We start from the raw sequence: 68706 nt of genomic DNA on the forward strand, positions 1-68706 counted from the left end.
GGATGTCAGTTCTCTCCAAATTGATCTATAGGTTTAGCATAATTCTTACCATAATCCCAGTAAGTTTTTTCTTTTTTGGTAGGCACAGACAAGCTTATTCTAAAACCATGGAAAGCTACAAGCCTTTGAATAGCTAAAACAATCTTGAAAAAAGAAGAGTAAAGTGAAAGAATAACCCTATGCAATGATGACTTGCTATATTGTTCCAGAAATCAATGTGATCCAGAAATCAGACAGTGTTGTATTGGCAGAGGCATAGACACATACACGAACAGAACGCCACAGTGAATCCAGAAATAGCTCCACTCAAATATACACAACTGATTTCTAACGAATAAGGCACAAAAGCAGTTGAGTGGAGGAAAAAGCCTTCATAACAGATGGTGCTAAAGCAATTGGACATCCATAGACAGAAAAATGAACCTCAACCTACACCTCACACCTTATATAAAAATTAACTCACAATGTATCATGGACTTAAAACTGTAAGACTATAAAACTTTTATTAAAAAAAAATAGAAAAAATCTTCAGAATCTTGGCCTAGGAAAAGAGCTCAGGCATAACCCCCAAAAGCATGACAATAAAAGGAAATACTAAAAAGTTTTGCTTTGCAAAAGCCCAAGTGAGGAAGATGAAATGACCAACTACAGACTGGGAGAAAATATTTGCAAACTAGCATCTGACAGAAGAATCATACCTATAACATATAAAGAGCATTCCAATCTCAACATTAAAAAATTCAGTTAGAAAATGGGCAAAAGATGAACAGACATTTTATCAAAGAGGCAATAAAATCCATTAATGTCCAACATTATTAGCCATTAGGGAGATGCAAATTAAAGCCACAACGAGATACCACTGCATGCTTATAAGAATGACTAAAACAAACAAACAAAAAAACAGTGACAACCCCAAATACCGATGAGGATGTAGAAAAACTGGATTTCTTGTACATTGCTGGTGGGCATGTAAAACAGTGCAGCCACTCTGGAAAATAGTTTGGCAGTTTCTTACAAAATTAAACCTGTAACTACCATATGACCCAGCCATTGTTCCCCTAGGCATTTATCTCAGATGAATAAAACTTATGTTCACATAAAACCTGTACACAAATGTCAAGAGCAGTTTTATTCATAATAACCAGAAGCTGGACACAGCCCAGATGTTCTTCAATGACCGAATGGTATATCCACACAGTAGACTCTTAGGACGCAACCCAAAGGAAAGAACTGTTGATGCATTTGGCCTTCCTAGGTGGCAGTAGTGGTAAGGAATCTGCCTGCCAGGGCAGGAGCGGCGAGAGAAGCAGGTTGGATCCCTGGGTCAGAAGGATCCCCTGGAGGAGGAAATGGCACCTCACTCCAGTATCCTTGCCTGGAGAATTCCATGGGAAGAAGAGCCTGGTGGGCTATAGTCCGTGGGCTGCAAAGAGTTGGACACAGCTGAGAGACTGAGCACACACACATTGATAAACTTGACAACCTGGACAGATCTCCAGGAAATCATACTCAGTGCAAAAGCCAAGCCTTAAAGGCAACATACTGTATGATTACATGCATGCAGCTTTCCTGAGCGGACAAAATGATAGATGGAGAGCAGATTAGCAGATGCTAGGGGGCGTGTGGCATGAGGGATGGAGATGTTCAGTGTAACTGTGGTAGACAAGTGCACCTCCAGATTTAATAAAAGTACATAGAACAAAACACACATATACACAGATGAGTGCAGGCAGCAAGGTCAATGGATTTTGTCGATGCCAGTTTCCTGGTTTGTCGTACTGTCCTATAGTTTGCAAGAAGTTATCATTGGGAGAAACCAGGTGAAGGGTACGAGGAGTCTCTTTATTTTCACAGGTGCATGTGGATCTGCCATTCTTTCAAAATAAGTTGTAAACATTTGAATAAACGTGTTAAAAATGTTTACTATGCATCCATCTCCAACACATCTCACAGAGGATGAAGTGGTGTGAACAGCTGGTGTCCCACTGAAGAAAACACTCCATGCCCATTTGGCATTTATCCCAGAACAGGTCTTGTGCTGGGCACTGCAGAGAAGGTATGTTCATGCTGGCCTGATGCTGGCCAGGAAGCTGGCTGGGATGCTGGACGAGGACGCTAGACCAGGATGCTGGCTGGATTGCTGAACCACGATGTTGACTGAGATACGGGGCCCTTCCCTCGCCGACCTGCAGAGGGCAGCCTGCCCATGCAGTAATGTGGCCCACAGTGGCGGCTCCACACCCAGGGGAGAGCTGGGCTCAGTTTCTGAGTCCCAGCTGTGTGACTACCAGCTTTTTCTCTCTTCTCTTCTTTTCCTCCCCGCTCTTCCCTTCCCTCTCTACACCTCTCTCATGCACACGCACGCACGCACACACTCACACACACACACACACACGCATTCATGTGCGCCCCAGAGTCCATGAGCTCATTCTACCTATGGCTGGCAGACTGGGTGGGATCATTTCTCCTTAAGCTCTTTGTCCGGCTCAGTTTCAAATGACTCATGAGCGGCTTTCACCATCCCCCCCGGGGAGCCCCCCTGCCTGGCCCCATAAACCTTCCCAGTTAGGCCCCAATTAGGTAATGTTTTCTGATAAGCAGCTGTTCACCCACTCCTTCCAGACCACCTGAGAGAACTGTCCCTGGTTCTGGGCAGTGAAACCTCCCCAGCCTGGCCCCTCTAGATCCTCCCCAAACCTCATTCTCATCTTGCTGCTGGCTCAGTGACTCAGGCCTGAAGAGTGGCTGAGGAGCAGGTGGGCATCAGCTGGGAAGGTGGGCCTCCACCTGGCCTCTATCCCTTCTCTCTGGCTCTGGCCCTGGGAGGAGGTGGCTGAGGCGGTCACTGAACTGACAACTGAGGCCTTGCCGCTGCATCCAGACCCGGCCTTGAAGATGTCAGGTGGGCCTGGCCTAGGAAGGTGTGCTGCCCAGGCTGGGGTCATGGTGAGCACTCTAGCTTTGCAGGAGTTTGCTGTCGTGCTGAGACCTGGGCAGCCCCCTCTGCCAGCTGGGCGTCAGCGTGCTCGGGACCTATTGCTGTGAGCGATCCTGGCAGTTCACAGGGCTAGGGTCTCCATGAAGTTGGATGTTTGCAAAAGTGTCAGTGAGCCTTCAGAGCTTGTTTTTCCCCTCCTGGGGTGGGCTTTGTTTCAGAGCACACGCCTGCCCTGGTGCTGATCTGGTCCTCTTGGAGCTGTGCCCATCTGCCCCTTGGGGACCATGACTCTGGTTAGGAACACGTACAGGGTGGAGACCATGCAGGCGGCCTGGACCAGTCCGTGCTCTCCCTCTCACTGCACGGGGTGGCTGCAGCCTCTGCACTAGTGACAGCTTGTTCTGCCTGGCACTCTGGATGTCCTTTCCCAGAGAGCATGCCAAGCAGACCTAGGTGGCTGTGGCAGGGGAATAAGGAAGCCTCTAGCCCAGGCTTCTCCAACAGAAATATGGGACCACTTTGCCATTGGCCAGAGCACGCTATGCTGCAAGAAGAAGCTCTGACCTCCTGGGATGACACGGCCTTCTCATGCTGTGCTAAGGCCAGCAAGATCACCTGTGAGGTGGCTCAGCTGGTAAAGCATGAGACTGGGGTCAGGCGTTCCTTCTCCCACCCCCGGGTGTCTTTGTGCCCTTGGGGCTAAATTGCTGGGTTCTCTGGGCCTCAGTTTACCATCCAGTGTCAATCAAACCGTAAGCTTGTCTGTTGATGACTGTTCCACATTAACTTACCTTCCTTCTCCACACTGGGCGCAGAGAGGCCAGGCCAACGCGGAATGGCTCGGGGAGGTGTTGCAGGTGACCAGAATCTGCAAAGGTGGGTTGGGGCTTCTGTGCGGGGAGGCAGGAGACGTGGACACAGAAGTGGGGAGCACCTGGCCCCCTCTGAAGAGGTCTAGACTGCACGGGTGCCTTGAGGTCCGTAAGTAGGGCCACTTCGGTTTTTGTCTGCAGTACAGGAAGGCCCACCAGTGGTCATGGCGGAGGTACGCACGTAGGCAAGGGCAGGGAAAAGTGGCCAGACCTGCTGCAGAGGTCTAAGGTCTCGGAGACTCCGGGGGGAGGCAGCCAGTGCCCCCAGGTCCAGCTGCAGTGGTAGCTGGTGGCACCACCTCAGCTGCTGCCATCACTCCAGGGGTGGCCCCACCTAGACCCTCAGGCGTATTCCCAATGTTACTATGTACCAGGCACTGCCACCCACCTCAGCCTTCTCCCATGTTGCACGGCCTAGCAAAGCCTGGTCCTCCTATTCCCTGGACTGAAGGTGTCCCTGCTGATACGTGGGGGAGGCTTAGCGCTCAAAAACAGGTGCTTTGGGGCCACTGCAATAGCCCCCAAGCTGCTATGAGCTGGCAGCCCCTGATGAAAACCCTCATTCCCCTTCCACAAATGTCACTCATCTGTGTTGCACTGTGCCCTGCCCCCCGGTTGCTGGCTGGAGCCTCAGCTGGCCGCCTCTTTCTTTGGGACTTGCTGGGTGGCCAAAGGAGAACCCTCCACTCCCCATGGAAAGAGTCTCTATTAAGGCCTGCAGCGCCTTCCAGACACGTTTACAATCTCACCTTTCACTTTTTTGGGACGCAATCTCTGTGCCTTTAAAGATGTCATCAGTCTGCGTCCCCTCAGCTCATGCCTCATGCTTCCGGAGTGTGGCAGCCAGGACTTCAGGTGGAGGCCTTGGGGGTTGAACTCAGACACATGAAAGTACGGCATGACAGGGTGTCCCCTAGCCCTCCAGCCTGGGTGGGCTGGAGCTGCTTTGGTGTTCTCTTTGCTGTGGCAGCCCTGTTGAAGTGGCTGAGTGTGGTGTGAGCAGACGAGAGTGTTGGAGAGCCCCCTCCTACATGAGGAGTCCCTGGGGTGGGGGATGACGTGAGGCTGGTCACACCCACAGAAGCAAAACCATGGGTGGAGGTTTCTGCAGCGCGACATTACAACTTAGAAAAAGACATTATGATTCCCTAGAGTTGGATGCCTCTCAGATGGGGAAATTGAGGCCCAGAGAGGAAGTGATTTGCCCACGCCCCATCTCCTCTCTGCCCTCTTTTCACCAGCCCAGCACTGGAAGGCCCCTAGGGAGGATGGGGTATGCTCAGTGGGTGGCCTTCTAACAGAGGTGGGAGCCCAGGCATGTGTTGCGCTCCCTGCGCCACTCTCCGGGTACCTGTTTTGCCTTTCAGTCCTTGTTCTGACTCACGTCACTAAGCAGATCTTCAGAACCCATTAACCCAGTCTTTAGAGGTGCTCAGACCCCCAGACTCTGGGTCACTGTGCCCAGAAAGCAGCAGCTCAGTACGGATGGCTGATAGAAAACTGTGCTTTCCCCTGCAGGCCCAGGACTTGAGGGCCCCCACAGTATTGGCCAAGTGGATCCATGGAGCCTCTACGGTCACCTGAAGGCTGGCATTTCGTGGACACGTTTCCCATATCCTGAACCTCAGAGCTCTCCCCGCTGTGGCTGTTGACACCCTGGCCCAGCGGTCTCTAAGGATTCTCCTTGAACCCATCCTGTTGTTAATTTGTGTTATCTGTTTTAATCCGGGGTTTGGGTTCTCGGACCCTGACTTACCTCAGCAGTGACTCTGCATCGTCTCTCCTCCCTGTCCCTGGCAGCTCCTGTTGCCTCTACCCGTGCCAAGCCCCCTTCGTCCAGTCCTCACAGCAGAGGTTCTGAGAAGGAGGTCACCCGGGGATCAGCGCTGGCAGTGACCTCAGCCAGCTCCTCCTTCGATTTAAGAATAGGGAGACAAAGGTCCCAAAAGGTCGATCGACCTGGCCGCACCATCCCTGATCAGGTCGCCTCATTCCCAAGGCAACAAACCAGGGAGCAGCGCCCGGCTGGCCTCGCAAAGGCAGGGGCATCACCTGCTGGCTTGTCTCCCCTTTCACGCAAACTCCTCTGGGAGCCGACAAGCTAGCTCCAGCTCCGGGCTGACACCCGAGTCCCCCCGCGGCACCGCCCGCTTGAGCGCTGGCCAAGAGCTCCGCCCCGGCCCCGCCCCAGGTCGCACCCCGCCCCCGCAGCTGCACCGGACCTCCCACTTCCAGATTCCGCGGGCGTCCCCACTCGCCCGCTCCCACCCGGCTAGCCGCGCAGCGCCAGCCTCGCCGCCTTGCCCCGGGCCACCAACACTCCGCCTCGGCTCCACCCACGCCCACAGCCGCTCGCGGGCTCGCTCCCTTCCCCGGGCCCCCGCCGCGCTCCCGCCCCTTCCGGCCGCGCCGGCTCCCACCCGCCCCTCGCGTGCCTCGCTTCCCACGCGCGAGGCGCGCCCGGGGACCCGCGCGGCCCGCAGGCGGCGGGGCCGGGCGGCGCGCCGGCTCGGGTTTCGGCCCGCCCCCGGCGCCGGCGTGACCCCGCCCCGGGCGCGGGCGGGGCCGGGCCAGCTGGCCGGCGCCCCGCCCCCGGCCTGGCGCTCCGGGCGCTATAAGAGGGCGGCGGCCGCGGGGCGCCCAGCGCGGGGCCGGGAGCGCGATGGTCAGCCGCCGCGGCGCGGCAAGATGCTGGATGGGCCCCTGCTGGCGCGCTGGCTGGCCGCGGCCTTCGCGCTGACGCTGCTGCTCGCCGCGCTGCGCCCCTCGGCCGCCTACTTCGGGTAGGTGCCTCGGCGGCCCGGCGGGCGGGGCGGGCGGGCCGGGCCCGAGGCCGGCGCGGGCGCGCGGGCGGGGGCGACCCAGGTGCGCGGGGCGCGGTGCCCGGGCTAGCGAGGGGCGCCGGGTTGCCTGGAGCTGTTTGTTTGCGGCGCCCGCGTCGCTGGGTTCGGGAGTCGGTGTCCCTGTGGCACGGCTCTCGCAGAGGGGCCGGCGTGCCCGGCTGGCTGGCGTGAGGCCCCGGTCCTTCGTGACCCCGGAGCCGTAGTCCCTGTGGCCGCGCCCGCGGCCGTGCGCGAGGCTCCCTGCAGCTGCGGGACCAAGCTCTGGTTATCGGCTGCCTTTGGCTGGGATTTCTAGCCAAACGTCTGGAGCCTCCCTGGCCCCTGCACACCCACCCGCCTTGCAGTTTCCCCCTCCTTTCTCTCCCCGAGAAGTTAATTTAACAACAACAAAAAAATACGTACAAAATCCAGATGTTCCTTGCACTGAGCCCCAAAGGGGGAAAAACTCCAGGCTGGAGGAATTTTATTTTTCTTGCGCTTTGCTTCTGACGTTCGCTCGGGCCGCGACCCGCGGGAGCGCGTCTGTGGGACCTCTCTGGTGCGCCGGGCCCGGGCGGGCTGTGAATGCTGCCTCCAGCCGCCTCCCGGGTCGCTGCCCCGCGCGCTTCTCCGCAGCAGCAGTTTTCGTGGTTTTGGCTCGTCTCTCCCCATCGTTCTTTCCTGCCCTTCCTGGTTCCTCGCTCCCAGATCTGGGATGTCCTGCCAGGCGAGCTCTGGGGACCCTTTCTGTACTCTGCAGATGGGCCCCCGAGGTTTGTGTGGCATCGTGTAGGCAGCCCTCCGGCTCTCCCCAGCCGCCCCGCCTCCTGCCCCCGTGCCACTCCTGGAGCGGAGGCCACCCTCGAGTCCCGCCCAGACCCCGTCCGGGGTGCCTTATGCCCGTTCCGGGCTGCCGCCCTGCGCCCGTTGTCACCTGTTCCCTCTCCCGTGGACCAGGCGCGGCGCGCAGCGGCCTGGCCGGCAGAGGGCCCCGTTGGTCCAGAAATGTGGCACTGCCAGGGCGGGGAGAGGCAGACTGGGCGAGAAGCCCTGCAGGTGTATCCTGTTCTCAAAGAAAATAAAATATTTTCATGGGAAACTTTCCCTTTGTGTTTTTCTCCCCGCGCCCACTTCTCCTGTTCCCTTCCCCTGGGTTGTCTCCCAGGGTCAGCTCCTTGTCTTCTTACCCTGGAGACCCCACCCCGAAGCCAGGGCTGTGGCTGTGAGTTCGGCCTGCCTGGGGCTCAGGCTGTGCAGAGACTGGCACGCCCCTGCATGCCATCTGTGCAGCCTTTGCCTCACCCTCTCGGGCAGAGGGAGGGTCAGAGGCTGGCTGTCTGGCTGCAGGTCCGCGGTGAGTCACGATGGCCTGTCAGCCAGCTGTGCCTTTGCGCTGTCCAGGCGCTGCCGTGGGTCTACTCACCAGGCTCCAGACACACCCTGGGCTCGTCTGCGCCACTCTGTGCTCTGTGCGGAGTCCCTGCTGCCCGCTTTTACTCTCCGGGAAGGTCGGATCCACAGAGTGGTTTTCAGGGTCCTGGCTCCCATCCTTCACCCCCACCCCTGCAGCATCTCTCTTTCTCCCTGTTTTCTCTGCGCTTTGTACCTCCAGGGACGTCTCCTTGGCTCCCTTGAAGAGAATTACCCCCAGGGGCTGTGTGGCAAGTTGAGAGGGCTTGGCGCCCCTGCGGCTTCTCCAGCTAGCCCTTTTGGCCCTGCTTTTAAATCCCAGAGGTCACCTCAAGTGGGCTTCTCAAGTCCTGCCCCGTGGAAGACTGCCCCAGAGGAAGAGGCTGTGCTTGCTCTGCTGGAGGGCACTTCCCCTCTGTCTCCTCCACACCAGGCAAGAGAGACAAGACTCAGCTTGGTGGACGAAAGTCCTGGAGGGGTGGCAGGCTCCGTGCCAGCTGAGCAAGCAAAGGAGGGAAGGGACCTGGTGCTGGAGTCCACTCAGGATAGCGCAGGGCGTAAAGACCCAGCCTCCGGCCGGCAGTGAGCGGCTGAACCTGGGTCTGGGGCTTTTTCTCCTGGCCTAGTAAAGGGACAGGAGCCAGAGGGTAGGGGGAGGAGGAGATGGCCCAAGGCAGGCAGGGCTAGGCAGGGCTGGGCCAGAGCCAGGGGGCCTCCCTGTGCCTTGTGCTGGGGCTCCCCTCCCCACCCCGAGTACGGAGGGAACCGGGGAAGGAGCTGGGATCCAGCCCTCCTCTCCCTTCCCCCACTCTGAAAGCTCTGCCTGGCACAGAGGCGCACAGGCAGGGCAGCTCCAGTTACAGCCCAGAAACCCGGAGAGGCTGGCCTGGGGGAGGATCACGTGGGCGGTGGGAGCCCTCCCTGCCCTGCCCCCCCACCCCCCTTGGCCTGCAACCCAAGCCGCCCTGCCTGTGCTGTCCTCCTCAGCCTCTGGCCACCAGGCTGGGCCCCGCAGGTCATCTGCCTGCCATGGAAAAGGGGCTCCTCTCTCTTCCTGCCAGGCCTGACCCTGCTTTTCGGCGTGATTAGCAGGTGGTGTTTCCATCTGATTCTCCTGGGGCTACCGAGATGTCTGTGCTCTGGGGGCCTAGACAGCTTGGCCTGATGCCCTCTTGGAAGGAAGTGGAGCCTGGCTCTAAGCAGGAAGAGGCTGTCCCAAGGGCTTGCGGCAAGTTTGAGATATAAACTTGGACACCCCTCCTTGCCACCAACGACCTCTCCCTCTTCCCCCTGCCGCCCTGTCCCACTCCATAGATCTGGGTGGGCTCTCCGGTACTCAGCTTCTCTCTGGGTGTTATCCTCAGGTGAGAATATGGAGGTAAAGGGTGGGTCACGTATGCTGAAAGCTGCTCAGGAAGGGATGCCCCAGACCCTGGGGCAAGCTACCGTTGTGCTTCTCTGAGGCTGGAGTTAGGGACTGGGGCTGGGATTTGGGGATCTGTGCCAGCCAAAGCATTGCCTGGGCTCCCTGGCACTTTACTGCCTTTTTCTTAGAGGTCCCATGTGCTGAGCCAGCCCCCAGCAGAGGCCCCTAGGGAAGCTGCGAGACAGGCATCCAGGAGCTGCCCAGGCGAGTGGAGGCCTGAGGCTTCCAAGGAGATTAATCTTCAGAGGAAGCAAGAAGGGGCACAGTGAGCACTGAGGCTCTTCCAGGTGTTGGCCTCAGCACTCCACGTTACACTGGAAGCATTTGCAGGTTACCGAGGGGGAGCAGGGCACTGCTGTGAGGTCTGTGGGTTTGTCCCAACTTTCTGCTCCAGGCAGCCTGGAGGCCTGCATGCGTGAGGCAGCACAGGCATGCCGTTGAGGGCTTCCCTAGTCTATGAGAGGTGCTGGCAGTCAATGTAATTGGCAGCTGAGGTGCTCTGGACTGTTGCGAATGGGGGGCGAGTGCTTTTTGTTACTGAGATGTAACTCACATCCTCTCTATTAGTTGATGCGTACAGTTCAGTGGTTTTTAATACATCCACAAGGCTGTGCAACCAGCACTGCTCTCTAATTCCAGAACATTTTCATCACCCCAGAAACTTTATATCCCCCTCCCACTCCCCCAGCCCCTGGCAACCGCTAATCCACTTTCTGTTTCTGTGGATTTGCCTGTTCTGGACATTTCATATAAACGGAATCATACCGTATGTGGCTTTTCGCATCTGGCTTTTTTCACTGAGCATACTGTTTCCGAGGTTTATTCACATTTGTAGGATGATTCAGTGTATCGTTCCTTTTTGTGACTAAATAATATTCGACTGGGTGGGCATGTGACTGCTCTCTTCCATCTGTTCATCTGTTGATAGGTACTTGGGTAGTTTCAACTTTTTGGGTGTTGTGGATAATGCTTCCATGAAAATTGGTTTACAGTTGTTTTTTTTTTTTTTTTTTTGTGGACGTATGTTTTCAGTTTTCCTGGGTATATACCTAAAAGTAGAATTGTTGGATCATATAGTAATGCTGTGTTTAACTTTTTGAGGACCCACCAAACTCTTTTTTCGATAGCATCATTTTGCATTCCCACCAGTAAGAGGGAGGGTTCCAATTTCTCCATATCCTCGCCAATGCTTCTCTGATTTAAAAAAAACATTTAAAAAAAAAAAATTCTGGCCGTCCTGATAGACTTGAGGTAGTATCTCATTGTAGTTTTCATTCACATTTTCCTGATGACTGGCTTCCACAGTGTTTCAGAAGGTAAAGAATCTGCCTGCAATGCCGGAGACCCAGGTTCAATTCCTGGGTTGGGAAGGTCCCCTGGAGTAAGGGAATGGCTACTTACTCCAGTATTCTTGCCTGGAGAATTCCATGGACAGAGGAGCCTGGCGGGCTATAGTCCATGGGGTTGCAAAGAGTCAGACATGACTGAGTGACTAACACTTCCCTGATAGCTTGTGATATTGAGCATCTTTTCATATGCATGGCGGCTATTTGCAGTGTCTACTTTGGGGAAATGTCTATTCAGTTTCTTTGCCTAATTTTTAGCACAGTTGTTTGTCTTTCTGTCGAGACATAAGAGCTCTTTAAATGTTCTAGATCTCTTCTTGGATTGAGGAGAGCCTGTTTTCTTGACCTGTGAACCAGCATGCTGCCTCTCACCCTATAAAGGGTTTGCATCCATGGACCGTCCCTGCTTGGCCCCGGTGGACTGTGTGGGCTGGGGTGAAGGTTCACTTGCTGGGGTCTGGTCTGGGATTAGGGCTTTGCTGCAGAGTGGGGCTAGCTGGCGGCCCTGGCACTGTACTTAAGGGCTGCTGTCGTGGGGTGGGGGTGGTCTCTCAATGTGGGTCAGGGAGGGTCAACCTCCTCTGCTTCTCTGAATACTGAGCGTTGGGTTCAACTTGGGGTCCTGTGTGGCCACATGCCTGCTGGCTGCTTCAAGGAGAGGCTTCTAGCTGGTCCCTGGAGTAGAAAGAAGGAGAGAAGGTTTCCAGGGCTGGAGGAGCCGGCCTGACGGTAGAATGACGAGGCTGTATGGTGAACCAGTGAGTGGGCAGCGGGTAAGACAGACCTGCTGGGATAATGAAACAGCCCTCGCGGGGGCTGGGGGGGCGTCTGTGGGGGGGCTCGGGAGACCCAGAGTCCACGGGGGTTATGGAGGGGCTGGCAGAGTGAGAGGTGTCCCAGGTGATTCCTTGGCCAGGAGTGGTGGTGCTGTAAGGTAAGTAGGAATTCGGGGAGTCACGGGGGCTTGGGTGGCAGGGCCGGTGCTACCCACAAGAGACCCCCCTCAGGACAGACACGCCCAAAGAAGGCCGCCAGGCAGATGGCCTCTGGGGGAGAGACCACGGGGAGCAGTGTGCTTCAGAGGGTCAGGAGAGAGTTGGCTCCACTGTGAGCTGAGGCTCAGGCGAGGGGGCTCTGTCCACAGGGCCCAGGGCAGCTGAGGGGCCGGCAGAGAGATTGCCTGTGCCCCGTGAAGTCGCGCTGCGGGTTGCTTTAAGCATTCCAGATCTGTTCTGGGACTGAGGAGAACCTGTTTTCTTGACCTGTGAGGCAGCATGCTGTCTCTCATCCTTTCATAAAGGAGCTCTTACAACTCAACAGGTAAACAAACAACTGAGCCAAAGATTAGGCAAAGAAACAGAATAGACATTTCCCCCAAAGAAGGCATTACAAATAGCCAGGACAGCGGGTGATGAGGGCTGGGGTGGAGGCAGCAGGCTGCTGGAAGGGCCTGGCGATGTGGGGAGGGCTTCCAGGGACAGGAGCGGACGGGGATGTGGTGGACGGGCCGGGCTTCCTGCCTGCAGAGGAAGGGAGATTCTTTTTGGACTTGTGGTCTCGGACCTCTGTGGCCAGCAGAGGGACCAAGGCGTTCCAGTTCCCCAGCCTTCGGGTGCAGGGCGGACATGAGGAGACAGGTGGGAAGAGCAGGTGGGGGCGGCCGAGGGTCTCTTGGTGGGCTGACTGCCTGTTGTCTCTCTCGTCTCCAGAGACCTCCTTCTCCTGTCCAGTCTGCTCTGGGGGGGTCTGTGGACTCCCAAACCATTGGCCCCTGCCTCCCTCACTGTCCCCTTCTGTAGGCTCGTGGGGGCTCCACCCTGGCCCCCTAACACAGAGGCAGGTGGGAGCATCAGGGCAGGCCTGGGCCTCGGGGCTGGGAGCCCATGTGCACTGGCGGAGGGGTCCGAAGCCTCCCGGTGGGGCCTGAGGTGAGGAGGAAGCCGCCGCCATCTGGCTCCCCTCAGCTGTGTGAGCAGGTGTCCCACCACAGCCGGCGGCCGTCTGGACGGGAGGACAGCTGGCCTAATCTCACCCCGTCCTTGCTGCTGTGGTCCAGGACCTGAGTCCTGGGCCACGGCACTAGCATGATCCTGCCCAGCTCCAGGGTGGCCCCAGACTGAGGCTGGTGCCCACCGCCCACCCCAGGGGCCTTGTGGTATCAAGGACAGTAGAAACGTGTGGGTATTTTTTCTCCTGGAGAAGCATGTGTGCACACGATTCCTCCTGGGGGGCCGTGGGCCCTGAATTCGGGTCGGAGCGATGAGCTGATAAGGGGCCTGGCTTGGCCTTCCTGGCTGCAGAAATGTGGCACCTGTCAGCAGGGCAGCACCCAGTCCCCTTAATCCCAGCCTGGGGGGCACCAGGCTCCCATTGTGGATTGTCCCAGTGGTAGGGGTGCCCCTGCCGTGCCCACCCTGGTGGAGCAGGCTGCAGGAGGTTTCAGAGGAGGCGCAGTTGTCGGGGAAGTGAGTGCGGCCAGGTCCCTGCCTCCTGGGTGGGGAGCAGGGCTGTCCTCCCAGGCCTGCCCCTCCTCCAGGGTTGCCTCAGCTGTTGCCTCTTTCAGGAAGCCACAGGACAGCCCAGCAGTATCACCCTCTACCTGTGGTGTAGGTCCCTTGTGGTGTCTTCTCCAAACTTCACTGGGCTGGCTCTTCTAAGTCCTGTGGGGGAGCCTGTGTCTCTTCCGCTTCCTGTCTCTGCACCCAGGAGTCTGGGGTGGGGTCTGAGGTGCTCGTCCACCAGGTGGCCTGGCTCTCTGCTCACCCAACCTCCCCCATGCTGTACCCATCCTTGCTGGCTGGACCGCTACACCTTCCAGTACATGGGTGGTGGGCTGGGTGTCGCAGACTTGAGGCACTGGGTCCTGAATGTTGGACAGAGGCTTTGTGGGCCATGTTGCTGTGGGTGCTGTGCTGAGGGCAGAGGGCTCTGTTGCAGCTTCCAGGGTTGGGGAGGTGGGGGCATGTGGTTGCCCAGGTTGCGTGGCAGGTCTGAGCAGGTATGTGGAGTGGGGCTTGGTAGCACGGTCTGGGTGATGACCAGCCTGTTTTCCTGCCGGGGCTAATGATTAAGGGACATTCGTGGGCTGGGCCAGGGTCTCCAGAGGAGGACAGCCCCACTCTGGACAGTGTCGACCTGGGTGGTTTGCTGGCCATCTGGCTCCGTGACCTGCAGGCGCAGTCCGCCATGCTCCCCTGCTCCTCCCAGTGAGGTTCCTGGCTGGCCTGGCGCCCCTAGCCACAGGAGGAAACCCGGCCGCCCAGCTGGCAGGCCCTGTACCTCGAGACCAGCAGCCGGACGAGGGAATGGAAAAAGGCAAGCCTCAAGCTGCGTTTGTTTTTCTTAGCGATACCTGAGGTAGACGTGGCCAGGGAAGTGGTCTGGCCCGGGAGCAGAGGCCGCCAGGGGCTCCCAGACCAGAGCACAGCAGCCTGGCTTCCGCTGGGACAGAGCAAGCAGCGGCGGCTGCCCCAGGCCCCCCCAGGGCGGGGTGTTGATGACGGCTGTCCCAGCGTCCTTCCTTTGTGTCTGGCGTGGTGCTGGGCCCCCGGGAGGCCAGCTCCGGGAAGGAACCCAGTCATCACGTCGATGCTGGGAATGGCGGGGTAGGGGCGCCCTATGATTCTCCAAGCACCTGCCTCGAGTCTCCCCTGTGCTTTGTGGCAACCCCAGCGTGAGTCCACAGCCGCCTCTGAGGCCTGGGGACGTGGTGAGCAGGACACGGAGGTGGGCTGGCCCCTCGAGTCCCTGCGTGAAGCCACTGTAGCCCGTCTTCTCCTTGCGGCAGGCAGTGAGTCCGGGGGGTTGCAGGCAGCCTTGGTCTCTCTGCTGGGGGCCGCTTTCCATTGTGGGCTCCATCATCCTAGTCTGGAAAGGGCACAGGTATCTGGTGACCCTTAGAGTCTGGAGGGGCGGGTGTCCCACGAGTTCTGCTCACTTCAGGAGCCAAGTGTGAGTGGGGGCGTTTCTGTGAGGCTGGTGGCTGGTGCTCCAGGTCCCAGGTAGCCAAGTGTGCCGAGCCCTGGGTCTGCCAGCCGACTCCCAGCGGGGCCAGGCAGTTCCCTGGAGTAGGTGGTCAGAGATGGCGCTGGGGGCCGACCAAGAACGCTTTGTGCCCTGGAATGCTAGGACCCCCTGCGACGGGGAGATCGGGGCCTGACAGAGGTGACAGCTGTCCTGGACACGAAATCTTGTCACAGTGTGGCCTGTACACAGGAGGCTTCCCTCCTGTGCTGCTCACCCTTGTCCCTTAGCAGGGCATCAGGTGAGGGTGGCGCTCTTGGGGACCCCGGGCTCTGGTGGGGTCTGTGTTCACCCCCACGTGCTTGGGTGGGAGACGGCAGGCCACGGGTAGATGGAGGGTTAATCTCAGAACCGGTTCTCAGCACTGGAATTTGTTTTGAATTTGATTCACACAGAAATTAAACGCTGTCTGGTGGGGCTGAGGTTTCCTTGGCAGGGCGCTGTGGCTTCTGGAACTCTGGCCTGCTCTCCTTCCGTCCGCCCAGCCCAGGGTCTAAGCTCCCCCATGCCCCAGGAGCTAGGTTTGCGGGCAGGGTGGCCCTTGGGATGGCTGGGCCTGTTGGCAGGAGGAAAGGCAATCAAAATCTGTGCCCCGCCACCCAGCCATGAGTGGGCAGGAGTGAGGTGTTCTAGGGGGTGAGTGGTGTAGGACCAGGGTGGCCCCAGTGTCTGCATGGGCCGAACCTGCTCACCCCCTCTTCCATCGGTGCCCATCCTGCCACCTGGCTGCCCTGGAGGGCAGATGTGAGGATGTGTGACTGGTGGGGTGCTCAGAGGGGCTGGCCTGGTAGTCCCCAGGGCATAGTCTGGCATGACAGCCTCAGGCCTGGTCCAGAGGGTGTTGGGCATCTCCAGCTTGGCTCTGTCTGTTCTGGGTTCTTTCCTGCTCCCCCAGGGCTGGAGTGGGGGTCTCTGCAGAGCTGGTTGGGATTGGAGGGTGGGCCCTCAGCAATGTGGGACCTAGTCCAGGATGATCTGGTCTCAAGATCCTTACCTTGATTACTTCCACAAAGACCCTTATTCCAAATAAGGCACATTCTGAAGTTTCAGGTGGGTGTGAATTTTGGGCACCTTTATCCTCTGCTTCAGGTTATTCCTACAGACAGTTCCCGAATATGGTGACCAGCATATGGACAGAGGTAACTTGGTGTGCGAGGAAGTGCAGCCAGGGTCGTGCGGAATTGATGGCAGCAGACCAGTAGACAGAGCGCCCCACACTGAATAAAACAATTCTCACTGTGCTTTCAGGAGCAAGATAAGCTAGGGAACCTGTAAGGGATGAGAAGCCACAAAAACTGACCCAGCAAGTTTGGGAAAAACCAAAGAGAACTGGGGGAAACTTTAAGTAATAGACTGATTTGAAAGCAGGTTAGAAACAGTTGAAGAGAATTAGAAAATTGTAAGATAGGTCAAGAGGAATTACACAGAGTGTGGCATGGGAAGGCAGGTATGTGGCAACAGAGGATGAGAAACCTAGGGACACGGTGAGGAGGTCCTGCTCGCTCCAGCAGAGGCCCAGAGGTACAGGAGAAGGGGAAATTGACAGGGTGAGGTCTGGAGAGAATGGCTGAAAATTTCCTAAAACTGATCAGAACAATTAAGAAGATTCAAGAGGCCCAGTGTCTTTCTAAGCAGAAAAAAAAAAAAAATCATGCCATAACATAACAGATTGCAACTGCAAACCACGAAAGCAGTCTCCAAAAACAAAATATAGATCACCTCCCAAGGATTATCAGGCTGACAGCTGACTTCAGAACTGAGAGCAAAACCAGAAGACGGTGGGACCGTCCACTCGGTGCGTGAAAAGAAAATGACTGCCAGCCAAGAACTCCACGCTCGGTGAAGATTACTGTAAAGTGACGGTGAAATAGAGACATTTTCAGGCAAATTAAGAGCTGCTCTGAAGGAAACATTGATGGTGCAGTTTGGGCATAGGAAATGACCCTGCATGTTCCAGACATAGAAAGGAATGCAGAGCAAAGAGAAAGTCAGAAAGAGGGAAGGGATAAGGGAGCATTGAACAGCTTCCTGTTGGGTCCTGCGTGTGGAACTAACATACCCAACAGCATATAATTCCAGGGAGTCAACAAGATTGACTCAGGGCTCATGTTACTGAGAAGGGCACAGTCCTGACCAACATGGAACATGGGTAACTTACAGACTCAAGTTGTAATTTTGAGGGTAACCATGAAAATAATGGAAATATGACTTCAGGTTAACAGAAGGAAAAGCAGGGTAATAAAAATAACCCAAAAGAAGGCGAGAGAGGAGGCAAAAAGGAATGGAAGAGGCATGGCCCCCAGAAAGGATAAACAGATCCCAGGACCCCAGTGGGTGAAACGCTTCAGACATAAGGCTGAGGTGACTGGTGTTGTGGGATCTGGGTAAGAGATGCATGATGTCAGGGTAGGGAACATAAGAGGATGGGGGAGAAGGCACCAGCTTAATGGGCCGTAAGGGAAAGAGGGAAATGAGAGAGAGAAGAATGCGCTGTGACTCAGGCTCAGCACAGTGATCTCAGCTTGGTCGCTGGAAGGGCAGCATCAGGCTAGTCTGGTGACCTGAAACTACCATAGTGGTAACTTAAATGCATATTTTAGAAGTGGAAAGACACTTGACTCAGCAAGTGCCCATCACCAAAGTGAGGGAAAAAAAGGTAAATTGAGAGAAAATTAAAGTAGTGCAGAAATTGACAAACAAGTGTGCACTACAGATGAACAGATCCCTTTTTAGGATGAAGGTCTCAGAAGCATCTGAGGAGACTGACCCAGTGAAGCGGAGGCTCAGAGTGCTCGGGTCTGGCGACAGGAACATTATCACGGATTCTGCAAGCAAAAACAAGGGAACGTAATGAGCAGTTCCATGCTGGTAAATACGCAAATGCAGAGGAAATGGAGAAAACAAAAAGACAGAAACAGAGTCAAGATTTTAAAATATTGACTAATGTTATGGTAAGCAAAAAAAATTGGGTCATTGGGATTGGAGAACAACCTGACTGTTCCTCAAACGATTAAACCTGGAATTGCTCTATGGCCCTGCAGTTCCACTCCTGGGTACATACCCCTGAGAGATGAAGACACGTATTCTTGAGAAGACGTGTGCTTGACTGGCCATGATGGCGTTATGAACAGTAGCTAAGAGCGAACAGCTCACAAGTCCATCATTTGAGGAGCAGGAAAATAGAATGTCGTCTGTCCACACAATGGGAGACTGTTAATGTGCGACAGCATGGATGGGCCTGGAAAACATTGTGATAAGTGAGAGAAGCCAGTCACCAAAGGCCACCCATTGTTGACTGCGTTTTCAGGAAACGTCCAGATCAGGCAGACCACAGAGACAAGAAGGTAGATTGGTGGTTGCCAGGAGTTGGGAGAGGGGGAGAGGGAGTTGATAGCTGAAGAGTACGTTACGCAGTTTCTTCTTTTAAAAAATACTTTTATTATGCATTTGTTATTTCAGGCTGAACTGCGTCTTCCTTGCTTTGCATGGGTTTCTGTGGTTGCGGTCAGCAGGGGCTTCTCTCGCATTGCCGCGCACGCGGGTCTCATTGCCGCAGCCTCTCCTGTTGCAGAGAACAGGCTCTAGGGCACTCGAGCTTCAGTATTCGGGGAGTGTCAGCTGAGGTGCTCTATGGCCTGTGGAATCTTCCCGGACCTGGGATTGAACCTGTGTCCTCCGCATTGTAGGAGGATTCCCAGCCACTAGACCACCAGGAAAATCCTATACAGTTTCTTTTTAAAACAATGAAAATATCCTAAAATTGACATTGTGGTGTTTGCACATATCTGCAAACGTACTACAAATGTTGAATTGTGTACTTTAAACGGGCAAGTTTTATGGTAGGTGAATTATATCTCAATAAAGCTATTTTTAAAAAGGGGGGGAAAAGAAATTGGATCAGAAAGAAAATCTTTCCACCAAGAAAGCATCAACCTGCATGGCTTCATGGGAAGTTTCACCAACCAGTCAAAAGGGCGTAATTCTAATCTAACAGAACTCTTCTAGGAAATTAAAAAAAGGACAGCTCTTGCTAAGGCACCAAAACTCAGCAGGAAGAGCATGGGAGAAGAAAATTACAAGCACGGATGCAAATATCCTAGACAAAACATGATTAAGTTACATAGCAATACAGAGAAAGGATAAAACCCATCATGGCCAACTGGGTTTATTCCAAGAATGCTTAATGTCTGACATTAGAGATAGCAATTAGTGAAATTCCTCAGTTTAACAGATTAAAGGAGAAAAATCACACATCAAAAGATGCAGAGATGACATTTAATAACGTTTAACATCCATTTGTGATTTTTAAAAACACTCATAGCAAAGTAAAAGCAGAAGGGAACTTCTTTAACTTGCTACAGAGTGTCCAGAAAAACAGCTGACCTCACGCTTAGTGGTGAAATGACAGAACCTTCCCTTTTATGATGAAAAGTCAGACAAGGATGCCTGTCATCAGCATTGTCTGAATCTGAATGATGCCAACTGTCTTAACAGACCCTGAAGTGTGGTGGGAGTTGTTTCTCTCGGGTAGCAATCATGTTCTGGCTCTGTGAGGGTGCTGATTCCTGGCCTCTGGCCTCATAGTACCAGCTGTTAGGGTGCTCTTTTGTCCAGAGTGGCGGTCTGGGTGGAAGGAACGTGAGTTTGAGCTTGTGGAGTGGAGATGAGCAAGGATGGCGGTCCCCACTTTTGGTGGTGCTGCCCAGGATTCTCTCCTTCACGTCATGGCCACACATGCTGGCAAGGGCACTGGATAGCCTGTGCTGGCTGGGGGCTCTGGAGCTGGGGGTCAGGAAGCTGGGCCCCAGAGAGGAGCTGGCAGATTCTGCACAGTTGTGCTGCTGGCCTTAGCCCACGTAGGAAGGCAGGAAGAATCACACAGTACGAAAACATAATAAAAGTCTCTGCAGACGGCATGATTGTACACAGAGCATCTGAAAATCATCAGAAGTGAATTACAGCACGTAGCAGGGTCACCAAATACTAAATCAGCATAGGGTCAGTTGGATTTTTTAGGTCAGCAACAGAGAAGACTGACTTTTATAAAGATATTTTATTTTTACGCAAATGGTACTGGTGGTGAAGAACCCGCCTGCCAATGCAAGAGACATGGGTTCGATCCTTGGGTTGGGAAGATCCCTGGAGGAGGGCATGGCAGCCCACTCCAGTATTCTTGCCTGGAGAATCCCATGGAGAGGGGAGCCTGACGGGCTGTAGTTCATAGGGTCGTAAAGAGTTGGACATGATTGAAGCAACTTCGCACACACACACTCTGGAAAACAGACTGAGCCTAATACAGGGTCACCCTGTGGGGGGCTGTGAGTCTTCAGATGTCAGTCGGGGAAACTGGAAGACTTCGGAGAGAGTCAGGAAGGAATTCTGAGTAAACGGAGAGAGACTGTTCTCTCCAGTGGAGAGTTTCAGAATTGCACACACAGCAGTCACAACCGTCCCGGCAAACCCTGTCACGTGTGTGCAAATACAGGGGCAACACGTGACCTTGGAGTCTACTGGAAGGTGCTCCTGAAGGAATACCAGTAAAACGCCAGTCTGTGGACAACTAGCCCAGCAGGGGGGAGCCTGGGAATGACCACACGTGAGGCTGCTGTGACGTCACAGAGCAGTGCGGAGACAGGACCTTTAGGACCCTGAGGAAGGGACACTGGCCCCAACAAGTTGTTTTGGGTAGACGTTGGCATCAGCTGGACAGAGAGCTGGATGTGTGCAGCAAGTTGGGGAGCTCTTGGGGGATGTTTGGGAGATTGTTCATGATACTGGTGATAGGAGCTGGGAGTGCCCGTGCACAGGGCTATTGTCTGAGCTGCCTGAGAGCTGTTTTCCACAGCTGTGCTACTCCCTTCCACGTGTTTACTGTATCTCTTGAAAATACTCGAGTGTTGTGAAGTGCCAGACCAACATTTGCATCTCGTCGTTTCTTCCTGGGGAGTAGGTCCAGCGTTGGAAGAGGCCAGTTGGATGGAGCAAGGACAGCCAGCCTTGGCTCAAGTCCTCCATGGGCCGCCCGGGCAGGCTTCTGTGCCCATCCACTCACCTGTCTCAGCCAGACCTCCACGGGGTGGGAGGGGCAGCTATGTCGAGCACAGTGGCAGGTGTACTGGTACGAACAGCTGGGTGTTGGGAGGAGCTGTGCTATGCCAAGTGGGCTGGGCGCTTTCTGGGCTGGAGATAGGCTGTGTGGGCAGAGGCTTGCTGCTTCAGGCTGGGCTGCAAGGCTGAGAGCCTGTGGGGGGTGGGGGCTTCTCCAGGCCACTGGTTTGGACTTTGTCATTTTGAATAGGCCACTGTGCGTGGGATAGCATGCGAGTGGCTCACAGGCCATGGGGAGAAGGATGAGTCTCCTCTGCCCCGCGCTGTCTTTGTCTTGGGTTGCCCCAGGCACCCAGACGTGTGCACACAGGTCCTCTGCAGATTGAGGCCTGTACTGTGCGCTGGGTGTGCACAGCAGGTGGGCTGTAGCTCCTCTGAAGGCTGCTGAACCCTGGGGTGGATGGGTCCCATTTATTCAGCCTGTCTCCCGTCTTTGTGAATAACGATCAGCGCTTTCAGTGTTTCTGCACGACAGCATGGGCTTCCCTGGTAGCCCAGCAGGTAAAGGATCCCCTTGCCATGCAGGAGACGCTGGTTCGATTCCTGGGTCGGGAAGACCCCCTGGAGAAGGGATAGGCTACCCACTCCAGTATCGTTGGGCTTCCCAGATGGCTTAGACAGCAAAGAATCTGCCTATAATGTGGGAGACCTGGGTTCGATCCCTGGGTTGGGAAGATCTGCTGGAGGAGGGCATGGCAACCCACTCCAGTATTCTTGCTTGGAGAATTCCATGGACAGAGGAGCCTGGCGGGCTACAGTCCATGGGGTCACAGAGCCAGACACGACTGAGTGACTGAGCAGCATTGCATGGGGTAACACGTGAGTGACAGATGCTTGTACGTTTCTTTCTTCTTGCTGATGTTAATTTTTTTTAGACTTGTACTTTTAAACACAGTGGACCGTTTTTAAAGTCCCTTATTGAATTTGTTGCAATATTGCTTCTGGTTTTTTGGCCACAAGGCATACGGAGTCTTTGCTCCCTGATCAAGGATTGAACCCACAACCCCCTGCATTGGAAGGTGGTCTCTTAACCACTGGGCTACCAAGGAAGTCCCTGCTTGTGCATTTTAAGATAACATATTAATATACAGTGGCTGTATTTCTAGAAGGAGATTGGTGGTAAATTTTTGTAGGTGTGTCAGTCCAGAATTCCAGCCAAGGGGGAACACCTCTTTCCCTGTGTCCTTGACATTATCTTATCAGGTACTGATTTGTACTTATCTGATGAATGAAAAATAACTGATCAATATAGTTTTCAGTTCAGTTCAGTCGCTCAGTCATGTCTGACTCTCTGTGACCCCATGAATCGCAGCCTGCCTCCCTGTCCATCACCAACTCTCGGAGTTCACTCAGACTCACGTCCATCGAGTCGGTGATGCCATCCAGCCATCTCATCCTCGGTCGTCCCCTTCTCCTTCTGCCCCCAATCCCTCCCAGCATCAGAGTCTTTGCCAATGAGTCAACTCTTCTCATGAGGTGGCCAAAGTACTGGAGTTTCAGCTTTAGCATCATTCCTTCCAAAGAACACCCAGGACTGATCTCCTTTAGAATGGACTGGTTGGATCTCCTTGCAGTCCAAGGGACTCTCAAGAGTCTTCTCCAACACCGCAGTTCAAAAGCATCAATTCTTTGGCGCTCAGCTTTCTTCACAGTCCAACTCTCACATCCATACATGACCACTGGAAAAACCATAGCCTTGACTAGATGGACCTTCATTGGCAAAGTAATGTCTCTGCTTTTTAATATGCTGTCTAGGTTGGTCATAACTTTCTTTCCAAGGAGTAAGTGTCTTTTAATTTCATGGCTGCAGTCACCATCTGCAGTGATTTTGGAGCCCCCCAAAATAAAGTCTGCCACTGTTTCCGCTGTTTCCCCATCTATTTCCCATGAAGTCATGGGACCAGATGCCATGATCTTCGTTTTCTGAATGTTGAGCTTTAAGCCAACTTTTTCACTCTCCTCTTTCACTTTCATCAAGAGGCTTTCTAGTTCCTCTTCACTTTCTGCCATAAGGGTGGTGTCATCAGCATATTTGAGGTTACTGATATTTCTCCCGGCAATCTTGATTCCAGCTTGTGCTTCTTCCAGCCCAGCGTTTCTCATGATGTACTCTGCATAGAAGTTAAATAAGCAAGGTGACAATATACAGCCTTGACGTACTCCTTTTCCTATTTGGAACCAGTCTGTTGTTCCATGTCCAGTTCTAACTGTTGCTTCCTGACCTGCATACAGATTTCTCAAGAGGCAGGTCAGGTGGTCTGGTATTCCCATCTCTCTCAGAAGTTTCCACAGTTTATTGTGATCCACACAGTCAAAGGCTTTGACATAGTCAATAAAGCAGAAATAGATGTTTTTCTGGAACTCTCTTGCTTTTTCCATGATCCAGCGGATGTTGGCAATTTGACCCCTGGTTCCTCTGCCTTTTCTAAAGCCAGCTTGAACATCTGGAAGTTCAGAGTTCACGTATTGCTGAAGCCTGGCTTGGAGAATTTTGAGCATTACTTTACTAGCGTGTGAGATGACTGCAATTGTGTGGTAGTTTGAGCATTCTTTGGCATTGCCTTTCTTTGGAATTGGAATGAAAACTGACCTTTTCCAGTCCTGTGGCCACTGCTGACTTTTCCAAATTTGCTGGCATATTGGGTGCAGCACTTTCACAGCATCATCTTTCAGGATTTGAAACGGCTCAACTGGAATTCCATCACCTCCACTAGCTTCGTTCGTAGTGATGCTTCCTAAGGCCCACTTGACTTCACATTCCAGGATGTCTGGCTCTAGGTGAGTGATCACACCATCGTGATCATCTTGGTCGTGAAGATCTTTTTTGTACATTCTTCCGTGTATTCTTGCCACCTCTTCTTAATACCTTCTGCTTCTGTTAGGTTCATGCCATTTCTGTCCTTTATCGAGCCCATCTTTGCATGAAATATTCCCTTGGTATCTCTAATTTTCTTGAAGAGATCTCTAGTTTTTCCCATTTTGTTGTTTTCCTCTATTTCTTTGCATTGATCACTGAGGAAGGCTTTCTCTTCTCTCTTTGCTGTTCTTTGGAACTCTGCATTCAGATGCTTATATCTTTCCTTTTCTCCTTTGCTTTTTGCTTCTCTTCTTTTCACAGCTATTTCTAAGGCCTCCCCAGACAGCCACTTTGCTTTTTTGCATCTCTTTTTCTTGGGGGTGGTCTTAATCCCTGTCTGCTGTGCAATGTCGTGAACCTCCATCCATAGTTCATCAGGCACTCTATCAGATCTAGGCCCTTAAATCTATTTCTCAGTAGTACTGTATAATCATAATGGATTTTATTTAGGTCATACCTGAATGGTCTAGCAGATTTCTGTACTTTCTTCAATTTAAGTCTGAATTTGGCAATAAGGAGTTCATGATCTGAGCCATAGTTAGCTCCCGGTCTTGTTTTTGCTAACTGTATAGAGCTTCTCCATTTTTGGCTGCAAAGAATATAATCAATCTGATTTTGGTGTTGACCATCTGGCGATGTCCGTGTGTAGAGTCTTCTCTCGTGTTGTTGGAAGAGGGTGTTTGCTATGACCAGTGCTTTCTCTTGGCAAAACTCTATTAGCCTATGCCCTGCTTCATTCCACATTCCAAGGCCAAATTTGCCTGTTACTCCAGGTGTTTCTTGACTTCCTACTTTTGCATTCCAGTCTCCTATAATGAAAAGGACATCTTTTTTGGGTATTAGTTCTAAAAGGTCTTGTAGGTCTTCATAGAACTGTTCAACTTCAGCTTCTTCAGCATTACTGGTTGGGGCATAGGCTGGATTACTGTGATATTGAATGGTTTGCCTTGGAAACGAACAGAGATCATTCTGTCATTTTTGAGATTGCATCCAAATACTGCATTTTGGACTCTTTTGTTGACCATGATGGCTACTCCATTTCTTCTCAGGGATTTCTGCCCACAGTAGTAGATATAATGGTCATCTGAGTTAAATTCACCCATTCCAGTCCATTTTGGAGAAGGCAATGGCACCCCACTCCAGTACTCTTGCTTGGAAAATCCCATGGACGGAGGAGCCTGCAGGCTGTGGGGTTGCTAGAGTCGGACACGACTGAGCGACTTCACTTTCACTTTTCACTTTCATGCATTGGGGAAGGAAATGGCAACCCACTCCAGTGTTCTTGCCTGGAGAATCCCAGGGACGGGGGAGCCTGGTGGGCTGCCATCTCTGGGGTCGCACAGAGTTGGACACGACTGAAGCAGCAGCAGCAGCAGCAGCAGCAGCAGCAGCAGCAGCAGCAGCAGCAGCAGCCAGTCCATTTTAGTTCGCTGATTCCTAGAATGTCGACGTTCACTCTTGGCATCTCCTGTTGACCACTTCCAATTTGCTTTGGTTCATGGACCTAACATTCCAGGTTCCTATGCAATATTGCTCTTTACAGTATTGGTCCTTGCTTCTATCACCAGTCACATCCACAACTGGGTATCGTTTTTGCTTTGGCTCCATCCCTTCATTCTTTCTGGAGTTATTTCTCCACTGATCTCCAGTAGCATATTGGGCACCTACTGACCTGGGGAGTTCCTCTTTCAGTATCCTATCCTTTTGCCTTTTCATACTGTTCATGGGGTTCTCAAGGCAAGAATACTGAAGTGGTTTGCCATTCCCTTCTCCAGTGGCCCACATTCTGTCAGACCTCTCCACCATGACCCGCCCATCTTGGGTGACCCCACATGGCATGGCTTAGGTTCACTGTGTTAGACAAGGCTGTGGTCCATGTGATCAGATTGACTAGTTTTCTGTGATTATGGTTTCTGTGTGTCTGTCCTCTGATGCCCTCTTGCAGTACCTGCCGTCTTCCTTGGGTTTCTCTTACCTTAGATGTGGGTCAGGAGTCGTAAGAGACATGGGTTCTGTCCCTGAGTTGGGATGATCCCCTGGAGGAGGAAAGGGCAATGCACTCCAGTATCCTTGCCTAGAGAATCCCATGGAAAGAGGAGACTGGAGGGCTACAGTCCATAGGGTCGCAGAGTCGGACATGACGGAGCAACTGAGCACCTGTGGGTCATTTAAAATTACTTTTGGGGCAGTTTTAATGAATAATAATCTTACACCAATGAATTTTGTGACCACTAACATTGTGAAAACTAAGAAGTCTCCAATTAGCCCATTATGTTAAACATCATCTTATATATCAAGGTAGCTGTCAGCATAGTCTTCCTCTCATTAACTCACTGACACATCAGAGAGCTGGGGGCTGGTGAGACTATAGGTAGTTTCTTGCCCTAAAACTAAAATATAGTTTTATTTTGTGTTTTTTTTTGAGTGAAATGCGAATGTTTTTAATAGCTAACTGTATTTCCTTCCCTTGAACTGTATGTTCATATCCTGTATTAACAGTTAATTCCTTAGTTATTGATCTAGAGGGAAAGATACAGCCGTGTCCACATATGTACATGCACATACCCAGGTACAAGCAGACATTTGGCCCTTGGCCTGGGATCTGAATGCAGCATTTCCCCTGACCTCTGTCTGTTGGTCTTTGGACTCGATGCTGCTTTTTTCTGTGCAGAGATTCTTGTATATTTCGTCAAATGTATTAAATTTTCAAGGCATTTTGGATTCTGAGTCGCTCTGATAAAGGCCTTCCTGATTCTAAGAATGTTTTATGAGCCTCTCATCTTTGCTCCAGCACTTCTGTGGGGTCCTCTTTGTGGTGGCGTTTCTGCCCTGCTCGGCCTGTCGCTTGTCCCTGGTGCCTTCTCCGCTGAGCCCAGCTCCCCTGATGGCCGCCCTGTTCCCTGTACCTCACGCGTTGTCCCCGCACCCCTCGTCCGGCACCTGCGTGAGGGCTTGTCCTCTGTTGCTGTGCTCCAGGCTGTAAGCTCACAGGCTGGCCACACCGTGTCCACCCTGATTGTTAGGGGCCCTGGAGCCCTGATCGAGGACGTAGGGACAGGCCGCCTTGGGATGAGGAGGGCCGGGGATGAAGCAGTGTTGCCCCCTTGGGTTCTAGCCTCATGCCTACCATGGGAACTGGGTGGTGGCTCAAAGGAAAGGCCTGGCCCTTGGGCCTCCGGCCTCAGCCATGCGGCTGCATCGCTGTCGGATGGACCTTCCTGGACTTGGACACCCTTCTGCCCCGAACAGATGTAGACACCACCTGGCCTCAGGAAAGGGTCAGCTTGCCTGTGGCTGTGTTTACGGAGCTGCCTCTGATCCCCTGATGGGCATGCTGAGGCTAGATGGGAGTGGAGCTGCCTGCAGCTATGCAGACTGGCGAGTCAGCTCCCCGTGGGCAGTGTGAACCCAGGCTAGCACTGAGTGGGGGGGGCCCTGAGTTCCGTCCCCATGTGCAGAATTTGGACACAGGTGCTCCCACTGCCTCCTGGAGAACTGGAGAGGGTCTCCCTCTCCTCGTCCACACCCACAGCTACCCTTCCCAACTCTGCCCTAGGTTCCCCCAGGTTGGTTTTGGCAGTAGGGGTCCTCTTGGATGCCGAATGTTTTGGCAGTGGTGGGAGCTCGGTTAATCTGGGAGAATCCAGCCTGGGGGATGTGCTGGTGGGAGGCTACAGTGCTTTAGCTGTGTGGCACGCAGTTCTGGGCACAGCTGTTAGCATTCCTGTCTGGGAACAAGTCTCCACCGTGTGAGCTGTCTTTGTGTGCGGAGTGGGGCTTTCCCGGCTTCCAGGCCCGGGTCCTCCGGCCCCTGCCTGCTCCCTGCCCTGGCGTGGCAGCTGTCCTCAGGCAGGGGCCCGGGAGTCCACAAAGCCGTCCCCTGATGTCAGCTTCTGCCCCACCCTCGTCTTTTTAGGCACGATGTCCTAACACTCGGTGAGGGTGCAGGTGACCAGGGCCTGGCATGTGCCGCTATCCCTCCAATGCATTGTCCCAGCTCCAGGCTCGTGTGTCTTCTCCCTGACGGCCTCACTGCTTCTGCTTCCCACTGCTGCTGAGTGGCCCGCAGAGGGTCTGTCCGCATCTCAGGGGCCTTTGGAGCTTCTCTCCTAGCCAGCACCCACGCGGGCCTCCCACCGCATACCCAGGAGCCTCCTGATTCCGAGTGTTGCTTACAGAGAGGGGAACAGGCTCTTCAGCACGGACTTGAGCTGGCAGGGCTGCTGCTCACCCACCCCCTGAGTCGCAGGGTTGGGAGCAGGTGCCACCTCTGCTCACTGGTGCAGCAGTTCTCAGCCCTGTGGGGAGCAGTGCCAAGGCCTGAGGCAGGTCTTCTCAGGGTGCCCACCGCCGCCTCGCTCATGTGGCCCCTACGTGTGCAGAGGTGGGGGTAGCAGTCCTTCCTGCCGCGCACCCCTCGACCTGACGTGTCTGCTCTGGCCCTCTGCTGGCTTCCTTGCCCAGCTGCTGCCTGGGCCTCAGCACCCTACTTTCCTGTTCTCAGGGAGCTGATGAGTGAGGCGAGACGGGCGACTCCTTCAGGGCCTGGGGTCCAGGGGTCTCTGAGCAGGCCCAGTTCCGCTTTGCACAGACCCCACCCTTACCCTAAGGGTACATGCAGCGATGCCCCTCTCCATGAGACAGGGCAGGGCCTGCTGAGGTGTGTGTGCAACTACCCCGTGCTGTCCCCAGAGGAGCCTCAGCCTGCAGCCTGAGTGCTGGTGTCTGCTCGAGGGTGGGGTCTTGGAGGCCCCGCCCACCGTCCTGCCCCTGCAGCTGGAGACCCCGCCCACACCCTGGCCCCTGCAGAAAGCTGCAGCTCTTTGTCAGCCCAGGGCCAGTGTTTCCCTGAGGAGTTTTGGAAGGACAGCAGCAGTGGGGATGGGGCAAGGTGTGGGGCTCCAGTATCTGTGGACTACTGCCAGCCCTGTTTCCTGGGTTTGGCTGGCGTGAGAGATGGGGGATGGACTTGTTTCTATGATGCCGTAGTAGGGGGCGCTGAGCCCCATCCCCATCCATGTGGGCACTTTTCCCTCCCAAGGGCTGAAGGTCTGGGTGGGGCTGGCTTGGACGTATCTGGATCTCAGATGTACAGTTGTCTGTCTGGGGACACTGAGGCCTGTGCTTCTGTGCACAGAGCAGGCAGAAGGCCAGGGCCAGTCAGTCCCTGGATAGAGCTGGTGGTAAGGACTTAGGGCAGGAAGGTCAGACAGCAGAGACCGGCTCCAGCTTTGGCTCAGCCAGGAAGGGGGATGGAGGTGTCCCAAACCAGCAGCTACCTCCTGAGCGCTGCTAGGGTCCTGGGCTGGGGGCCTCCCAAGCGCTGCTCGGGTCGTGGGCTGGGGGCCTCCTGAGTGCTACTAGAGTCCTAGGCTTGAGGGTCTCCTGAGCGCCACTTGGGTCCTGGGCTGGGAGCCCTTTCTGGTGCACGTATTCCAGGAGACTCGGTTGAAACCATGGGGGCCACCTGCACAGCCTGCAGGGGGACAGAGAGGGAGCAGGGCCTCCCCAAGGGTCTGCAGGGCCGGTGAGGCACCTCCAGCTGGAGGTGGTGGAGGCTGGAGGCCTGGAGCAAGCTGCGAAGCGGACATGGGAGTGGGTGACGGAGGCTGAGGTAGATGTCCGTCTCACGCTGCCTGTGACTTCCGTGGCCCCTCCCTGCCTTGGCTGTCTGTGCCTCTGACCAGTGCCCGTGCTGGGCAGCCCTCCCAGGTGTGTGTGTGTTTCTAGTCCTCTGTCCCTTCCCCTGCCATCAGACCTGGGCGAGAGGCTGGTGCCAGCAACAAGAGTTGCTGGGGAGGGGTCAGCAGCCACGTGGGTGCCTGGGGTCTGCTCCCAGGGCAGCCTGAGAGAACCAGCGCACACAGGTGGCTAGGCAGGGGTCCCTAAGCCATCGGCAGGGCAGGGCGTGAGAGATACAGGGGCAAGCGGATGCAGAGACGCTGCCTGGTGGGCTGGGGTCCTCCAGGCTCGCGCCCCTGCCCTGCTGGTTCTCTGTGGACTGCCTGTCTCTGGGCTCGCTGCCCTTCTTGCCCTCCAGGGGGGCCCACCGGGGCTCCTGTCCTGCTCCCACCGTGCTTCCCAGCCGTCACGTTCTGCTGCTGCCCCAGCGTCTGCAGCAGCTCACCCAGTGCCGACTTCCCACCTCTGGAGCAGGGCTCATTTTGGCTTCTGTGTGCCCAGGCTGACCGGCAGTGAGCCCCTGACCATCCTCCCGCTGACCCTGGAGCCGGAAGCGGTTGCCCAGGCCCACTACAAGGCCTGTGACCGGCTGAAGCTGGAGCGCAAGCAGCGGCGCATGTGCCGCCGGGACCCCGGTGTGGCTGAGACGCTGGTGGAGGCGGTCAGCATGAGTGCCCTCGAGTGCCAGTACCAGTTCCGCTTTGAGCGCTGGAACTGCACCCTGGAGGGCCGCTACCGGGCCAGCCTCCTCAAGCGAGGTGAGTGTGCCGGGACCCTGGGTGGGAGCCAGGAGGCGGGACCTCCAGCCCACATCAGCTGAGTTCCAGGTGGCTGGGCGGTGGGTGGGACTTGAACCCACAGCTCCCCCACCCTCCTCCTGCCCTCTCCCCCATGCCTGGTCCCCCTCACACCTGCATGGAACAGTTGCTGGTGGCACAAGGTGCGTCTGGACAGGTGTGACAGGGCCCAGGGCAGCTCTGACGGCTCTTGCCACATGGCGGGGACTGAGGCCCAGTGCCTGCACGCAGGGCAGGGGTCTAGCTGGTGCCCTAGTAGATGTCCGTCTCACATGGCCTGTGACTTCCGTGGCCCCTCCCTGCCTTGGGTGTCTGTGCCTCTGGCCAGTGCCCTGTGCTGGGCAGCCCTCCCAGGTGTGAATTTCTAGCCCTCTGTCCCTTCCCCTGCCATCAGACCTGGGCGGGAGACTGGTGCCAGCTGGGGTGTTACTTTCTGACAAGAGTTGCTGGGGAGGGGTCAGCAGCCATGTGGGTGCCTGGGGTCTGTTCTTAGCATGGAGTTCTTAGCATGGAGTTCCTCTTTCGTGTTTCCTTCCAGATGAGGGTGCCAAGGGGGAACTCTCATCTGAATCTCTCAACAGCTTTGTTTAAAAACCAGGGACCTGAGGCGCAGGGCAGGGCAAGGCTTATCGAGGCCCCTGGCCAGTCTAGTAGGTTCGAGACCCAGCGGGATGGGGTCTCTGAGTGCTGGGCACTGCTGTGGCTGCACTTCACTCTGGGCTCTCTGCCCCTGAGCAGTTCTGTGTCTGGGGCATGAGAGGGCACCTCCTAGCCCCAGGAGCACATCTGCCCAGGTTCCCTGTGGACCACGCCATGGAGGATCCTTCCCACAGACCCTGCTCTATGTGGAATGTGTGTGTTGGGAGACCGTGGTTTGGCTGCACCCGAGTGAGATGGGGGCCCCTCTGGCCCACTGACCCACCCCTGCCCTCACCCCCAGGCTTCAAGGAGACAGCCTTCCTTTACGCCATCTCCTCCGCTGGCCTGACGCATGCGCTGGCCAAGGCTTGCAGCGCAGGCCGCATGGAACGCTGCACTTGCGATGAGGCGCCTGACTTGGAGAACCGGGAGGCCTGGCAGTGGGGCGGCTGTGGAGACAACCTCAAGTACAGCAGCAAGTTCGTCAAGGAGTTCCTGGGCCGGCGGTCTAGCAAGGATCTGCGAGCCCGCGTGGACTTCCACAACAACCTCGTGGGTGTGAAGGCAAGCCGGGCGGGGCCCGGGGGCGGGAAAGGGTGCAGGGTCGGGGGGCACGGGACAGGGCATCGGATGGTGTGGGTGCAGTTAGCATGGGCTGGGGCACAGAGTGGGGAAGTGCAGGGGGTGGGCAGGGGGCATGTGTGTTTAAGGGGCGGGGGCAGGGGCTGAGGGGAGGGGCACCGGTCCGGGAGAGGGCTGGGGGTCCGAGAGGAGGGGAAGGTGGCGCCGGGCCTCCAGCTCCTCTGTTTATCAGGCTCATGACTTACCCAGTGGGCAGGGTACTAGATGTCATGGGGAGCTCTGTGGAGGGGTGCCCCATGGTCTTGCATGGTTGAGTAGAGCCAGAAGTCCTACTTGCTGCTGGCTGGGGAGCAGGGAGGGGTGTCCTGGGTGGTCAAGGCTGCAAGGAGGGTCTCGTCTCCTGGGCACCATCTAGCCAGGTGGAGAATGGACTAGACCCTACCTGTTGGGGCTGAGGGGTGGGTGGTCCTGTCACCAGGACGTAGGTGAATGGCAAGTGGGTCAGCGTGTGGTTCAGGGGCTCTGGGGGAATGCTCGGGGTGTGGCTGGCCCAAGCTGGGGAGGCTGCTTCTGCCTCAGGGCCCCTGTCTGTAGCCAGGACTCTGTTCTGAGGAAGCTTGAAACGGAAGACTCGAGCTGGAAAGGACTGCTGCAGCTCTCTTGCTGCAGGCAGCCCCTCTCTACCCCAACCCGCCCCCCGGCAGCCCCTCAGCTCCCCACCCTGGAGGAAGCATCGGGCCCCACCACCTCCACTGTGCACAGAGCACCCCACCCTCTTAGCCCCTGCACAGCCTGGACAATCGAATGCCTCCCACGGCTCGGCCTGAGCTGTGGGGCCGTCAGGGGCAGGAGTGGGATCTGCGTGCTTGTGGGGCAGCCCTTGGGATTTGGAGTCCCAGCCTGGGGGGCTGGAGGGGGTGATGAGGTAATTAATACCAGCCCCATTCTGAGCCCCTCTTTATTGAGAAGCCAGGGTTCTGAGGTATGGGCTTATTAAAGAATCAATTTCCCCCTTTGCCACAGGAGCTCTGCCTGTCCTTCCACCCTCCGGGGAGGGGTACAGGCTGATTAAATCCCCCAGGGGAGGCCCTTTCTTTTTCTCTGCACTCGCCCTTTTGTAAGCTATTAATGAAAAGTCAGAATATGAAAGTGCTCCATTAGCTCCACTGGTCCTGGGTAAGCCACATTTTAATTAAATTTGTCCGGGTTTCTCAGCAAAGTATCATTAAATGTGACTCTTCTGTTGCCTGGCTGGAGGGCAGCTATGTTTCTTAATCCCCCTTGAGTTGGCTCTCCCTGGGGGCTGTGTGGGAGCTTGGGCCTGGCTTGGGGCCCTCTGGGAGAGGAATCTCCGCTTTCCTTGCCATTCCTCTTCCCCACGTCCCTCCTGGGACCCCAGTGTGGGAAGTCAGGCAGGAGGCCCTGTGGGACAGCTGGCCTGATGCCATGGCTTTGCACGTGGGACCCAAGTCCTGCGAGGGGAAGGGCCAGCCTGAGCCTTCAGCAGCCTCCCAGATGCAGAGCAGAAGCTTGGTGCTAGGCCATGCCCGCCCCTGCCTGTGTGTGGGGGTGGGCGCAGCCCTCTCCTGCCTGCTCCTCACTGGAGGCCTTCTCCCTCTTTGCAAGTCGCCCTTGGCAGGGTGGCAGCTGGTGCCTGCACGTGCAGTAGCATCTGGTCCCTGTGCCCAGGCAGAGACACGGTCAACTCAGAACGTACACTCTGGTGACCAGTTCTGTCCACTAGGCACGCTGACTTGCTTGTCCTTAAATCTTCGAGGTACAGACTGCTGAGAACAGACTGTGTGGTCCTGGGGGCCACTGACAGTAGGGCTCGTGGGGAAGTGTGCCCTGCCCTGGCAGGGGACATCCTAGGATGTGGAGATGGGAAGGGGGCACCCCGGTGCTGCGGGAGGCAGATTCAGGGTGCTGTGGTGGCCTCTCTGAAGTGGTGATGCTGGCTGTGGAATTTCTGTCCTGGGTGATCCATGGCTTGGAGAGGAAGGGCTGTGTGTGGGAGCCAGGAGGGCTGGGTGATAAACAGTGGGGAGCCGTTTGGCCATGAGGCGTGGCAGTGCCAGCCCCTCTGAGAGTTGTCTTGGGGGCTGGCCTCCAGTCTGCTCAGGGTGGCCCTCGTGCCCACCGCCCTCTCTCTCGCCAGGTGATCAAGGCCGGGGTGGAGACCACGTGTAAGTGCCACGGCGTGTCCGGCTCCTGCACCGTGCGGACGTGCTGGCGGCAGCTGGCGCCTTTCCACGAGGTGGGCAAGCGCCTGAAGCACAAATACGAGACAGCCCTCAAGGTGGGCAGCACCACCAACGAGGCCACCGGCGAGGCCGGCGCCATCTCGCCCCCGCGGGGCCGGGCTGCTGGGGCAGGTGGCGGCGATCCCCTGCCCCGCACGCCGGAGCTGGTGCACCTGGACGACTCCCCCAGCTTCTGTGTGGCTGGCCGCTTCTCCCCGGGCACTGCCGGCCGCAGGTGCCACCGCGAGAAAAACTGCGAGAGCATCTGCTGCGGGCGCGGCCACAACACGCAGAGTCGGGTGGTGACCCGGCCCTGCCAGTGCCAGGTGCGCTGGTGCTGCTACGTGGAGTGCAGGCAGTGCACCCAGCGGGAGGAGGTCTACACCTGCAAGGGCTGAGCCCCGCGCCTGGCCGGGCTGCCGCGGGGGCGCAGGCAGCGTGCTGCATGGGGGCTGCAGCGCTGCAGGGGCTGGGTCCCTGGCCTGGGCGCCCCCAGCACGCTTGGCGACAAGGCGGGGGCAGAGGCCTGGGGCGGGCTGAGCTGGCCGTCCCCAGCCCTTTGTCTCCTCCTTTCAGAGGCCCAGTCTGCGTCCTCGCTGCCTGTCCCTCCCCGTGACCTGAGAGCTTTGCACGGATGCTTCCCAAGTTCCGCCCCCCAAGTCACCGGCCGCCTGCCGTGCGCTGGGTGCCCTCTGGGGGCAGTGGGCACCCCTTCGCGGCCACACGGGCTCTGTGCGGGCTGGCCTGCACCAGCACCAGCTTAGAGTCAGGCCACTAGGGGCGAGGGCAGACGCCTGGCCGCCCGCTTGTGGGGGCAGACTGCTGGCCCCTCTGGCATCGAGCACTCCTCTTCTAAGTTATTTTTATTTAACTAGTATGTGATATTATTTTCTCCGTCCCTGCAGCCTCCCAGGCTGTGGCTCTTCCCTGTCTCGATAGAGCCTGGTCTGGAGGAGCCCCTTCCTCCCTCCCTTCCGAACCCCCTCCTGACCTGTTTGCCTGATCTGCTTTGTCGTTTGAAACCACTAAATCAAGAGAGACATTGCTGTTGTTGTTTTTAAAGAAGTAAAGCAAGCTGTGTCTGGCCACCACCCTCAGGGTTTCTGAAGCCAGGTCTCATGGTCCAGGTTGGCTACCCACAGCGGGGCTGACCAGGGAGGTGGACGGGCCCTCCTCTGCACCCCGAGGGCACATGGATCCACACTGGCGGCTCAATGCAGATTCTGGGACTGGGGGTGGCAGAGGGCAGCCTCTTCTCCCCCAGAGTTGGGCCTGGGCAGAGGGGCAGGGCCGGCCTCTTAGAGGTTCATTTCATGAGGAAGGCACAGCTTGTTCTCTGTCACAGTAGGGGAGGCAGGGCGGGGGCGGACACGGGTGGAGAGAGTTTGAAGATAGGATTTGGCAAGTGGGGAGTGTTCTCCTTGGTCGTGCGGTCGATTTTGCAGAGAAGGGAAAAGCGTGGCCGTCACTGCCCTGACTGGGTTGAGGGTGTGTGCGCGTGTGTGCATGCATGCACGAGCGTGTGGCGTGTGTGCATGGGCCTGCTGTGTGAATGCACGAGTGTCCGCCTGGAGTATGTGGTGTGTGTAAGTGCAGATGCCTGCTTGTATGCGCACACACGTTTCCATGTGTGCATCATGCATGAGAATGAGCGCAGATCTGCACGGGTGTGCATGTACGTGCATGGGTGCACGCGTGTGTGTGACCATGTGCACGTCTGTGCGCGTGTGGTATATGTGCTTGTGTGTGCATGTGTGTGGTGGTGTGCGTACGTGTGCACACTGTTGGTGTGGTCAGTGGTTGGCTCGGGTGCCGTTCCCTAGGTGTGGAGCTCTCCTGCCCGTGGTGGGAGGGCCTCCGGCCCTGGGCCCGTCCTGCCCAGCTCTGCGACTGTGCTCGGAGGGTGTGCACTGGGGTTTGGGCAGGCGCAGAGCTGGGGCGGGCAGTGTGGACGCGGGAACTACTGAGTGAAGGGATTCCTCGGAGTCCAGGGGGCTTCAGGAACCCTGGAGACTGTGTTTGTAAAAGAAAACCTATTTATGCGGATGTGGGTCTCTTTGTCCCTGTTCCATAGTGTAAATAGTAGAGTTTATTCTCCTGTGGTTCAGAGGACACCCCCGTGAAGAACTGCACGCTCAGAGTGGCCCAGCCAAGGCATGCTCCCTGGGAGGGAGCCAGGGTGGGCTCTGTGGCAGTGGGTGGCGTGGGGCTGCCGCTTGGTCTCCTCCACACTTGGCTGGAGGGCGGGGAGAGGCGGGGGCGTGCCCCGGTTGTCCCCAAGCATCCCCACCTGCTGGGGCCTGGAGCAGGCAGAGCTGGCCATGTTTCTATGACAAGACTGTAGCTCGGTCACTACTGGGTTGGAAGGGCAGCAAGTCAGAGGAAGGATTTTTTTTTTTTTAAGTCAAATACCACATTTAGCTCTATGTCATAAATATTAAGAAAAGTATTTTTTTAAACAAAGCAGATTGAAAACGTCTGCTGGCTGGTTTGTTTATACATAAATATATATCAGAATGTCTTGCTAAGCGAGGAAGCACTCCTGCAGATGGAGCCTCTTATTAACATGCTTTTTGTCTGTACAGCAGAGAATCTCTCAAAGAAAACATGTCTGTGGCGGGGTCCAGACCCCCCAGCCCCGGGGCCGCAGGGGCAGAGCCATGCTGAGGGGCCAGGCGGGTCCCGGCCACCTGCTCTCTGCTCAGCGTGCACAGACGCAGCTCTGAGCTTGACCAGGCCAGGTGGAGGCGGGCGGGAGGAGAGGGGCATTCACACACGAGTGAAGTCTTGTGTGGGCCTATCGATTTCTCTACCTCATCTGTATAGTGAGTAGGTGTGTACTCGAGTGACTTGGAGAATGTATTTATTTAATGGCCTTGTGTAACAGAACAGAAACAAATGGAAACACTAAATAAATGTATTTTTAAATTATAACCTCATCTCCGTGGCTGCCCTCAGAGGGGTTGCAGGGGTTCTGGGGAGGTGGGCCTAGAGGAGGAGCAGGGCCCAGGGAGGTGAAAGGGTTTATGGAGTAGAGGGGTCTCTCACAGACCAAGTCCAGCCCAGCCCTGCCCAAAAGTGGGAGGGGGTGGCAGCTCCCGGTTCGCATCCAGAAAGGCAGGCGCCCTCATGTGCAGAGAGCGTATCCCAGGTCCCCGGTCACTGAGCAGCCCCATGGATCCCCTCCTAGGCTGGTCCTGGAGGACCAGGTGCCCAGCCCCGTCTGGCTCAGCCTCTGTCCCTGCACTCCCTCAAACAGCGCTCTCACTAACAAAGTGTCACACGGAGAGGGACTCTCCCACTCTTTGCCCTGGAGGAGTGTGGGGACAGCTGGGGCGCTTTGCTCCCTGTATTAGTCAAGGGGCCGTCATGACAAATGGCCACAGGCAAGGTGAGGGCTTACAGCAGTAGGGATCTGTTCTCTCCCAGCTCTGGAGGCCAGAAGTCTGAGATCAAGATGTGTGATCCTTCCTGCCTCTTCCAGCTGCTGGTGCTCCCGGCATTCCCAGACTTGTGACTACATCGTTCCTGTCTGCTTCCATCTTCCTGTGGCCATCTTCATGTCTTTGTCTCATATGAGGACACCTCTCATGGGACATAGGGCATGTCTAGGCAGTCCGGGATGCTCTGATCTTGAAATCAAAGGGGCTTCCCAGCTGGTGCTCCTGGGGAGGAACTTGCCTGCCAGTGCAGGAGGGAGACGCAGGTTTGATCCCTGTGTCTGGAAGATGCCCTGGAAGAGGGCATGGCAATCCACTCCAGCATTCTTGCCTGGAGAATCCCCATGGACAGAGGGGCCTGGTGGGCTACAATCCATGGGATTGCAAAGAGTTGGTTATGACTGAAGCGACTTAGCACACACACACATGGGTAACTAAGTATATCTGCAAAGACCCTTTCCCAAACAAAATCACATCCTGAATTTCCTAGGAGGAAAAGGAGGGTGTTGGAATGGAGCAAGGGTGGGGCCAGGCGCTGTGGCTGGCAGGACAGAGCACACCTCCTCCTCTTGCCTCGTTAGGAAGGGCGTTCTCTTTCTTGGGTAGTTCTTCCCTCATCACCTCAAGGCTTGTGCCCTCCAGGGGGCAGTGAGCCAAGGCCCCGAGGCTGCCGGCGGCGCGGCGCACCTTGTGTGCCTGCATTCGGCTCCTGCCTTGGCTGCCGTCTCTCTACCCCAGGTGTGACCCCCTCCAATGTGTGGGGCCCTTGGCCAGCTGGAAGGCGCCTCTGCTTCCTCTCAGGGAACCTGCCGAACACCCAGGTTTCCCTCGCCCCCACCTCCCGAAGCCTGCAACCTCTTCCAGAAGCAGTTTCCTGGTGCTTCAGCCTAGCACTGAGTAACAGCACTGAAATAACCTGTCCATCTGTCTGTCCACCTGCTCTGAGTCTGGGGTCCTCTGGGTCCAACACAACCCCTTCCCACTGTGTTTGTCTCCAGCCCCTAGCCCTTCCACCCTCCCCACTGGCCTCTGTCTTCTCACCCCTGAGATGTGCCTGCCGGACTCCTGGTGGCCCCTCTCCTGGGAGGTCACCTTCCTGCCATCCTGGGTCTTGTCCAAGTCTCTCTGGACACCCAGGAGAGGAGCTGCCACCTGAGGAATGTGGAATCATCCACCTAACACCGTGCTCAGGAAGGAGGGCTACAGCACCCACTCTCTGGCCTCCTGAGCACGGCCCTAGAGACTGAATGGTTCCTCCTGGTGCCAAACCCTGTGCCAGGCTGCAGGTGACCTGGCAGCTCCAAGAGGCCCCCTGGCCAGGCACCGGGATCCACAGGTGAGAGACGGGAGTGGGTGGCAGCAGGGCAGAGGGGGGCTCAAAGACACCTCGCCATGTGTGGGACCCACGGGGGCAGGGGGCCCATGAGACATGGGGCCCGTGTCCTCTTTGCACATGGTGAAAACTGAGACCTGCTCCCCTGGCACTGCAATGAAGTGGCAGGCCAGGGACTCAGGCCCCTGTGCCCTGGGTGGGAGAGGGTTGCAAGCTGCCTGGGTTAGAGAGCAGGCAGCCTGAATGGGGCCATTCTTCCATGGTGCAGGGTGGCTGAAACTGTAGCCGAAACCAACCCAGGTACATACTGCAGGCTGCAAGCGAGGGAGGGCTCCAGAGGGGAGAAGGGCCAGTCAGGATAGGATAGGCTGTCCCCACGCACAGCCTCCTGCTGCGGCAATCTCCTCCTGCCTCACCCAGGCCCCTGCAGAGTGTCCTTGTCTGGACACCCGGGTCTCCCCTCGATCCTAGGTTCCATGTGCTGTGGATAAGCTCTGTGGCTAATCTTGCATGTGTGTGTGTGTGTGCATGTATGCAAACGTGGCACGTGGGGGCGCTGGGTCCACGGGTCTGTACATGTGCAAGCACGTGTGTGTGTGCCTGCCTGCACGTGTGTGCACGCCCATGGGAAAGTGTGCACGCTGGTGCACGCATATGCATGCCTGTGCACACTGTGAGGACAGAGTTACCCCTCCTTTCCTGCCACCTGCTCTGCCCGGTGACCACAGTCTCTCCCGCCCCGTCTCTGGCCTCTTTCAACGGAGGCAGGGGAAGGCCTGTCCTGTCAGACCACATCCTGGGGAGGCAGCCCAGGACCACAGGTGGCCAGAGGCAAGTCTGGGCTCCAGCCCAGGTTGGCCTGCTGGGTTTGGGGCAAGTGCAGGAGGCAGGAGATGGCTGGGGGATTAGGTAAGAAGGTGCGGTTAGGTAACGTCTCAGACGGGCCTGCACATTGGGAAGGTATTCAGCTGGGTCCCACCTGCCTTCCAGGATGACTTCAGAGACAGCTTGAGGGGGAGAGGCAGATGAAGGGGGAGGGGAGGAGGAAGGAGCTGGAAGGGGCAGGGGGAGGAGGGGAGAAAGGAGGAGGAAGGGGGAGGAGGAAAGGGGAGGAGGGAGAGGAAGAAGAGTGGGAGGGAAAGGGTGGAGAAAGTGAGGCTGATTTACCGTGGCCAGAGAGCCCAGACAGGCAATGGTGGGGCCCTGTTCCATGTTGCTGTGAGACCCTGGAGGCCCCAGGACCACAGGGACTGCAGGAAATCATGCTCACTGCCCTGTCAGGGTCAGGCTGGGCCACACAGAGCAGGTGCTCAGCGAGCAGTGAGAAGGAGGCCCCCAGGAGGGCTGAAGGCCCAGAGCACTGAGGTACTGCAGGGTGGGAGCCTGTGGGTGGGTGAAGGTGGGTGGGTCTGGACCCCAGCCCAGTAAGCAAGCAGTCCCCCTTCCTGCCTGGCCTGAGCCTACCCTGCCCCTCCTGGGCCTGCCCCCAGCTGTGGAGGCTCGTGGCTGCTGCAGAGACCACTGGATGGATGGATGGGGGATCAGGGTGCTGGTGCCCTGGACACACGGCCTCGCTTTGACTCTTGCTTCTCGGCGCCTCCCCCACCTCCTGTCTCCATGCCCCTCCTCTTAGAGCCACCTTGACCGGTGACTGGCCTCCTCGCCTCCTCCCTCCCCACCTGGGCTCCCCGTGGTTTCCTCCCCAGTGCCAGGCCACTGTGTCTTTTCTAGAAGCAACCTTGCCCTCTGAGCCCCTCCTTGATCACTGCCCAAGGCCTCTTCTCTTGGGACAGGACCCTCTCAGCCCCCTGTCAGCACTGAGGTCAGGGGCCTGATCCCCAGGCAGGACAGATGCTGGACAGAGCCAGAGCCCCTGCTCTGGGCAGTGGGCTGCACGCCTGGGGCCCATTTGACCTGTGTTCACCTGAGTTCCCAGGTAAAGGGGGACCTCGGTCTGGGGACAAGTGTCCTGATGCTGCGTGGTCTTGCCTGGTTCTTGAGCCTGTTTCCCTTGGAGGTGGAGCTGGGGGCTCAGGGGCGGCTTCATCCCTTCCACCAGCAAACACCTCGGTGGATGGAGCAAAGGAGGTCTAGCAGGTTGCCACAGAAACAAGGCCAAACAAATAGTCCCCCCAACAAGCCTGCAGGGCCCCTGTGGCAATGACCTCATCTGCCACCAACCCTGTGCTGTGGGGGGTCCTGGGCTGGCAGTGGGGGAGCTACAGTATCCTGTGTTTGTGTGGGCCCTCGTCCATGGAAACGGCTGGAGCTGGGGAGCAGAGCCGGGAGGCTCCTGCTGTGGTTATTAGCTGGGCAGCCAGAGGCCCACCTCCCAGAGCAGGGAGAGAAGGGGAGGAGACAGAGGGGGAGGGAGGAGAGGGGAGAGGGAGAGGAGATGGGTGGGAAGCAGGGGGAGGGAGGAGAGGGAAGAAGGCAGAGGAGGGGTTGGGGAAAGGGGAGGGGAGGAGAGGGTGGGGGGCAGAGGAGGGAGAACACGAGGGCAGCTGGGGTTGATGATTCTGGAGTGGGCAGCAGCAGGCCCTGCTGCCGTGGGGGGTGAGAAGACAGGAGCGGCACACTGGGCAGGTGGGGCAGCCTCACAGCCTGCCTGGGGCCAAGGCCGGGAGTGCGCCCAGGGCCTGAGGGCAGGGCGGGCTGGGACCAGCCGGCAAGGTCTCAGCATGGATTCTCCCCAGCTCGGAGAGAGAATTCGCGACCCTCCTACAAAGTGCAGCCGTCATCTACTGTTACAGAGTAAGTCATCAGGAGCTGCGGTTTAAAGCCAGGGCCAGGGGTCACAGGAATGTCTGGGAGTGCCTGCAGCCACACTCCCACGTGTCCTCCACTGGTTCAGCAACTGCTAATTCAGTCACGTTTTTCTTTGTATACTCTCGAGAAACATGACGCATCTATTTTTACCTTTTGAGAATATGTTGGTGACATCCAGACAGCTGGCCCCTGTAATTCTCCGGTGTATCTACCCGCAACACGGACGCTTACCCACGTGTCTCCCTCCTGTCTTCACACTGACCGTTCAACATCAGTGGGACAACATCGTTGCGTGGCTGTGTTTGGTTTGTTTATTTGGGCGGTGCTGGGTCCTGGTTGCTGCTCGGGCTTTTCTCTAGTTGCGTCGAGCACGGGCTACTCTCTATTTGCAGGGTGCCGGCTTCTCATTGCAGGGGCTTCTCTTGTTGTGGGGCAAGGGCTCCAGGCACGCGGGCTCAGTAGTTCTGTCCCTGGACTCTGGAGCACAGGCCCAACAGTTGTGGCACACGAGCTGAGTTGCTCCGAGGCATGTGGGATCTTCTCGGATCAGGGATTGAACCCGTTTCCTGCACTAGCAGGCAGATCCTTTGAGTCACTGGGGAAGCCAGGGCCAGTCAAGGATGTAGCTGTTCGCCCCTATGGGGACACTGAGGGTGTCCCTGCATGAAGCTGTAACTGCTCTTTCTCCGCCTGTGTAGGCATGTGGTCTCCCTGTGACTGGTGAGCGATCCAGTCCATCAGTGGTCCTGGGACGCGTGGGTACTCTGCTCTGAGTAGTGATTGCTCTAGTGCCTGTGAAAAGGCAATTTACAAATTCTATTATTCCTGCTACATTTATTACATGTCACTGTTCTGTGAAGAAAATTTCTCTCCCCCACTTTTGTTTGCCTTCCCATTGTCAAGAACATACAGATTTTTTTTTTTTAATCCCAAACATCACAGTGCAGTGACATTGCTCCTCTTCTAGTATTCACACTTTTCCAGATTTGGCCAGAACCTCCCCGCCCCCCTCCCTCCCATCACACTGTCTTCTGTCCTATCCATCTCTGCAGACTTCCTTGCTTTCTGGACTCCAGAACTTTTAAACAGAAGTGAAAGTGTTCAGAGAGTCACTTTGGGGACTCTAGAGACATATTCCTAAAAAATGTCATCTGAGAAAACAGAAATAATTGGGCACGGAAAGGAGTTTTAAATTAACTCATCAGTAGCATTAGAAAGATTTGTGCAGAAATTACATAAAACAAGGATAGACTCTATCGGAAAAGGAACACTAAAGATGAAACTGAACTACTGGAAATGAAAACAGGGCTAGTGGAATAAAAAATCTTTTAAAATAAAAAATGAAAGATAAAGCTCAAGAAATCTAGCGAGGGAAGGTCAACTTCTTGTTGACTATCTTTCAGCCAGGGAGGTCAGCTGTTTTGGCCAAGGAGATGTGGTGACGAGTTCCTGTGGAGAGGGTTCTTTCTCTAATGAAAGGGAAAAGCTTGCTTAAGAGAATGCCCGTTTTTCTCATCACCTGTATGTCCTTCCATCCTTGTCCTTGCTCAAACACAGGCTGTGATGGCGGACTTGCAGCAGTCACACTGGGATCATGAATGAAAAAGCCTCAAATGATCTTTTCATTCATGATCCCAGTGTGACCGCTGCAAGTCTGCCATCACAGCCTGTGTTTGAGCAAGGAAAAGGATGGATAGACATACAGGTGATGGGACAAAAATAGAAAAGACTTAGGGCCCTGGTGACCCTGCAAATCTTACTCTAAACCTGCTCTGCCTCTCCTACGTCTGTTGCACGTACAGGATTTAAAACAAATGAACTTGGGAGGGTAGGACCCTGTGCGTCTCCTGTAGCAGGCACGGGCCCAATCCCTGGTCAGGGAACTGAGCTTCTATAGGCCATGCGGTGCAGCCGAAAAAGAAAGTGAGTAAAAATAAACAGATAAATAAGTAAAATAAAATAAAACAAATGAATGTCTGTTTGCTTGGGCTCCCACCGATTCGGTTTTCCTATCTGCTACCCAGGTCATTCCCAACTCACGCTCGCATAGAGCCCTGAGGATTAAACAGATCCTGGATATCAGCAGCAATGGAGGGTGCTAGGTTAAAATGGAGCCGTGGCTTCCAAGCTCTGAGGGACAGTCATCTCCAACCTAGAAGTCCCCGGCTAGCCAAACTTGTATAAAAAGCAGACCAGAGGCCTCTTGGGCAGGCCGGTTCTCAGGAAGTTCACTTCTGTTACACACCCTTTCTAGTAAGCTATTTGATGTGCCGCGCAGAGCAACCAAAGGGATGGAGAGAACAAGGCTCCACCCAAAGAGGGGGAGGAAACCTCGGGATGGCTGGGGCTGGGGCGGGGACCCAAGAGGCGTGAGCAGGGTGGGGTGCAAAGAAGATGGCAGGTGTCCCAGGACTGATGAAATTCAGGATGTGTGGGTCCTCATGAGAAACGATACAAAACAGGTCCGCTCCTTGTGGTTAGGTCCAGGCACTGGAACGACAGCTTCCCTGGTGGCTTAGCAGTAAAGAACCTGCCTGCAGTGCAGGAGACACAGGAGATGCAGGCTCGATCCCTGGGTCGGGAAGATCCCCTGGTGGAGGAAATGACAATGCCCTCCAGTATTCTTGCCCCCAAAATCCCATGGACAGAGGAGCCTGGTGAGCTACGTTCCCTGGGGGTCGCAGAGAGTTGGACACGACTGGCAACGGAACATACACACTGGAAAGGCAAACCAAGCACAGAGCTTAGAGTGGGGGGATTTTCCGTCAGAAGCATGGGTTGAGGGGAAGGTGCGAGTTTTGAGCCCATTGAAATGTAAACAAGGAGGTGCGGCAAACTGTAGAAAGCTGGCAGTCAGGAGACGATGGCGGGCAACGTGGAGTGGGCCAGGCGGGCAGAGTCAGGAGACGATGGCGGGCGCACGGGGAGTGGGCCAGGCGGGCAGAGCCAGGAGACGATGGCGGGCAACGTGGAGTGGGCGAGGCGGGCAGAGCCAGGAGACGATGGCGGGCACGCGAGGAGTGGGCCAGGCTGGCAGAGATGATGGTGGGCGCGCGAGGAGTGGGCCAGGCGGGCAGAGTCAGGAGACGATGGCGGGCAACGTGGAGTGGGCCAGGCGGGCAGAGTCAGGAGACGATGGCAGGCGCACGGGGAGTGGGCCAGGAGGGCAGAGTCAGGAGACGATGGCGGGCAACGTGGAGTGGGCCAGGCGGGCAGAGCCAGGAGACGATGGCGGGCACGCGAGGAGTGGGCCAGGCGGGCAGAGCCAGGAGACGATGGCGGGCACGCGAGGAGTGGGCCAGGCGGGCAGAGCCAGGAGACGATGGCGCGCGAGGAGTGGGCCAGGCGGGCAGAGCCAGGAGACGATGGCAGGCGCATGGGGAGTGGGCCAGGCGGGCAGAGTCAGGAGACGATGGCGGGCGCACAGGGAGTGGGCCAGGCTGGCAGAGATAATGGTGGGTACGCGTGGAGTGGGCCAGGCGGGCAGAGTCAGGAGATGATGGCGGGCACGCGAGGAGTGGGCCAGGCGGGCAGAGTCAGGAGACGATGGCGGGCGCACAGGGAGTGGGCCAGGCTGGCAGAGATAATGGTGGGTACGCGTGGAGTGGGCCAGGCGGGCAGAGTCAGGAGACGATGGCGGGCACGTGAGGAGTGGGCCAGGCGGGCAGAGATGATGGCGGGCACGCGAGGAGTGGGCCAGGCGCAGGCACAGACCCTGCTCAGACACCAGAGCTGGCGAAACAGAAGCCAGCCCAGTGCCCTCATTTCGCATACTCTCTCTCTTAATCCTAGAGGGATTATTTGGAAACATGCACGTATCCCAGGTGTTGAAGAGACTTTAATCCCAAGTTCAGCAAGTAAATCTTTGCATCTCATTGCCTCACTTTCAGAGAAGGCAATGGCACCCCACACAGCACTCTTGCCTGGAAAATCCATGGACGGAGGAGTCTGGTGGGCTGCAGTCCATGGGGTTGTCAAGAGTCGGACACAACTGAGCGACTTCACTTTCACTTTTCACTTTCATGCATTGGAGAAGGAAATGGCAACCCGCTCCAGTATTCTTGCCTGGAGAATCCCAGGGACGGGAGAGCCTGGTGGGCTGCCGTCTATGGGGTCGCACAGAGTCAGACACGACTGATGCGACTTAGCAGCAGCCTCACTTGGCTCCCCCTTCCTCCTTTCTCCCGCCCTCCTTCTCTCTACTTTCTCCCTCCTCCTTCCCTCTCCCTCCTTTTCCTTTCTTCCTCTTTTCTTCATTTACACGGAAAATAATTTTCACAGTTAACACTATTAATTCAATTAGACTATAGATTGCTCTGCTTCTGTGTTGATACCTGGACCGTGTGTGATGCCTGGAAATCTATTTTCTGTTAACAAGGCTTACTTATGAATGAAGGAGTCTGGGGCCATGGTTTGCTTTCACAGTTCACTTTAGTTTTGCTTGTTTAAAGAAGATACATTGCTTTAACCAAGCTTGTCTCTTGAAAAAGACATGGTGAAAGTGAAGGAGGTGTGGGCAATCTCACCGATCTGACAAGAGACGAAAGGAAGGGCAGTTAGGGGGATGTGGCCCCAGCAGGGAAGTGGCCAGGCCACAGAGGGCTCCCTGGGAAAGGCTGAGGGCCAGCGGGGCAGGAATGCAGTCCCCTCGTGGAGCCAGGCTGGGAAGAGACAGAGGGAAGAGGGTCGTGGAGTCCAGAAGACTTTTCTCTAAAGAATCTTCACTCACTCACGCACTCACTGCACAAATGCCTGTTGAGCGCCTGATATGCGCAGATGCTGACGTTAAGGATGCAAATGTTAGAACCGCAGCTCTCAGCTTAAAGGAGGAAAATGTGTGTGTGAGAGCTTCATGGACACGCCACAGGAGCACAGAGCGTAAGGAAGAAAACAGACGGCTGATTGCATTCGGAGAAGGGCTTCTGCTGGCCACTGGGAAGAGAGGAACGGGAAAAGACGTCTCCAGCTTCTGCCCACAGAGGAGCCCCGGCCAGCACCTGAGGAACACACCACCCAGTGGGAAACAGGCTTGCAGTGCGAGGTGTGGAGATGTTCGGAGGGCCTGGCAGAGTGAGCTCCCCAGCACTGCTCACCGTAGGGAAGGACTCACACCCGAGTGCTGGTCGCAACTCAGGTGAGTGGGGAGTTGCGGGGGCAGAGAGTGAATGGTGCTGTTGCCCCTCTGGTCTGCCCTCTGCCAAGCAGGTCCTCAGGGAGCCCGCCCCATGGAGCCCAGTAGCCTAGACTGGAGGAAAAGGTCAGGTGTAGAGCAAGCTCTGAACTGCCGTACACAAGTAGGTACAAGACAGCATATCCATGACCACGTGCGGGGCACGCTCTGTGCAACAGCAGCCTCGAGACAAGAGCACAGGGTGAGAGTGCCCCACGACCGCACCACGTTCTGGATGAGAAGGAAGAACGCAAGAGAGAGCAGCTGATCCTGCAGGAGAGGAACCACTCTCATAGACTCAGCTGTGGGGAGGGCAGTGGGGAGTAGGGAGGGAAGCTGAGGAGGAGGGGAGGTGAAGACGGCCGCTGCGTGAACTTGTGAATGCGTATGAGTGTGTGTAAGAGTGTGTGCGACTGTGCACATGTGAGAGTGTGAGTGAGTGGCAACTGCTCAGAGGGACCCAGGACACAGGGACACAGGGCCGTGGGGCTGAGAGGGACAGGGCATGTGGGTCTAGGGCTGCTGTTTCTTAGCAGAGCACCAGGGTTTGGGCCTGGAAGCTTCTGATATGTGGAGTTGGGTAGCCGCCCTCCTGTGGGCCATACACTCAGGGTTACCCAGGGGCTGGATGGTGTGGACCAGCGTGGGAGAGCAATGAAGACCCAGCCTTGCCAGCTCAGAGTCCAGGCTCTCAACCCACAAAGCCTCTGAAGAGTCCTTGCCCAGGGAAGGGCGCTGGTCCTGGAGAGGTGTGGCCTTGAGCATCACCTGGACCAGTTTTTCTTTGTGGCTGTGATTTAGCATCATATCCACAATTCTGGTGCTGCTTCCGGCCCCGTGTGTGTTTCGGAGCTTGCTCCTGGGGTGCGGGCAGATGTGTGTGTGTGTGCTAAGTCGCTCAGTCGTGTCCAGCTCTTTGCGACCCCACTGACTGTAGCCTGCCAGGCTCCTCTGTCCATGGGGATTCTCCAGGCAAGAATATTGGAAAGGGTTGCCATGCCCTCCTCCAGGGGATCTTCCCCACCCAGGGACTGAACCCACATCTCTTGCATCTCTTATGCGCCCCAAAGTTCACACAGCAAGAGGGGAATGGATAAGCCCCTGCTCTAGCCAGCAGGGACAGTGGTGGTGGCCACAGCCAGTGGCATTTCTGTGGCCCTAAGGGGAAGGGCGATTTTCACGCCAAATAGCTTACCATGGTCTCACCGGATGAACACGTGACTAAGGATGACACGGAGGCTGTAAAGGCTTTATTACTGGGCACCTAGGCCCGTGTGCTCTCCTTCTGCGGCCTGGGTCTGACTTCTGAAAAGTATGTGATTTGTCGTGCTGGGGAATGTCTCAGAGGCTGAGGCTGGGCTGGATTCCTATATCCCCTCAGAGCTGGGAGGGAGCTGGGGCCTTGCCTTTGTTCCCCTGACCCTGCTGAGAGGGGCTGATAGAGTTGGTACCAGCGGTGGAGCACGCAAGCTCAAACCCCGAAGAGAGTAAACTCGGAGGCCAGGCAGGCCCCATGGAAGCTGGTTCTCCTATCGGGAGGCAGCTGTGAGGGTCCCCCAGCCCCCCACCCTCTGCATGTACCTAAAGGGAGAGCTGAAGGCGGCTGGGAGTGTGCCAGGAGGGACACTTTTGGGGGCACCTTTTGGGAGCCCCCAAGAAGCCTGGCCTGCCCTGTCACACGGATGGGGGAATCCTGGCACCACCTCTGCTGGCAGTGACACGCCTCTCCAGGCTGGGTCTCTGTGTATGTGTACGGGGGTTGCTGGCAGGGACTGTCCCCTACAGCGCCCCACAGTTCCTCCCCGCTCTGTGCTATGGTCCAGGTGGCAGGGCCCTCCAGAGCAGCAGCTCAGGCGAGGGCCCAGCCTTGGAGACTCTGAGGCCCAGAGCGTGGGGAGGGTGGGTCCTAGCCTTCTGCAGGAAGTTCTGGAGTAGCTGAGGCTTGGACGGCAGCGGGGACATGCTCCAGTGCGTGCTGGGAATGCAGGGCCTGCAGACCAGCCCACAGTGCACTGGTTGAATCCAGCCCCTCCCTGGGCCCTGAGGCTGGGAGCCACCCAGGTCATGGCCAGGAAAGGGCTTGGCTTCTGGCTCAGCTGGCTCTCTGGACCAGTCTGCCATTAGGATCATCGCCCAGGCCACAGACCGATTCCAATGCAGGGAGGGTGTGTCCCCAGACCCAGGGCAGGGCTGTGTCCCCTAAATCAGTCCCGAAGGCAGAGCTCCATCCCACACATCCCCATCCTCAGGTGCTATATTCTCTGAGGCTAGCTTTTCCTGACTTTGCAGCTCTCCCAGGTGGTATCTGAGACCCCAGCGGTCTTGGAGAGGTGAAGGGTGGGTGGCGTTGGTGGACACTCCACAATGCCTTGTCTCCTAGCCCCTCAGCCTGGTACAGCGGTAGCTGTCGAGAGGCTTTTCTCGCTTACTTAGGGCAGCCCCAGCCCCTTCTGGGGGCTCACACACTCCTGAGATGGTACTCCTATCTTGGCCCCAGCTGCAGCAAGGAGTTCTGGGTACGGCCCAGGGCGGACCCTCCTGCTGGGGGCCTCTATGCCCTGAGAGTATCGGGCAGTGAGCACTTGAGGCCACCTGAGCCCCCTGCCCCCCTCTGCTCTTTCTCCCACCATATCTCTATCCAGGGATCATAGCTGCCCTGATCTCTGAGGGCCCTGGGGGGACTCTTGCCCCCTGCAGTGGCTGCAATAATGGGCTCTCTTCTGTGTTGGCCCAAGACTCTTGTCTTGGTTCTGATGGTTCTGATGGTTCCAGGACAAACAGAGCCCTGTCTACCTACCTGGCTTTGGGACTTGCCGGAGGGTCCTTCCAAATCTTGCATAGGGGAGAAACTCAGGCCCAGAGGACTGGAGCCCTCCCAGGCTTAAGACCAGGGATGCCTCAGCATTTGGGCTCCAGGCCCAGACAGGCCCTCATGTCCTTGAACTCTGGGTGAATGGTGTCAGCAAAGAGCACTCAGAGCTGACCCCTCTAGCATCCACAGCAAATGTCGTGGCAACCAAGGAGAAGAGAAACCAACGTGGAACTGATGGGAAACAAGCTCTGAGATCCAAGGGGGATCCTGGTCTGGCTGATGGTTGGGAAATGTCAGCAGAGGGAAGCAACCACAGGACAGGGAGCTCCTCCCACCATGACTCTCTTCTTCCTTTCCTTGCGGATGCTGGAGAGAGGGGTTAGTCAGCTGGGCCCGGAGGCAGCAGGGTGCCCTCATCTGCAGCCCACACTGGGCTTCTCTTCTGGACAACCCCTTCCACGCCTCACCTCCCTGGTCGTCCGCAGCTGTGAGGTGGTTGCTGGGGTCGTTCAATCACTAAGTCGGGTCCAACTCTTTGAGATCCCATGGACTCTAGCCCACCAGGTTCCTCTGTCCACGGCAAGAATACTGGAGTGGGTTGTCATTTCCTTCTCCATGGGATCTTCCTGGATCAGGGATTGAACTCGTGTCTCCTGCATTGACAGGCAGATTCTTTACCACTGAACCACCAGGGAAGCCAAGTTCCCTCCATCTCTCCCCACCACGTCTTCTCCTCCAGGCCCCAGGTGCAGAAAGCGAGAGGCTGGCACTTCCCTTGTGGGCCAGCCCAGGGCCACACCCGGCTGGAGCCTGAGGCCTGCCCTGATACTGCGGTCCTAGCAGCCAGTGTCCCCTCCTTTCCTGTGGCCCGCTCCCCTTTAAGGCCTCTGAATTCTGCCTGGACCTCCCTCAGCCTCTCATCACACAAGACTGAAGGCAGCTGCTACCTCCTCCAGGCTCTTCTTGACTGCCTGCCTCAGACCAAGGTGTCTCCCCGGGCAAGAATGTTTCTCTTCTTAGTGGGATGGGCCCATCCTTCAAGCCCACAGGGAGAAGGGGACTTTCTGGGATCGGGGTGAGTTGACCTTAAAAGAGAACGGTAGTGGGACAACAGAAATCCCGGCATTCCGCCCATCAGAAGCAGGGCCTCTTGAGTTGGACTTGTGCACGGGGTGAAGCCTAGTTGGCCCTATTTTCAGCCTGAGAAGCAGCTTCAGATAGGGACAGAGGTTTGGGCTGGCTGTCTGGAGCTCAGAGTGGGTGGGTCGGGGGTTGAACAGCCCCACAAATTGCCTGCCTGCTGTTCTGCGCTCCAGTTCCAGGGGTGGGGGAATATTTATGTAAATACTGCATGCTGCTGGATTCTGGCAGGGTGAAGTCATCCTTCTCTAGCCGGGGGGAGCAGAGCTGGCCAGGCGGGCTGAGAGGGGCCGGGATTGGGCCAGACCCACCCTGAGTGGGGTCCAGCAAGGGAAGCGTTGGTGCACCTGGAGTGCCAGAGGCAGACCCTGGAGAAGGAAACAGAGAGCCAGGCTGCACTGAGTGTGTCAGGACAGAGAGGAACTTGGAGGCTGGGCCCCAGACCTTCTCCCACAGCCTGCAGGCCTGCTCACCAGAGTGACGGGGCCCTGCTGCCCGCCCTGTGCCCAGTCAGACGCCTGTGTGACTTGGTTCTTTTCTAGGATACTATGAACCCGGAAGTAGGGACCCGTATGTTGTTGGCGCTCCATAACTGCACGAGGATGAATGAGAGAACCGCCGACCTAATGCCCAGGGTCAGCTGGTGAAGAGCTGATGCAGTGGGAAGACTGGGGATGCGAGTGACAAGGCTGTGGTGCGCGGGAGGGTCAAGAGGGGCCCGGGGCCTGAGGGCACCCCCACCTTGACCACAGCCTGCAGGGCACACATTTCTTGCTGCCTGGCTGCTGACTGGCCTTTTCAAAGCTGCATTCTGTAGATGTGAAAACTGAGGCCTAAGGCCACGATCTGCATGCCACTGGACAAAGACCGCGGCGATCGTCGGCAGGCAGCTCAGAGGAGAGAAGAACAGACAGCTATCCTCATGCCAGACCCAGTCATGGGTGCCAACCAGCCTCGGGGGAGAAAGCTCTAGACAGTGACTGGGACTCAGGAGCAAAGGAATAAGTAATTCAAGGAATAGGTCAGGAAGGGAGAAGGCTGGCCGCCTCGTGTGCACTTGGACACAGGGATGTGCGGTGGCCTAGGTGTGCTCCATGGACACGGCTATAGGTTCGTGCTCTCTGGTGGCATGGAACCCAGAGGGGCTCCCCTCTCCACAGCTGTGGGTGGATTACAGCCCCTCGTGCCCAGGGTGGGATTCGGGTCTCTCACCTCCAGGGCTTGCTGGGGAGCAGACAGTGTCCTCCCCCTAGACTAAATGCCTGGGGTTTGGACCTTGCATGCGGGGACATTTGCAACAAGAATGGAGCATCATGTGGGATCTGCTAGCCCCCACACTGCACCCCTCCCCATAGTCCCTCAGCAGAGAGAGAGGGAGAGACAGACAGACAGAGTCAGACAGTCATAGCAAGCAAGCAAGAAACGTGTCAGGTGTTGCTGACCCAGGAAGCATAACCAGGAGAAGCCGAGGTGGCAGGGTGGTGGCAAAGGTCTGGTCCTCATCGTGATGCTGGCAGGGGGCCCTAGGAGGTGGGTTGGAGAGAGTTGAGTTGGGTGAGGGTCTGTCCATCACTCATGGGCCTAGTGGGAGCTTCTGTGTGTAGAGGGGTGTCTGGGAGCCCTGGGGCTCTGTGCTCTGGCCTCCCACCCAGGCCTGGGTCCTCATATTCCCCAACCTACCTCCCTGCATCAGCAGCTCAGGTGACGGTGTTTATTGGCCTGGGACCCAGATGTTCACGCAGCATGTGGGAGCTGAAGACCCGCAGCTTCTCCTGCCCGGGCCCAACCCCTGTGGGTGTCTGTGTCCCCCTCCCCTGCTCCCCCAGCCCCCCTCTAGTAGAGTCAGTGATGTGAGGACTCACACAGAAGTGAGCATAATAGATGCTTGCAGAGTTTGCTTGGTGGGTGAAGGGTGGTCCAAGGCAAGCAGAAGGGGTGGGAGGCGAAGAGGCTGGGCCTGGGAGCAGTGTGCTGAGCTGAGACGGACTGGGAGCATGTGTGTGTGAGCGTGTGTGCATGCTACAGGAGCCTCGTGCACACGACAGTGTGTGTGCATGTCCGTGTGCAGGAGCACTGCGTTGTGAGTCAGATGCTCATGGGGGAACTGGAGGCAAACAAAGCGGGAGACGGCAAGCACGTCGTGTCCCTTGGGGAAGACAAGAATGGGCCTCTGCGCCCAGGCCCACCAGCCCCCCGTGGAGGCTCTGATGCTCTGGTTTCCCAGAGAGTGGGGACCTCCAGTAGTCCATATCTGTGCATTTCCTAGCCCACCGTCCCTCCCCATCCCTACTCGCACTCCCTACCCAGCTCCTACCCCCAGCCGTCTCACCTCACACTCCACCCCGCTCACTTGTCTCTCACCCCCTGACCATCCCCACCCACCTTACTCATCTCCACTTGGCCATACAGAAACTAAGCCTTCACCACCCACTAGTCCTTCTGACAGCCCACCTATCATCTACTCAGCTCCCAGGTCTGGCTTGCTGTGGGCCCCAGGATGTGGTCAGTGGGTTCGGGCCGACTGTAGACCCTGGCTTCCGTCACAGGTGTCTGTCTCTGGGCAGGCTGGCGCTCGATGCTGGTGCTGAGCTTCGTGCTGGAAGGATCGTTTTTGGTTTCGTTGGGTCTTTGTGGCTGCATGTGGTCTGTCTAGCTGCCGAGAGCAGGCTTCCTCTCTAGTGGGGTGGGTGGGCTTCTCCTGCTGCAGAGCGTGGACGCTAGCTGCATGGACGTTAGTAGTCGCGGTGCACGGGCTTGGCCATTCCACGGCAGGTGGGACCCTCCTGAACCCGGGATTGAACCTGTGTCTCCTGCATTGGCAGGAAGATTCTTATCCACCAGCGAAGTCCAGAAAGGTCTTGCTCCTAATGTTTTCATGAGGCCCACCTCTTCCTTTCTCCACAATTTGGCAGCCTCAGTATCTCTGCTGTCACCTCAGGGCTCTCCCTCCCTGGATGATAGGTTCCGCAGGTAAGCTGGGCCTCTGCTCACCCGGTATCCACCTTAGCCTGGTGGCCTTCTATAATGCTCCTGGCAGAGAGTACTAGAGGTGGGAGGGGTCCTGGGAGAGGCTAAAATCTCGGCATGCCCTGTCTCCCAGGATGTGGGCCCAGAAGTTGTGGAGGGCCCTTTGAGGGGACCTCAAATCTCCAGATTCTGGGGGAGCAGGCCATGAAGTCTGAGCTCTTGGTTTGCTGCAGAGAGCAAGTGGCCACATGCTGCCTGGTCCAGCGTCCCAGCCCCTGGGGCACCAGGCAGTTCTGCACATCTGGGGCAGAGCCGTGAGCTGTAGGTGGCAGGGAACTTCGGTGAGTGTTTTCACAGCCCGGTGTGCACCCAGGACAAGCAAGCTCAGAGGGCCGTGTTCACTGCCCCAGTCCCCTTACCACTTACTGCCACCATCTACATCGGGGGGCCCAGATCTCATTTTCTCTTGAGCCATCAGAGAGTGCTTCCTGGAGGAGGGATCACAGAAAACTGAACTGCCTCACAGAGGGGTGGACCCTAAAAAGGTGGGACAGAGGGAACAGGCTGGGTCGGGCTAGATTTGAGGACAGCACGGGAGGCCGGAGCACTCCCTCTGGGGCCTGTTGAGTCCCTGCCCTGGGGGCTGCAGAAGAAACCCTGGGTTCCCTGATGTGTGCGCATGCGAGTGTGCAGTGTTTGTGCAAGCTGCTTGTGACTGACCACAGGTGTGGCCATGTGCAGTGTTGTGGTTTTATACGTAGATTCCTGGCGCCATGTGAGGTTTCTGCACGTGGCTTGTGGTTCCATGCGTGGCTTTGTAGCTTTGTGTATAGCTTCATGATTCTACGTATGGCCACATGACTGTGGGTATATCTACCATCCCCTTTAGGCAACCCCAGTGGAGGACAATTACTTGGACCCACTTTACAGGTGGGGAAACTAAGGCACCAGGAGGTTTATGACGCATGAAATCCCAGGGGTTTTGATGGTCGGCTCTGCTACCTCCTGCCGCCCCACTTCAGGGTTAACAGGTGAGGAAGGAGACCCATGGGCATGCATGCGTGCCCAGGGCTGGCAGGAGTGTGGGCTGGCCTGCAGATGGAGTCTTGGATCTCCTTCAGGACATGTACCGGGCTGCTCCTCAGGCAGGAAGCTGGGCTTTTTACTGGCTTTTTACCTGTCAGCCACCCTGACCCCTTGTGCCAGGAAGTATTTGCTAAGGAACAGATGTTTCTTTCCTTCATTCATTTGTTCATCCAGTCACCCATCCATCCATCCATCATCCACTCATTTTTCCATATGTCCATCCATCCATGGATCCGTCCATCCACTCATTCATTTGTCCACCCATTCATTTATTCATCCAATCATTTGTTCATTGTCTTGCTATGAGGCTGACATTGAGCCCGTGGGAACAGCCGGGCTGGGGGTCACTCAGCCTGCAGAAAGGACGTGATTTCTACCTGAGGCTCACAATGTGGGTCTGGTCCTGGCAGAACTGAAGTGGGAGACGGTCCCCCCAGAACTGTGGGCTGCTCTGGGAGGTAGGGAGCTCCCCACAGTGGGGGATCTTGCAGGGATCTCTGGGTAGGGTGAGCTGGACACAGAGTCCTAGGCTGAGCCCACACCCCCGTCATCTGTGTGTCCCCACTCAAGGGCCCCCACTTCCTCTCCTTGCTCTCAGCCCCTCACTCCTTAGCTCAGGAAGTAAGGGGTTTCCCACCACATGGCAGATGGTTTGGAATCTGTCAGTGGCTGGCAGGCCCTCACCCCCAGCACTCAACGAGCCTGAGGGGCAGCATGGGGCCGTGCATCATCTCTGACCTCCAAGCCTGGCTGGGGAAACCTGTGGAGGGGATATGTGGCCAGGGCTCCCCCGTAAACCACAGGTCCTGCACTGTGCCCGTCTCTCCCTTGCGCACTGGGCTGAGGGCTCTGTGGGCATCCACTGCCCTGACCCTTGCAGCAGCCCCAGCGGCTCGCCTGCTCCAGCCTTGGGCCTCTGAGCCTGCAGAAGGGCATCTGCCCTGGCGTTGGCCCTGCATGGCCAGACACCGGCTTGCTTCCCTCGCTCCTCCGAGGTCCTGGTTCCAGCCACCTGGAACTCAACAGGCACCTCAGGGCCTAGACAGGGCCTGGTCTGATTCTCCCTCAGCACCCCTGGGATCCTTCTGTCAAGTGTCATCTTCTCAGGGATGTTTTCCCAAACCCCAGTGCCAGTCTGAGTCCTGGCCTGCCTGCCCTGGGCCTCAGTGAGGAGTGGCAGCGCCCCAGCCATCCTACCTTGGGTTGAGGCTCCTGGTGGAGTCCCTGTGGCCGGAGATGAAGGCAGGAGTTGGGAGGAGGCCTGTCCCCTTGCCTGGGTGAAACTTCTATGGGAGAAGAAAGGCTCTCTCTGTGGCCCATTCTGTCCCTTGTCCGCATTCCCTTCTTCTGACCTGGGATAGAGACATGAGACTCAGCGTGCAGCAGCCGTCTCTGGACCACAAGGGGAGGGCTCAGCCACTGCACCTGCCTGGGCCTTGCCTGGCCTGGCTTAGCCGCCTCTGGCCCCTCTAGCAAGTCTGGGTGCGTGTTGCTGCGGCCCCTGCTATTCAGAGTGTGGGCTGCGCACTGGCCTCACCAGGCTCTCAGTGCCCCCACACCTGGCAGTCAGAATCTGCCTTTCGACACAGGCCCAGGGTGGGGTGGCAGAGAGTTCTGTGTCTGTCTTCTACGGCATTCCTAGCCGGCAGAGGAGGGGTGCGCTGTTGGTTTTCCATGGGGGATGTCCTGCCTCTGTGAATCAGGACTTTCTGCCTCCTTCTTGGCCCATGCAACGGAGATTTTAAGAATCAAATTTCAAGGTTTTTAAAGAAAAAAAAATGTAGTTCATTAATACTTGAAAATTGGAGGTGTTCTGAGTGGTAAAATGTCTCCAAAGGGAGTAAATGAAAAAGGAATGTGAGCTCAGGGCCGGCTCTGCTTCCTCTTAACTTTGGGCAGTTTAGGGCCCCCACTTGTGCATCCACTCTCCTAGGAGGGCTTGGGCCCCTGGACAGAGGATGGACATGGAGGGGCATGGATATCACACCTAGTGCCTTGGGTGGCCCTTGCCGGAGTCCTGTGTGGTGGCCTTCATTTGCCCGTTTCCTGGGTGCATTCCTGCATGCTAAGTCACGTCAGTCATGCCCAACTCTGCGACCCTATGGACTGTGTAGCCTGCCAGGCTCCTCTGTCCATGAGGTTCTCCAGGCAAGAATACTGGAGTGGGTAGCTGTGCCCTTCCCAGGAATCTCCCGACCCATGCCTCTCATGTCTCCTGCATTGGCAGCCGGGTTCTATACCACTAGTGCCACCTGGGGCATATTTCCTGGGTGAAGACATTGACACTTTCAGAGTGAGAGAGGCTCCAGGGAACAGGCCCTGCAGGAGGGACTCAGGACTCTGCTTGGCCTCCTCGAGCGCAGTAAGGGGCTCTATGGACAACTGGGATCCCTGTAGCTGCCCCAAAGGCCAAGAAGGACTGGAGGCCATCTGGACTCCAGTGGTCCCAGACCTGTCCCTGAGCAGAAGGCCTCCTCCTCTTGAAAGGGTGATGAGGTGGGAGCCCTTGGGACAGGCTGCGTGGGGCAGGGCCAAGACACTGGGTGGTGTCTTTGTGTCCTCCATGGGCTTTGGTGAGGCCTGCACGTGTGGGAGGTGTGGGTGGGTGGGCCAGGGGCCACGGCTCTGGAGAAGGGGGAGGGATTATTGCTAATGGAATCTTATAGGCTCTACCCTTCCTACCACCCTCAGAAGCTGCCTGGACCCTTCTGACCCTCATTCTGCCCTGTTCATTTCTCCCAGGTTCAGACTAAAGCCCCCGACGTTGAAGAACCACCCTCCTTCAAGCCCCCCACTACCCAGAGGATCCTTCCAGCTTTGTGAACTCCTATCTGCACTGCAATGCCCGTCTCAAACACCTTTGGCCTGGCTTCCTTCCCTGACTGTACTCTCTGGAGGGAGGACAGACTCTCGCCCCTAGATGAGCGTCTAGGCCCCCAGATGCTGTTCTATCCTGGTCTGCCCCCTCTGCTTCCTGCTGGTGTGCCCCAGGGGCTTGGCAGGGACAGAGTAAGTGAACCATTTAGTGAATGAATGACTGACTGAACTGATGGATGTCAGGAGGACACCCAGGTAGGGAAACTGAGGCTTGGAGAGGGGAGGGAGAAGGCTAAGGCTCCACAGAACCTTCCCATGCCCTTCCTCTCCCCTTAGCCCACAGACAAACGTTATTTGTCCTCTCCTTTGTGTAGGCTGACAGCTCAGACACTGCTCTTGGGGTACTTGGCTTAGAGGGGCAACTAGACACCAGACACCGATTTCCTTTGCCCAGTGAGTCTCCCAGTGAGGACTGGGGGGCCAGCCCAGAGGCACTCGATGAGAAGAATCCTGCCTGTTAGATCTAGCCCTTGCATAGAACACAAGAAATGAAGCCTTGGGGACCCAGATGGACTTTGCCCTCCAGGCCAGCCTCATTCGACAGCTGAAACATGGAGGAAACAGAGGCTTGGAGTCCCGGACTTGTTCTCCTTACAGGCTTCACATGCCTGTCACTGCCCATGGAGTTCCTCCTGGGAAAGGAAGCTGAGATTGGAGTTAGTTGAGATTCAGGAATCCAGGGGGCTATGGGGGTGAGCATCAGGCCCTGCCTGGGGCGCTTAGGATCCTGGTCTGCTGCCCTTGGAACTGAGAGTGGTCACAGTGCGGATGACCAGGTCCACCTGGATTCGGGAGAGGGGAGGCAGGTCCAGGGAACTGCCTGTGTCCCTGTGTGGTGGTCCATCCAAACGGAATGTGCCCCTCGTCGTTGCACAGTACCACAGGGGGAGGAGAGGGTGAACACCTGAACACTGGTCACCCGCTGGACTCTGGGCCTCTGGGCCACGTGGGCTCCAGGGTGGGCGGGCCCGTAATTCATGAGAAGCCTGGCCAGGGGCCCTGCCCCTGTATCTCCTCCTCCTCCTCCCATCAGGCCTCTTCCTTCCTTGGGTCCCCAAGGTTCTCCTGCCCTCCAGGCTCCCAGGGGCCCCCATGTCACTGAGGTGGCTGGCATAGGCTCCTGAACGGGCGTGCCTGTGTATTCAGACCTCCGTGTGCCCACGCGTCATGAGCGTGAGTGTGCTCCCTTCCCGACTAGCAGAGAGAAGGGCCCCGCAGGAGTGCATGCAGCTGCAGGCTCTCAACCCATGGGAGCAGACGGCACGTGGGCGCGATGTGTCCTGAATGGACCATGGGCACCGTGCACCCTGGATGTGCCCCGGGTGCAGGCCGCGTCTGTGCTGCCAGGCTGTCCGATTCATGTTCTGTTCTGAGCCTGCAGGCTGCAGCCACCCTGCCCAACCTTCACCAGAGAAAACTGCCGTTCTTCAAGCCATGTTTCCAACGCATAGGTTTATTTTTCCAATGTCCGAGAGAAACATGTCCAAGATGCTCCAGGGGATAAGTGGTTTCCTTCGCTTTGTTTCTGTGCTTTGTCTTGCTGTTTCCAGATTGTGAATGTTTGGGAACTGGGGATGGGTGGGCGGAGAGGCGGGGGGCAGGGACCAGCACCGCCATCCCCATGCTAGAGGACCCCTGGACTGAGCCTGGAAGGGTGGGCATTTGGGGACCCCCTACGTGCCTCAACATGGTCTAGTTCCTAGACTGGCCTCCCCCTGCCCCTAGGACTCAATACTGTGGACTCTTCCTGCACCCCCAGTGGTCTCTCCCCACCTCTGGGGGCTGGCTCCAAGGAGGAAGTGGTCAGGGAGGTTCCTGCAGGAGGAGGCGCTGGCTGGGCCGGCACGGTGCCCTCTGGGTTTGCAGAGGTTAGCATTGCCAGGAGGAGGGACCCTTGGAAAGCCCTAAGTGGCAGGCTGGAGTACTCAAGGCTCAAACCCCACTGCCCCCGTGCTACTCCCCACAGGCTCTTGACACACCTTCCTCAGGGCTCACCCGCCGGCAGCAGCTCCTGCTCCTCCTGGGGGTTTCTGTGGCTGAGGCTGCAGTGCTTGCTCTGGCCAAGGTCGCCTCTGTTCGGGCTCTCACACTGAACCTGCATGTGCTCAGGGAGGCTTATCTGGCAGCAAAGCTTCCTCCCTTCTCCCAGCTTTCTGGGCTAACCACTTGATGGTCATCCACTTTAAATATGTCTGTCCCAAACTCCCTAACTAAAGGAGTGAGTTATCTCTTCCCCTAGAGTTTTCCCTGGCAACCATAAGTTCGTTCTCTTAAGTCTGTGAGTCTCTTTCTGTTTTGTAAGTAAGCTCATTTGTATCATTTCTTTTCAGATTCCACATAGAAGGGATGTCATAGGACCTTTCTCCTTCTCTCTGACTTATTTCACTCAGTATGACAATCTCTAGGTTTATCCATGTTGCTGCAAATGATGGTATTTCATTCTTTTTAATGAGACATAGCCCTGAGACTTCTGATGGCCCTTGGCTCCACTGCCCTTTCCAGAGCCTTGGTGTAGCTTGTTGAGCTAGTCATTGAGAGCATCCCCGGCCCTGGCTGTGGGTCCTGGCTCCATAGACTTGCCCTGGGACTCTGAGATGTGGCCTTGAGTGGTGTATCTGTCTCAACTTTGCACCAGGATGCTGGCTGTACGCCTGATGTGTGAGCCTCACCTCTTCTGGGGTAAGCCTCTTCCCTCCCTAGGCTACTGTGAGGGCCCTACGCCACCCTTCTCCCTCTCTGTGAGCCTGGGCGGGGGCACTGCCTGAAGGCCAGTGTGGGGAGGCCTTGGGGAGGAGGGAGAAGACCTGAGTAAGGACGGGGAGGAAGCCTGGAGCAGCAGCAGACACAGTACTCTGGGAGCCAGACTCAGAGTCTGGCCTTATCCTGAGGGCAGGGAGTCACTTAGAGGTTAAAAAAAAATTTTTTTTTCCCATTCATAAATGTGATGCAAGCTCTTGTGGACTTCCGAAAAGCAGAAAAACAGGCAAGCCCTGCACAGCTCCCGTGGAGAACCTGGAGCACCTGGAAAAGCCACGCAAGGGTCCTGGGGCGCCCTCTGCCTCCTTGCTCCCCTGATTTCAGTTGCACTCGCTCTCGCCGTGAATTCCCAGAATCCCCTCCCAATCTCCGTTTTGGCTGGGTGTGATCCAGAACCACAGCGTTTCCCTCCCAGTCCTTGCCCTGTGGCTTGCACGCTCGGGTCCAGGCCAGCTCTCTAAGTGGTGCCCACAGTCTTCTCAGAGCCAGCACCTGTTGTTGGCCATCTGGTTCAGGACGGGGGCTGTGTGACCCCCACCCCGGAGATGCAGCTGTTCCCAGCAGCAGTGCTTGTCCTACTCTGGGTTCTCAACTGGGCTGGAACTGGTGGACAGCTAATCCCTGCACCATGCGGCCACAGGGACTGGACCCCGTGGGGTGCGACCTCTCCTGAGCTTCCTCACAGCATGGCGGGGTGGGGTGGGGTCCCGGCAAAGGGAGGGTGAGAGAGCACAGGCTCGAGGCTAAGGCTGCGTCCGCTTCTTGGAGGTCACCCTGAATGCCCTTCCATGTCTGACAGCACTCACACAGTCCTCACTCTCACAGGAGAGCCCCCATTTCCTGGCAGGGGAGTGCAAGGGCCCAGTACAGTATGCAGAGCTTAAAGTATCAAGGTGGCATTGTGGAAAACTCAGTGGGCCCCGGATGTACAAAGGCGCACTGCACCGGCCTCTGAGTGTCCACACCACAAAAGCCTGCTGCCTGCAGCTGCCCTGGCAGTAGAGACCCCGCCCCCAGGGTGAACCCTGCCAGCTTCTGTGGCCTTTGCGCAGCCCGTGCTTGTCTTTTCTGCCCCATTCTGTAGCAGGGGCCTTGCAGGCAGTTCTGTTTTCTTGTCCTTGGAGGGTCCTGTCCCAGTACCTTCTTTGAAGTCCTGGTTTTTTCTTCTTGGCAGTTGTTAGATGTCCTATGAACATTCCACCCTGGGTCTGCTCTCTGACTCTCCGCCTAGCCCAGGCCCACCCTGCCTTGGCTGAAGTTCCAGTTGGCTCTGTCACCTCTGCCATCCTGGCACCCCAACAGGTCTGGCACTTGTGAAGGGCTGGTGAGCATCTGTGGGGCCCACAGCAGTCCAAGTTGCCAAAGTGAGGGGCCCTCCCGGGGGGTGGCATTGACTGCCTCCTGCAGGGCCGTGTGTGTTTCTATGGACTCCCTCCAACGCCCTCCCATAGCACTTTTTCCTGCCCTGGTGTGCAGGCTTCTGAATTATAGCTGCCTTGCTCACAGACTCCCCCGCTCCTGGCCTCCTGAGCCCTGGGGTGCTCAGGAACCTCACAGAGCACCCCTGCCCAAAGTCCAAAGTGGCCTGGTGCAGGCTGACCCCACCTCCCACCCCAGCCTCCTTGATGATGCCTCACACTCAGAGAGGGTCCCCCACCCTGGGGCCCTAACAGGCAAAGTTGGAGGACACCAGGGTTGGAAGACAGCAGGCTGCCACGGCCCCAGGGCCTGGACTTGTGCCAGGGACCCCTCATGGGGGGCTCTATCAGCCTCTAAGCCCCAGGGCCACACCAAGCTAGGGCCTTCTCAGCTCGGGGCCTGAGCCTGCACCCTGCCCATCTACAGTCAGCCCCAGTGGGGAGGCCTGGGCTCCAGGGGGCAGCCTCTTGAGTCCCACCTGCCCCTGATGCCCACATTCTCCCGCCAGCCTGGCCTGTGCGATTCAGGCCCACTCCCTAACCCTGTTGGGACCCTCAAAGTGTATGAGACCCCAGTGTGGGTAGCACCCCAAATTCAGGTGCTGCTGGCCATTGGGAACTCAGGACAACCGGCTGAAACTGACCAGACTGTGCTTGAGGCTCTAGAAGCTGGAGCCTGGTACACACGGGGCCTGTTCAGGAAGGCTTCAGAGGGGGGGTGCCCGGCCTGGAGAGGCACAGCGTGCCTGTGGGTGAGTGGACTCAGGAGCATGTGCTGTGGGCACAGGGGGTGGCTGCCCTGTGAACCGGTGGTTCGGGTCTTCACACTCTCCCAGCCCTAGAGGGAAAAGGCAATCCCTGTTGACTCCAGGACCTGGCTGGCCTGCGTGCCAAGACAGATGATGCTGAGAGATTTGTGCAGGACCAGGTGTTTCACAGGGCTTTGTGCACAAACTCTGCAACTTCCTTCCTCACAGACGAGGGAGCTGTCCCAGGGGGATGCCATGGGGAGGATGTCTGCAGCTTCCCCAGCACCCATGTCACCCTGTCTCCCTGCTGCAGCCAGCGGTGGTCATGAGTTGAAGGGCCATGTCTCCCTGTGACAAGGCTGCCTGCATTGGTTCGGCCTCCTCTGGTTCCCACAGAGCCTTCCTCTGCTGCCCGCCCACAGGGCAGCCCCACCTGCAGCATACCCCGGCACCACCCTGGTCCAAGCTGCAGATTCTCTGGAGTTCAGGGGCATGCCTTACACCACGCTGGTTCTGCCTCCCCGGGACGACTCAGCATCCTGGCTGCCCAGACTCCCCGTGCACTCAGCACAGCATAGCCGCTGACAAGTGTGTTATTTCACCTGCTGGATCCCAGCATTCCAGCGCAGGGCCGGGAAAGGTCATAAAAACGTTGCGGTAACCTATATATTACTTTTATGCTGGTGTTTAACATGGTGACTTTGACACGTGTGCGGGAGCCCTGTTGTAAATCAGGCCCCTGGGCCCACTGTGAGCACACGCAGGGCCATCCGCACCTCTCACGCATGCTCTGACCTGGCGGCTGCCCCTGAGTCTTGGAACTGACACTTGGGGTCCTTGGGCCAGTCTGGGCTCCATCTGCCGGCTGCCTCCACCTTGCCTCTAATAAAGCTTCCCTGAGTTCAGGAGCAGGGAGAGGGGCTCAGCTGGTGACAGACTCCACCAGCTCCAGGCCAGAAACTGAGGGAACGCCCATGCTGCGCTTGGCAGCCATGTACGCACGTGGGTGCTGGTGTGCATTCTCCTGGGTGTATATGTGAGTGTGTGTGTTCTCCTGGAGGGGGGAGTGTATTCTCCTGGGTGTATATGTGAGTGGGTGTGGTCTCCTAGGGGGTGTTCATTCTCCTGGGTGTATATGTGAGTGGGTGTGTTCTCCTGGAGGGGGGAGTGTATTCTCCTGGGTGTATATGTGAGTGTGTGTTCTCCTGGAGGGGGGAGTGTATTCTCCTGGGTGTATATGTGAGTGGGTGTGGTCTCCTGGAGGGGGGAGTGTATTCTCCTGGGTGTGTATGTGAGTGGGCGTGTTCTCCTGGGGGCATGTGTTCTCCTGGGTGTTTGTGCATGCATAAAGAGCGTACACACTGTACGTGCATGAGTGTGTGTGCATTCTCCTGGAGGTGTGTGCAAAAGTGTGTGAGTGTGCAAGGATGTGTGTGCAAGGGTGGTTGAGCAAAGGCATGGCACTTCCATTCACTCTAGGCCATACGTCACAGTTCTGCATGAGTTGCCCTCTGCCCAGATGGGCCAGGACCACCTCTCCAAGCCTTCCCTGGAAAAGGCCCCCGGACCCTCAGGGCATCCCCTCGCTCCCAGGGTAATGGCTGAAGGCTTTCCCCTGGACAGACAGATGGACAGCTGCTGCTCAGAGCTCTGGGGCACCATACAGAGTCAGGCTCTCCTCACTAGCTCTCTGGGCCCGTTTCCCCACCTGCACACAGGACTGGTGCTGGCATTGGTGGGTGAGGCAAGGGGGATGGGGAGAGAATACCCCTCCGTTTCTGAACAAGGAGCCTGGAGAAGCCACGCTGGAGAGGCGGACAGGGCAGGATGTGCAGCTTTGTCAGGAAAAAGGCCCTGAGAATGATTTGGCCTCCCTCACGGGTGGTGCCTATGGCAGGTCCGGGCCTCGGGCCTTCCTTACGGGGCCCCTGACTGTGGACTCTGTGCTGCCCTGTGGCCCACCGCACCGGGATGAGGCCCCAGGCCCTCGTGGGCCTTCCTGCCCTCACACCTCCTGTAGGCTCCTGGAAGCCAGGGCATCCAGCGTTGCGTCCTGAGCCCACTGCCCTGGTGGGTGTGCCCTCGTCCTCTCTTCCCCCCGCCTGGGAACCAGCTCTGTTGCACCTTTTAGGGGTCCTCATATCACACCGTGGCTATGGTACAGGTGGACAGATATCCCTACCGGCTTTCTGGGGGTGATCGGGCATAAGACGGGGAGCTCTAGGACCTAGCAGCGCTTTGTGCTGCGTGCCTTGGTGGGCCTGGCACAACTCACCCTGAGGGTGGCAGATCACACCCATGGACACCTGGAAAACCACCTGGCCGTGGCTTTAGGGGAAACGTGTTCTGGATGAGTAAGAAACAGCCCCCAGCTGAGCGGCCAACACAATGGTCAGCAGTCATCTACTGCCTGTTTTCGGAGTCTGGTCAGCAGTTCCGGCTTGAGGCCTCTCACTAGCAGCTGTCTTCTGAGAGGTCTGGCTTGTGACTGCTGAGCTGGAGGGCTGCTGGCCAAGGCCTCGGGGTCTCTCCGCAGCACTGATTGGGCAACAGAGCAGCAGTCGTCCCCCGGGCAGGTATCCAGGGGCCTCGGCAGTGTTCATGTCACCTAGGAGTCGATTGGTTGCACGACCACCCCTAGCTCAGGTTAAAATAACCCCCAAGGGCATGAAGGCTAGGAGGCCCATCTTGGAGAATGGCTGCTTTCATGAGAGAAGGCCCTTCATTGACTGCTTAGCAAAAGTAGCTGGCAACTGACACCTAGGGGATGCCAAGCAGGGTCTGTGACTTGGGGCTAGGTAAGCAGCGGTCTCCTAGAAAAGGTTTCGTTTCTCCCTGAGCCCAGGAAAGATGGTTGGAAACCCCAGGCCCAGTACTGAGGACAGCATGGAGCGGGCTGGGGCCCAGGGAGGGAAATGCTGCTGATGCCCCCGTCGAGAGAGCCCCCAGCTGTACCACAGGGACCAGGATCTGCCTGTGCCCGCTCTGTGCCCTCACCCATGGTAGGCCCTTCCTTTACTGCCCTCTCTCCTTCTTGAGGGTCCCTTGGGCTGCAAGGAGATCCAACCAGTCCATTCTGAAGGAGATGAGCCCTGGGATTTCTTTGGAAGGAATGATGCTAAAGCTGAAACTCCAGTCCTTTGGCCACCTCATGCCAAGAGCTGACTCACTGGAAAAGACCCTGATGCTGGGAGGGATTGGGGGCAGGAGGAGAAGGGGTTGACAGAGGATGAGATGGCTGGATGGCATCACTGACTCGTGAGTCTGAGTGAACTCCAGGAGTTGGTGATGGACTGGGAGGCCTGGCGTGCTGCGATTCATGGGGTCGCAAAGAGTCGGACACGACTGAGCGACTGAACTGAACTGAACTCCCTTCTGGAGTCACTGACCTTCAGCTGGAAAGCAAGAGAAGCACCTTGGGGCCTTTGGCCTTGGAAACCAGTCCACAGATTAGGGTTTCCTTGGAGGATTCTTGCCAAGAGGCTCTGAGGACCCTGGGGGGCTTGGGGGAGGGCCCAGGGATAGCCCAGTCCCAGATATTCTCTGAAGGATAGGGGTGAGATCAGAGATCCTTCTGGAGAATGAAGAGGAGGCGGACAGAAGCCATTCTGGGTAGCAGAATAGCCAGCTCTCTCCAGCTCCATCCAGGGGGCAGCAGAGTGGTTGGGATGACGTTTCCAGGAAACCTTAGGTGAGTGTGGCTGAGCCTGTGGCAGGGCAGGAGCTTGCTAGGGCTGAGCTTGGAGGTAATAGAGGGAGGGCAGCTTGCCAGTGCCTTGGGGAGGGGAGTCCAGAGGCAAACAAAGCTGGATGAAGGCGGGGCTCTGAGATCTAGAAGGCAGGCCGAGGCAGGGGCTGTAGGGGGCTTGCTGGTTGGAGGGAGACAGAAGGCAGATAGTTCTGGCTTGGAAGTGGCAACCTAGGAAGGACCTTTCCTGAGTGGGGGTCTTTTCCTGAATGGGGGTCCTGGGGAGGGCGTGCTGGCCCCGGTTGTGGCTTAGGGGGAAAAGGGGAGAGAAGTGGCTTCTGGCCCAGCTGGCAGGAGAGTGGCCAGGACACAGCTGGCCTCGGGGATGCTTGGCTGGGTCCCAGGGTGGCTGGGTGGGTACAGAGAGGAGGAAGTGAGAACAGGCCCCCCGTGGGGGTGCTGAGTGCAGCCCCAACTTCCCAGCTCCTTGAGATGTGGGGACACGCAGGTGGTGGGGGGCGCTGAGCTGACAAATAAGCTGCTTGTGCCGAGTGCTGGAGAGGAGGCCCTCCGTGCCAGCAGAAGGACCCCAGGGAGACAGGCATACCTGTCAATGTGGCCCTGCTGCTGGGCTGAGGTGGACGGAGAGCTGGCCCTGACCCTCCACCCTCCTGTGCTCTGGTCTGTGGGCATCTAGGTCACAGACATCAGGGCTGTGGACACCTGGGGCCTGTTACCTCTGGGCCTAAGGCAATCTCATCTGTCTAGCTAGTCCAGGCAGCGCTGTGGTTTGGTGGAGGTGGCATGTCTCCTGCGCCCAGACCCAGTGGGCTGGGCTGGGCCTATTCACACAGGATTGGCTGAGGATGTTTGTGTGGTAGGTATTGAGGGCAGCAGAGATTAGGTCTGCAGGAAAAGCAGAAAACATTATGAAACAAATTGACTGTAATTTGGAGCAAATGTTTGATGCTGAGGCTCAGATGGGGGGCCCTCCCCAGTCTGACAGAGGCCTCACATTCCCACCACGCCCCACACTACCGTGCAGCAGCCAAGCATCGTCCCACATGCCACTATCACCCTGTACGGCAAGCCCTGCGCTAGGGGATGGAGAACAGTCTCCTGCTCCACCTAGTCACCCCCATGGGATGCAGGAACGGTCCCTGAGCCCCAGTGCCCAGGTGTGACTTGGCGCTCCCAGGCCCCAGGGGCATCTTGTCAGGGCCCAGGATGGTGGCCCCACCTTGCTTCTGGATTCCCGGGGCTGTCCTTCACTTTGCCCAAAGTGGAGGGGACCGTGCCACCCCGCCCTTCCTCCTCAGGCCTGCTCTCCGGCTGACCCAGGCTCTGTGTGCAGGCGTCTGGGGGCTTACAAGGCCGGATTTGAGATCCAAGGGGACCGAGGAGAGTCGGGGCAGTTTGCTGCACCAGTGGCCTGGTGAGGGGAGCTGGCCGAGAGCTGCGGCACACACTCACGCATTTTAAAAGGAGACAGGAAGTGGTATCTGCCTCCACACCACTTCATTTTATTAAAAAGAGAGGAGAAAGACAAACAGTGGCTTCTACAAGGGCCACACAGGTGGCAGGAGGCAGCCGGGGGAAGGGGGATACAGACTGCTCGGCTGAAAGTAGCCCCCCTGATGATGCTGGCTCCCAACCCCCACAGGGTGGCCCAAGGGTGGGATGAGTGCCAATGAGTCCCATTGGCCTCAGCCCAGGTCTCCACGCTGACTGTCTACCTGCTGCCCTGGGCTTTGGGACTAAAGCCTTGGGGTCTTTGGGGGTGAGTCTTGCCTGCCCTTACCCTCCTGGCATAGTTCTAGTTGAAACCTGACTTGTCATGAGATCTCTTTAAGCCACCACATACCCTCAAGTGAAGGCTCTGCTATAGCCATGGGGCCTGTCAAACAGTGGTTTTGGGGTGGTGCTGACTTCTTCAGGGACCTGCCTCTGACCTCTCACTCTCAGGTCTACCCAGGGGTCGACTTGCCTCTGGAGTCCAGCTCTCTCCCGTCACCACCTCAGACAGACCTTAGTGTGCTTTGCCCTGTCTTTTTGGAGCCTACCTTCAGGGACCCCAGAAGCCCCAGGTCCGGTTGGGTGTGTGTGAGCGGTTGGAGGCGGTCACAGTGGGTAAGAGCTGGTGGGGGCCACAGCCCAGCCCAGCCCAAGCAGTGGAGGCTTGTAGCCCCCTCCTTGCCACCCCCGCTCTCCCCAGGTTGCACACCCATGGGCCTGAGGGCAGGCAGGAAGGACTGCTCTCCTGGACTGCTGGGAGGAGGAAGGATGCAGAGATGAGGGGGAAAAATCAGACTTGATGTCCCTCACTGGGCTGGGCCTGGATTCTGGCTCCCATTCCAGGGACTGTCTGCTCCCGGGTAAGGGATGGGCTCAGGCCACGGCAGTGGGTGGCAACCCAGAGACCCCAGTGGGGCCCAGGGAAAGAGACAGGCTGAGAACCTGGAAAAAACACTCTCACTAAGAACACAAACAGGGCTCACCCTCTGCCAAATATTCCTGGAAAACGTTTAGGACCTGTATCAACATATGAAATTTCTATCAAACTTTTATTAATCAGAGCCCTTTGCTGTCAATCCCCATCTGATCCCTCTGGACATTCCTGGGAGGGGCCTGAGCTTGGGTTACTGGGAGGGCTTGAGGTAGGGCAGGGCTGCAGCTGTCCCACAGTCAAGGCCAGGTTGGCTGCAGCTCCCCCGGCTGCAGCAACCAGAACCAGGCCCGCTGAGTGACCGAGACC

The 68706-nt window shown here is 56.9% G+C and overlaps 1 protein-coding gene and 1 long non-coding RNA gene across 4 annotated transcripts; one reads left to right on the plus strand and one right to left on the minus strand.

The window, feature by feature from the left end:
* Nucleotides 1–1821: 1821 nt before the first annotated feature.
* On the minus strand, nt 1822–6345 carry LOC138440753 (uncharacterized). 3 transcript variants are annotated; one of them, XR_011257112.1, is made up of 5 exons: nt 6246–6345; nt 5567–5722; nt 4560–4673; nt 3730–3806; nt 1822–3212 (listed from the first exon to the last, which is right to left on the minus strand). It is a non-coding gene; the product is annotated as an uncharacterized lncRNA (long non-coding RNA). The 3 variants fall into 3 exon arrangements; XR_011257113.1 differs by lacking the exon at nt 6246–6345 and adding an exon at nt 5863–5947; XR_011257114.1 differs by lacking the exon at nt 6246–6345 and adding an exon at nt 5863–5947 and having other exon boundaries at nt 3730–3945.
* Nucleotides 6346–6377: 32 nt separating this feature from the next.
* On the plus strand, nt 6378–36676 carry WNT9A (Wnt family member 9A). The gene is made up of 4 exons (XM_069590527.1): nt 6378–6593; nt 29986–30242; nt 31222–31484; nt 33661–36676. Exons 1-4 carry the CDS (start codon nt 6499–6501, stop codon nt 34141–34143), a joined length of 1098 nt encoding a protein of 365 aa, XP_069446628.1. The 5' UTR covers nt 6378–6498; the 3' UTR covers nt 34144–36676.
* Nucleotides 36677–68706: the final 32030 nt, after the last annotated feature.

The sequence above is a fragment of the Ovis canadensis genome, chromosome 5 (genome assembly GCF_042477335.2).
Source record: "Ovis canadensis isolate MfBH-ARS-UI-01 breed Bighorn chromosome 5, ARS-UI_OviCan_v2, whole genome shotgun sequence".
NCBI classification, from domain to species: domain Eukaryota; kingdom Metazoa; phylum Chordata; class Mammalia; order Artiodactyla; family Bovidae; genus Ovis; species Ovis canadensis.

What these genes read in the sequence shown, in the direction of transcription:
- WNT9A (XM_069590527.1), top strand. Translation starts at nt 6,499, where the DNA reads ATGCTGGATGGGCCCCTGCTGGCGCGCTGGCTGGCCGCGGCCTTCGCG. An exon ending in CCCTCGGCCGCCTACTTCGG is followed by an intron (nt 6,594 to 29,985) that starts GTAGGTGCCTCG and finishes CTGTGTGCCCAG; the next exon opens with GCTGACCGGCAGTGAGCCCC. An exon ending in ACAACCTCGTGGGTGTGAAG is followed by an intron (nt 31,485 to 33,660) that starts GCAAGCCGGGCG and finishes CTCTCTCGCCAG; the next exon opens with GTGATCAAGGCCGGGGTGGA.